The following is a 72089-nucleotide window of genomic DNA, read 5'->3' as shown; positions in this document are numbered from 1 at the left end:
GGACCTGTTGGACCAATGGTCCGGATCGCATCTTCAAATGCATCGGTTGATAACCCTGTCTCCAAGGACCAGGGTGTCTCTGCTGTGGTGGCTGCAGAGTGCTCATCTCAGAGAGGGCCGCAGATTCAGCATACAGGACTGGGTCCTGGTGACCACGGATGCCAGCCTTCGGGGCTGGGGTGCAGTCACACGGGGAAGAAACTTCCAAGGACTTTGGTCAAGTCAGGAGACTTCCCTACACATAAATGTTCTGGAACTGAGGGCCATTTACAATGCCCTAAGTCAAGCAAAGCCCCTGCTTCAAAACAAGCCGGTTCTGATCCAGTCAGACAACATCACGGCAGTCGCCCATGTAAATCGACAGGGCGGCACAAGAAGCAGGACGGCGATGGCAGAAGCCACAAGGATTCTCCGATGGGCGGAAAATCACGTGTTAGCACTGTCAGCAGTGTTCATTCCGGGAGTGGACAACTGGGAACCAGACTTCCTCAGCAGGCACGACCTCCACCCGGGAGAGTGGGGACTTCATCCAGAAGTCTACCAACTGATTGTAAACCGTTGGGAAAAGCCACAGGTGGACATGATGGCGTCCCGCTTAAACAAAAAGCTAGAAAAATATTGCGCCAGGTCAAGAGACCCTCAGGCGATAGCTGTGGACGCTCTAGTGACACCGTGGGTGTACCGGTCGGTTTGTGTTCCCTCCTCTTCCTCTCATACCCAAGGTACTGAGGATAATAAAGAAAAGAGGAGTAAGAACTATTCTCATTGTTCCAGATTGGCCAAGAAGGTCTTGGTACCCGGAACTTCAAGAATTAATCTCAGAGGACCCATGGCCTCTGCCGCTCAGACAGGACCTGCTGCTGCAGGGGCCCTGTCTGTTCCAAGACTTACCGCGGCTGCGTTTAACGGCATGGCAGTTGAACACCGGATCCTAAAAGAAAAGGGTATTCCGGAGGAAGTCATTCCTACGCTTATTAAAGCTAGAAAAGATGTAACCGTACAACATTATCACCGCATATGGCGAAAATATGTTGTGTGGTGTGAGGCCAGGAAGGCCCCAACGGAGGAATTCCAGCTAGGTCGATTTCTGCACTTCCTACAGTCAGGGGTGTCTATGGGCCTAAAACTGGCTTCCATTAAGGTCCAGATTTCGGCTCTGTCGATTTTCTTCCAAAAAGAACTGGCTTCACTGCCTGAAGTTCAGACATTTGTCAAGGGAGTGCTGCATATTCAGCCTCCTTTTGTGCCTCCAGTGGCACCTTGGGACCTCAACGTGGTGTTGGGTTTCCTAAAGTCACATTGGTTTGAGCCACTCAAAACCGTGGATATAAAATATCTCACGTGGAAAGTGGTTATGCTTTTGGCCTTGGCTTCGGCAAGGCGTGTGTCAGAATTGGCGGCTTTGTCATGTAAAAGCCCCTATTTGATTTTCCATATAGATAGGGCAGAATTGAGGACTCGTCCCCAGTTTCTTCCTAAGGTGGTATCAGCTTTTCACTTGAACCAACCTACCGTGGTGCCTGCGGCTACTAGGGACTTGGAGGACTCCAAGTTACTGGACGTAGTCAGGGCCTTGAAAATTTATGTTTCCAGGACGGCTGGAGTCAGGAAAACTGACTCGCTATTTATCCTGTATGCACCAAACAAGATGGGTGCTCCTGCTTTAAAGCAGACTATTGCTCGCTGGATTTGTAGCACAATTCAGCTTGCACATTCTGTGGCTGGCCTGCCGCAGCCTAAATCTGTAAAAGCCCATTCCACGAGGAAAGTGGGCTCTTCTTGGGCGGCTGCCCGAGGGGTCTCGGCTTTACAACTTTGCCGAGCAGCTACTTGGTCAGGGGCAAACACGTTTGCAAAATTCTACAAATTTGATACCCTGGCTGAGGAGGACCTTGAGTTCTCTCATTCGGTGCTGCAGAGTCATCCGCACTCTCCCGCCCGTTTGGGAGCTTTGGTATAATCCCCATGGTCCTTACGGAGTCCCCAGCATCCACTAGGACGTCAGAGAAAATAAGATTTTACTCACCGGTAAATCTATTTCTCGTAGTCCGTAGTGGATGCTGGGTGCCCGTCCCAAGTGCGGACTGTCTGCAATACTTGTATATAGTTATTGTTAACTACAAGGGTTATTGTTGAGCCATCTTTTGAGAGGCTCTGTTGTGTTCATACTGTTAAAAGGTATATTATCACGAGTTATACGGTGTGATTGGTGTGGCTGGTATGAGTCTTACCCGGGATTCAAAATCCTTCCTTATTGTGTCAGCTCTTCTGGGCACAGTATCCTTACTGAAGTCTGGAGGAGGGTCATAGTGGGAGGAGCCAGTGCACACCAGGTAGTCCTAAATCTTTCTTAGCTGTGCCCAGTCTCCTGCGGAGCCGCTATTCCCCATGGTCCTTACTGAGTCCCCAGCATCCACTACGGACTACGAGAAATAGATTTACCGGTGAGTAAAATCTTATTTTATATTATATCTATGACTAGTAGCTGGCTTTGTGTGGTTTTGTTTAATGAGGGTTTGAATACTGATCTCTTTACAGTAGATGTGACTGATTAATGTTTACTCAATAGACTGATCGGTTCTGGAGATGTTTTAAGGAGACAAATTTCATGATGCCTCTAGATCATTACATGTAGGCGCCCATGGTATTTGTCACTGTTGCAGTGATGTTTTCCCTTGCTCGTGTTTGTCTAATTTGTGTTTCCAGATTCTGTGTATCTCTACTAATATCAGAATTCATCTAATTTTCAAAAGGCAACATTATTTTATTTGCTCTGGGTGCCGTTACACCTCTGGTATGCTGTCAGAGTATTATGGGTCTATTTACTAATCCTTGGAGAGAGATAAAGTACCAGCCAATCAGGTCCTAACTGCAGGGCCGGCTCCAGGCCTACTAGCACCCTGTGCGCTAATTTTTGAGAGCACCCGCTTCCTTGATATGTGCCTGTTGCGGAGTGTTATTATCGAAGGTGCACGCTCCCCTGCAAAAGTGAGCATGGCCTCACAACAAGGGCGTGATCTCACAATAAGGAGCGTGGCCTTAAACGTAATGTCGTATCTGTATGACAGGGAGAGGGTGATACCTTGAAGTGGTACACATTACATCCACACAATGCCCTTACACATTATGCCCACACAGTAGTACTGCTCCTTACATATTACTCCCAGACAGTAGTAGTGCCCCTACACATTATGCCACACATTAGTAGTGCCCTTATACATTATGCCAAAACAATAGTAGTGCCCCTTACACATTACTCCCACACAGTAGTAGTGACATTATACATTATGTCCACACACTAGTAGTGCCCTTTACTCATAAAGCCCACACAGTAGTAGTGACCCTTACACATTACTCCCACACAGTAGTAGTGCCTTTACACATTAAACCCACATAGTAGTAGTGCTATTACACATTACTCCCACACAGTAGTAGTGCCCTTACACATTACTCCCACACAGCAGTAGTGCCCTTACACATTACGCCCACAGTAGTAGTGCCCTTACACATTATGCCCACAGTAGTAGTGCTCCTTAAACATTACGCCCACAGTAGTAGTGCCCTTACACATTACGCCCACAGTAGTAGTGCCCTTACACATTATGCCCACAGTAGTAGTGCTCCTTAAACATTACGCCCACAGTAGTAGTGCCCTTACACATTATGCCCACAGTAGTAGTGCTCCTTACATATTACACCCACAAAGTAGAAGGACCCTTACACATTACGCCCACACAATAGTAGTGCCCTTACACATTACTCCCACACAGTAGTAGTGTCCTTACACAGTACATCCACATACTAGTAATGCCCTTACACAATATGCCTGCACAGTAGTAGTGCCCTTACACATTACTCCCACACAGTAGTAGTGCCCCTTACACATTATGCCCACACTGTAGTAGTACCTCTTACACATTACTCCCACACAGTAGTGGTGCCCCTTACACATTATGCTGCTGTCAGCAGGGCAGTAATGGGAGGGTACAGGGTGTATAGGGGCTATTTGTACACCAGGGTCTCAAGATGGGCACAAATGCCCATTAAAATTTAAATCTGCAATAATAGGATTTTAATTACCTACCAGTAAATACTTTCCTTGTAGTCTGTAGAGGATGCTGGGGTCCACATTAGTACCATGGGGCATAGATGGGTCCACCAGGAGCCATTGTCACTTTAAGAGTTTGAGAGTGTGGGCTGGCTCCTCCCTCTATGCCCCTCCTACCAGACTCAGTCTAGAAACTGTGCCCGAGGAGACAGACATCTTCGAGAGAAGGATTATACACAGATAGTGGCGAGATTCATACCAGCTCACACATACAAGGCAAACCAAGCTAACGAGCTAGAAACTCAGCAAAAGATGAAACATTACTTAACCAAGTAACAAAGGCAGTACTTAATCAAGAACAAAGTTAAACTGAACCAGATAACCACTGCAGGAAAACGAAGTGCTGGGCGGGCACCCAGCATCCTCTACAGACTACGAGAAAAGGATTTACCGGTAGTTAATTAAAATCCTATTTTCTCTTACGTCCTAGAGGATACTGGGGTCCACATTAGTACCATGGGGATGTACCAAAGCTCCCAGAACGGGAGGGAGAGCGCGGAGGTTCCTGCAGAACTGACTGACCAAACTTTAGGTCCTCAGAGGCCAAAGTATCGAACTTGTAGAACTTAGCAAACGTGTTCAAGCCCTGACCAAGTAGCCGCTCGGCAAAGTTGTAAAGCTGAGACACCCCGGGCAGCCGCCCTGGAAGAACCCACCTTACAAGTAGAGTGGGCCTTAACAGATTTTGGACATGGCAATCCTGCCATAGAATATGGATGCTGGATAGTGAACCTAAGCCAGTGAGAAATCGTCTGCTTAGAAGCAGGACACCCAATTTTCTTGGGATCATACAGGACAAACAAAGAGTCTGATTTTCTGTGACGAGCAGTCCTCTTCACATAGATCTTCAAAGCCCTCATCACGTCCAAGGACTTTGATGTAATTGAGGAGTCACCACAATAGGTTGGTTGATATGAAAAGCCAACACAACCTTTGGAAGAAACTGCTGACGCGTCCTGAGCTCAGCTCTATCTTCATGGAAGATTAGATAGGGGCTTTTACAGGATAAAGCCCCCAACTCCGACACACGTCGAGCAGAAGCTAAGGCCAACAAAGTGACAGCCTTCTACGTTAGAAACTTGATCACAACCTCCTGTAGACTCTCAAACCAATCCGATTGCAGGAATTGCAACACCACGTTAAGATACTAGGGTGCCTTCGGCACCACAAAGTGAGGCTGGATGTGCAGATCCCCTTTCAAAAAGGTCTGAACCTCAGGGAGGGCAGCCAATTGTTTCTGGAAGAAAATATATAATGCCGAAATTTGGACCTTTAATGACCCCAATTTCAGGCTAATAGCCACACCTGCTTGCAGGAACAGAAGAAACCGTTCAAGTTGAAACTCCACCGCAGGAAACTTCTTGGATTCACACCAAGACACATATTTTTTCCAAATTCGATGGTAATGTTTAGACGTTACTCCCTTCCCAGCCTGTATCAAAGTAGGAATAACCGTGCTCGTAATACCCTTCTGAGCTAAGATCCGGCGCTCAACCACCATGCCACCAAACGTAGCCGTGGTAAGTCTTGATAAGTGAATGGCCCCTGTTATAGAAGATCCTCCCGAAAAGGTAGAGGCCGTGGATCTTCCAGTAGTAGATCCAGCAGATCCGCGTACCAAGTCCTACTTGGCCAGTCTGGAGCAATGAGGATTGCCTGAACCCTTGTTTATTTTACAAGCTGTAGAACTCTTGGAATGAGAGGAAGTGGAGGGAACACATACACTGAATGGAACACCAACGGTGTCACCAGTGCGTCCACCACCACTGCTTGTGGGTCTCTCGACCTGGAACAGTACCTCCGCAGCTTCTTGTTGAGGTGGGAGGCCATCATGTCTATGTGAGGTACACCCCACCAACCGGTTACCTCCTCAAACACCTCCGGGTAGAGGCCTCACTCTCCTGGATGGAGATCGTGTCTGCTGAGAAAGTCCGCTTCCCAGTTGTCTTGTCCCGGAATGAAGATTGCTGACATCGCCACTGTGTGCCTTTCTGCCCAGAGGAGGATTCTTGCCACCTCTGACATTGCAGCTCTGCTCTTCGTTCCGCCTTGTCGGTTTATGTAGGCCACCGTGGTCACGTTGTCCTACTGCACCTGAACAGCCTGACCCTGTAGAAGCTGTGCTGCTTGGAGAAGACCGTTGTACACGGCTCTTAGCTCCAGGACGTTTATAGGAAGAAGGGATTCCTGACTTGACCACCTTCCTTGGAAGGTTTCCCCTCGAGTTACTGCTCCCTAACCTCTGAGACTTGCATCCGTTGTTAGAAGGATCCAGTCCTGAACCCTGAACCTGCGTCCCTCCAGAAGGTGTGGCAGTTGTAGCCACCAGAAGAGTGAAATCCTTGCTTTTGGAGACAGACGTATCCTCTGACACCAATATCGAGGATGATACCTTCCGTACTGCAGAGCCTCGTAGGAGGCAACCATCTTCTCCAAAAGGCGGATGCACTGATGAACAGATACCCGGGCAGGCTTTAAGACATCCCGGACCACTGACTGTATCACCAACACTTTCTTCACCGGGAGAAACACCCTCTGCACCTCCGTGTCGAGGATCATCCCCAGGAAAGACAGCCTCCATGTTGGCTCCAGATAAGACTTTGGAAGGTTCAGGATCCAACCGTGCTCTCTGAGCAGATGCGTCGTGAGAGCAATGGACCGTAACAACTTCTCCCTGGATGATGCCTTGATCAGCAGGTCGTCCAGATATGGAATTATGTTCACCCCCTGCTTGCGGAGGAGAACAATCATCTCCGCCATCAACTTAGTGAAGATCCTTGGTGCCGTGGAGAGACCCAATGGTAGTGCTTGAAACTGATAGTGATCGTCTAACAGTGCAAACATGAGATAAGCCTGATGCGGCGACCAAACGGGAATGTGGAGGTATGCATCCTCAAAGTCCAGGGACACCAGAAACTCCCCCTCCTCCAGACCTGACATCACCGCCCTCAGAGATTCCATTTTGAATCTGAATGATTTCAAGTTCAAAATTGGCCTGACCGAACCATCCGGCTTCGGTAGCACAAAAAGGTTAGAATAGTAACCCTTGTTTTGTGGATGAGGTGGAACTGGAACAATGACTTCCGACAGTTCCAGTTTTCGGACAGCTTCCTGTAGAATAGCTCTGTTTGCCAGCAAAGCTGGCAAGCCTGATTTGAAGAATCGGTGAGGTGGAAGAGTTTGAAACTCCAGCCTGTATCCCCGGGACACAATATCCTGCACCCAGGGATCCAGGCCGTACGACACCCAGACGTGGCTGAAATGCCGGAGTCTTGCTCCCACCTGACCGACCTCCAGGCTGTGCGGTCCACCATCATGCTGAGGATTTTGAGGCACCAGAAGAAGACTTCTGGTCCTGGGAACCTGCAGGTGCAGGTTTTTTGGATTTAGCCCTACCTCCTCTAAAGAAGGTGTTAGAGGGCTTGTTATTTCTAGTCCTAGTGGGCCAAAAGGACTGTGACGTATTGGGAGATAAAGATTTCTTTGTAGCCGGTGCAGCTGAGGGAAGAAAAGGAGACTTACCCGTGGTTGCCGTGGAAATCCACACATCCAGCGCCTCCCCAAAGAGGTACACCAGGACCCAAGCTTGGATATTGTTGGAAGACCGAACCACCCCCATCTCAATCCAGATTACCATCTGTTTATGGAGGATTCTAATAGCAAGTTGAACCGACGATTTCCTTTTCACCGCATCGCATGAGGAGCTCATCATCTATAACCTAGGAGCATCATAACCTCTAGCGGTAACTCACTACTAAATCGGACATTGCTTATCTCCTAAACTGCTTGAACTGGACACTATACTCTTTTTGGGGGACCATATAGGACCGGACTTTCCACTCTTCAATTATTTCCAATTCTTGTCCACTTGGGTAACCTAACTAATACATACAGTTTAAAATTGCATGTTTTTTTAATTTTTCATTGCATATCATGTTGCATGTCTATGGTGTATTCACCATGCTATTTTAGATATTTTAATATTAAAAAGTATTATTGATACATTTATATTATTGTTGGTACATCTTTGGAATAGCGCAGCCTCTACATTTGTTTCTTGTTTACCTCTGTGGGGGGTGACTTCCCCGTTTTCGAGGCCGCTGCTTGTTGGAGCATCCCATACTTAAGGCGCCTGAGTATCCTGGGTAACTGAACCTTACACCTCCCCAAAGAGAGCCTGACCTGTGTAGGGTAGGTGCTCCACACTTCTCCTAGATTCCGTGTCCACAGACCATTGGCGCAGCCAAAGACCCCTGCAAGCCGAGACGGACATGGAGGAGATCCCTGTAACCATGGAACCCAGGTCCTTCATGGATTCTACCATAAATCCCGCAGAATCCTGTATGTTACGTAAAAACAATTCAACGTCACCCATATCCATCGTAGCCAAGTCTTCCAGTAGTGTGCTTGACCACTTTGCTATTGCTTTAGAAATCCATGCACAAGCAATAGTAGGCCGCAGTATCGCCCCTGAAGCCGTGTATATGGACTTGAGCGTAGTGTCAACCTTGCGATCTGTCGGTTCTTTCAATGCGGTAGATCCTGGGACAGGTAAGACCACCTTCTTTGACAGTCTGGAGACAGATGCGTCAACTATAGGCATGGTTTCCCATTTTTTCCTATATTCCTCAGGGAAGGGAAAAGCAACCAGAACCCTTTTTGGGATCTGGAATTTTTTCTCCGGGTTTTCCCAGGATTTTTCAAAAATAGCATTTAATTCTTTAGATGCAGGGCAGGTTAGCGAGGCTTTCTTAGTATCAGTGAAGTAAGCCTCCTCAACCTGCTCAGGAGTTGCGTCAGCAATATTCAACACATCTCTCATGGCCTCAATCATCAACTGCACCCCCTTAGCAAGTGATGCCGCCCCCCTCAACACATCCCCATCACCGTCTGCTGTGTCAGAATCGGTATCCGTGTCATCCTGCGTAATTTGGGCAAGAGCACGTTTTTGAGGATGTACCACACAGGGGCCCAAGGGAACAGAAACGGACCATACTGCCATAGTGGACTGTAAAGCCTGAGTAACATTCTCAGTCTGTGCAACCCTCTCAGAAATCTGAGAAATAACCCCCTTAAGAGAGGCTAACCACTCCGGTTCCCTAACCGGGATATGCGCTACAACAGTGCAATCCTGATTACATGGAATGGGATCTTCCTGAGAAGATATATCCTCTGCAGCATATGATACAGAGTCTCTAGACATGGCTGCTTGCAATCCCCACACACCCCACATACACATAGGGTAATGGCAGACAGAGTTTCCCCCCAAGAATGGCAGAGAGACACAGAGATTGGAGCCAACCCATACACAGCGCTTCTAAGGAATCCCCACCTCACGCTGACTGTGCTCCTTAATAGGTAGACACAGTATACACACTGCCTCCCCCCCCCCCCCTTCTACAAACCCCTGGTACCGTACAGATCGCTAGAGTTGATGTGGAGGGACAGCGCCGAAGACTGCAGGCAGAGAAAATGGCGCTGACGCTGCTGGGTCCACTCTGAGGAGAAGCTCTGCCCCCTGAAGATGGCGCGTTTTCCTGCTCTTCACAAGGATTATACTGGCCTGAGGTATATGCTGGCTGAGGTCCAGGGACCCAGACAGGCTTGCTGACCAGTGCAGGGTGTAGGCGCTGGCTCAGGGCACCACTCACAGCACCGCACAGTGTGCCTCTGAGCTCCGGAGCGCGGTTAATACCACGCTCCCTACCCTGTTGCCGCCATCTTCACACCAGCTCCCCGATTGTCAGGGGGGGGGGGGGGCGGTGACTAACTCACCACGATCTTCTGGCTCTGTGAGGGAGTGGCGGCATGCTTCCGGGGTGAGCGATCCCCTGTGGCGGCGATCGTTCTATGCCCTCAGGAGCTCAGTGTCCTGTCAGAGTAAGTGGCTCAGACCCCGCAGGGCGGACACTACTCCCCCCCTTCCGAAGTCCCACGTAGCAGGGAGGCTGTTGCCAGCAGCATCCCTGTGCCTAAACTCTATTAAAAATAATAAAACTAAAAGAACTCCTATGGAGCTCCCTTAGCTGTGACCGGCTCCACCGGGCACATTTTCTAAACTGAGTCTGGTAGGAGAGGGAGGAGCCAGCCCACACTGTTAAACCCTTAAAGTGTCAATGGCTCCTGGTGGACCCATCTATACCCCATGATACTAATATGGACCCCAGCATCCTCTAGGACGTAAGAGAAAAAAGAGGTTCTTTTTATATGTACAGATCTATAGAAGTCCATATGTCAGCTGCATACGGGCTTCTATTGGTCTGTAAGAATAAAAATAATCTTTTTTTTTTCCCATCAAAATGCAAGTGCGTTTTGTTTTCTTTTTCTGTGTGCTAGAAAAAGTGAGTGCCTATGTATGTATATATTATGTGGGAAGGGGCATCATAGCATGGGTTTTCTCTGGGATCAATCTTTTCATGCCCCTTCCCCTCAAGGCATGTGCCTTATGTCCCTATCGAAAAGAATGGGGGGGCGCGCCAATTCTCTCTCTGGCACAGGGCACCGCAAACTATAGTTATGGCGCTGATGTGTGCCATATGTACGGCACTGCGAAACACTTGTGACGCCTTATAAATAAAATGTAATAATAATAATAATTATAATAATAATAATTCTTTCAGCCTCTCAGAGAATCTCAGAAAAGCAGTGCCGGCCCCAGACCTAGGGCAGATTCATACTGCACTGCTCATGTGCATTATCGCAATAACGACCATTTAAAGCATCGATATACAGGACCACCGAGAGGTAAAAGGGGCCTGGCCTCCAAAAAAAAATACTCTGCAGCACTGCAAAAGGTGACTCAGTAGTTGACTCCAATAATACCCCTTTCACACCGCAGCTTTAACCCAGTAAATTGCCGATTTTATTCAGCCTTCATAAACGGTTCTAGCTGCGATGTGAAAGGGCCACCTTGAATTTACCGTTTTCAACATACTGGTATTTTGAAACGGTTAAAAAGCAGGGTCCTACCCGGTTCAGAACCGTTTCACTGTGCAGTGTGAAAGGCTCTGAAACGGTATTTCCAAGCCACAGGAGGTGATAGGCTGTCTCCATGTGTGATGTCACCAGGCAGAAGCAGGAAGCTGGAGGAAAAACACATCAGACACATGAGAGTGGGTTTAGAAGTGTTTTCTTACTGTAAATATATTATACAATGGCAACTTGGAGTGATGAAGAGGTGAGGGAGCTGCTAAGAATCAGAGGGGATGAGGAAATCTGCAGACAAATAACTGGGACAGTCAAGGATGCACTCATAAATAAAAACATGGTTAAAATGCTTCAAACTGCTGGGTTCCATCGTACGACTATCCAAATTATTAATAATTAATTAATAATTATTAATAATGTGTGGGCCAGAAAAGTCCATTTATAATGACAACCACTGTTTTCTATGGGTGAAACGGGTTCAGTGTGAAAGGTACCAAAACGGTAATGAAATTGTAATATACTGGTTACAACAACATGCTATGTGAAGGGGGTTTAACTGCTCAGACCTGTTTTAAGAACCGTTTAAAGAACCGTTTCAAAAGCAGGTTTTGCGATGTGAAAGCAGCATAAGGCTGATTTCAGTTAATCATTACCTGTAGTTTTCACTGGATTGTATTTTTCATGTTCATACTGGTTTGTACTATTATTGCGTTCACTCTCTCCTTTGTGTCATTATAACACACTGCTGTAGTAACACAACAGATGCTAATGGCCCTCACCCAGGGGCGCCAGAACGTGTTGTGGTTAGGGGGGGCATATATAAAAATAAGTGTTGGCGGAACCCCCCCATCATCCCACGATTATCCACCCCCATCCCATGCGGGGAGCACTTACCCCCCAGAACACCGCAGAGAATCTGACTTCAAAACTCAGGCGCTGCAGCATGCTGCCCCATTTCCTCCTGGGTTGAAGCTAGATAAAAGTGGGCTAAGGGACCTTTTCCATCAGGGGGAGGAGTCACGACACAAGGGGGAGGAGCTAGGCCAGCGGGATAGTTCCTCTACTATCCCTGCCACCAACTATTACCTTTAGTACTTAGGTGGCGAGCGAAGCGTGGAGAGCGAAGCGAGCCCGCAAGGGTACTTTTCGGGTACCCTGTTCGGCCGTAGCTCCTCCCCCTGAGACGTGTCTCCTCCCCTAGGTACGTCAGAAGCATACTTACCTACTCTCCCGGAAGCTGCGGGAGGCTCCCGTTTTTTTGGGGTAGCCCCCCGCACCCCCGTAAGAGTGGGCAGGTCTCCCGCATCCTGCTCGCACCCTAGTGATGCGAGCAGGATGGAGAGATAACCTTCCGCATTCGCGGGTCCGTCGGGTGGAGAAGGGGTTAAAATGACGCAAATTGCGTCATTTTAGCCCCGCCCCCTTCCAGCGGACCCGCAAATCGCGGCATTTCCCAATGCGGGGGCGGGGCTTGGTGATGTCACATTCCGGCCCCGCCCCCTGAAGACACCTGCAGCGTCTCCTCTCCGGGCTTCTCCCGGAGAGGAGAAATAAAATGTAGGTAAATATGGTCAGAAGGTCCCTTCTCCCGTTCCGATATAGAATCAACCTTTCCTCCTGCCCTAGCTGGCTCTCAGATGCATTACTGGGAGGAGGCGTGGCCATGCTGAGACTGCTGGGACTTCTTCTCCTCCTCCCAGTAATGCCTCTGTGAAGAGCCGGCTGGACAGGACGCAGGGCAGGTTGCTGCGGTGCCGGAGTTTTGAAGTCACAGTCTCCGCTGTGATCTGGGGGGTAAGCGCTCCCCCTCTCCACGTTTGCGCCTCTGACATGTTTTGGGGGGGCACGCTGCCTCCTTGCGCCCCCCCCCCCCCATCTCATTCCGGCGCCTATGCCCTCACCCACTGTAGACAGAAGAAATGCTTTTACTAGCATTTAGTACATTAATAAAAGCATGGGCTCAGGTTTGATAGAGGAACCCACTGCATTCAATTAATCATACCCACAAAGATGTGTAAAAATACTGAAGTGCAGTGCAGCTAGAAGTGACCGGATATGTTGACCACAGAGTGAATGGTGATTAATGGTGTTATAAGCAGCAATAAAAATTTACTGTTATCATGGCATAATAATTAATAGGGGGTGTGAGTCAAATGGAATTAAACAAAAAAATGTGTATTTCATGTGTTTTTAAGGTTACTTGGTTCACCTGGACCCATAAATAAAACAGATATTAATTTATAAAATCTCCAAAATCTAGTTTTATGAGGTCACTCTTGTATAGTTATTGGATGAATATGGTTGAATCAACCATCCACTGTCACCTGTCCCGAACTTCCAGGCAGTCTCAGAATTAAAAGATTTGAAAGATTCTTGTAGCCTTTTAATCATTACTGATCATATACCCATGAACATTTGCCTAAATTGCATATGCAATGCTTACAATGTATAGGTTTTGTTTAAATTAATATTTACTAAAGATGAGTATTTAAAACGCCAAAAAAAACTGTTAGTGACAAAAACTGTAAAGGTATCATGGTATGAATTCATTGTAGCATTAAGAAGTCCATCCAGTATCTTGCATGATGCACGACTCTGCACCTGAGTGCCAATGGTGGAAATAATACCTTCATTTATATATTACTAGCTGTTCTACCCGTACTTTGCATGGGAGTTTCTAATTTTCACGGGTGTAAATATAAATGAGTGTTAAAAATTTGGTAAATCTATAGAGCTGTAAATTTGAGACGTCTTATGTAAGTAAATATTAATCTACTGTATGGTTCTTGGCGTTACCAAGAGGAGCATCCATAGCTGATATGGTAAAAAGTGACAGGACTAGTTTTGTAGTTAAATTCTACACACTGAAGGTGCAATACAAATTTTGCTCCGATTGTCCGTTTGGGTGTTATCATTCACGCAACGCAAGCCACGCATCAGTGATGATGTCATTATGTCAGCCACGCATCGGTGATGTCATTATGTCAACCCCCTTTTCATCGACAATAACATCTACAACCTCTCACCATAAAAAACTTTCACAAGCCTCTGACACTCACATTTATCTCTCTCTTCTGCTTCTGATAGCTGGTGACATTTCACCAAATCCAGGACCCAGCCACTTGCATCGCTCACATTCACCTGATTCACAGCAACATAGAAATCCAGCTAACCTCATAAACATCACATGTCTTCCATCACCCTCAAGATCACTAAAATGTGCCTTATGGAATGCACGCTCTGTTTGTAACAAATTAACATCCATCCATGACCTCTTCATATCCAACAACATCAATCTGCTGGCTATAACAGAAACCTGGCTCACACAATCTGACACAGCCTCCCCTGCAGCACTGGTACATGGTGGTCTCCACTTTACACACACCTCCAGACCCAGTAACCATAAAGGAGGAGGAGTTGGACATTTACTATCCCAATCTTTTGCATACACTGTTCTACCACAGGTTCCATCACTCACATTTACATCATTTGAAGTACATTCCATTAGGGATTACTCGCCTTTCTCTCTGCGTGTTGCAGCTATCTACCGCCCACCTGGGCATCCAAAACAATTTTTGGAAGATTTTTCTGCCTGGCTCCCTCACTTCCTATCCTCTGACATCTCCACCATTATCATGGGTGATTTCAATATTGCTATTGATTGTCCAAAATCTGCTGCTCATGCCTCCAAACTACTCTCTCTAACTTCCTCTCTTGGCCTCTCCCAATGGGCTGACTCCTCTACTCATCAGGAAGGCCACTGCCTTGATCTAGTATTCACCAGACTATGCTCCATCTCTGAACTCACTAACACTCTTTTCCCCCTCTCAGATCACAACCTTATCACCTGCATGCTCTCCTCCGTTAATTCAAACCCTGTGTTGCTGAAGTCCTCCAATCTTCCTCAAACTCGCAGAAATATTAACACAATTAATCTTCAAGAACTTTCCACTTCACTCCAACAACTGCTTTCACCTATTTCTGCATTCACCTCTCCTGAGATGGCTGTATCACACCTTAATAAGACTCTAGAACTAGCCCTTGATGAAGTGGCTCCAGCTACCCATCACACTCCACGTAGGCCTAGATGTCAACCATGGCACTCCAAATTAACAAGACAACTACAAAAACTTACACGAAAACTTGAACGTCAGTGGCGTAAATCTCGTATTTCAAGTGACTTCCTCACATATAAGACTGTCTACCATTCTTATAAAAATGCCCTGGACACTGCCAAACAAACATATTTCCAAACTCTTATCTCTGCTCAAGCCTCCAACCCCAAACGACTCTTTAATACATTTAATTCACTTCTGAATCCTCCCTCACCTACCCCACCAGCCACTATCAAGGCACAGGATCTTGCTTCCTACTTCAAGGAGAAGATTGATAAGATCCGAAATGAAATGGTATGCTCTTCGGCAGCCAGTGACCTGCTCCGTTCTTTACCTGAACCCTCTGGCACTCTTTCTTCATTTGATCCCACAAATGAAGATGAAGTATCATCACTCTTCTCATCCTGCTTCTCCACTACCTCTCCTCTTGATCCTTTACCCTCACAAATAAGTAAAGCTCTGTCTCTGGTGCTCATCCCTACCTTAACTAACATCTGTAATCTCTCTCTCTCTACTGGTATTTTTCCTTCTCTCTTCAAGCATGCAGTGATTACTCCCATTTTAAAGAAACAAAATTCTGACCCTAATGCTCTCTCAAACTACCGCCCTATCTCTCAGCTCCCTTGTCTCTCTAAGCTACTTGAGAGACTTGCCTACACTCGACTCACACACTTTCTTAACTCATACACTTTATTGGACCCACTTCAGTCAGGCTTCCGTTCCCAACACTCCACAGAGACAGCACTGACTAAAGTGGTTAATGATTTGGTCACTACGAAGTCTAAAGGCCATTACTCACTACTTATTCTTCTAGATCTATCTGCTGCATTTGACACTGTAGACCACTCTCTTCTCATACAGACATTACAATCCCTAGGTCTTAAAGACACAGCCCTTTCTTGGTTCCTATCCTACCTATCTAATCACTCCTTCAGTGTTCGCTTCTCTGAATCTACTTCCTCTTCGCTACCTCTTTCAGTTGGAGTACCGCAAGGCTCAGTCTTGGGTCCTCTGCTTTTCTCTATCTATACCTCATCTCTTGGTAAACTAATCAGCTCTTTTGGTTTTCAGTATCATCTGTACGCAGATGATACTCAAATCTACCTATCCTCACCTGACTTGTCTCTATCTGTACTGGACCGTGTCACTGAATGCCTTTCTGCCATTTCATCCTGGATGACATCTCGCCACCTCAAACTGAATATTTCAAAGACAGAGTTAATTATATTTCCACCGGCCAATAGTAGGTACCAACCTGATATCTCTATTACTGTTGAAAACTCGACTATCTACCCTACCCCACAAGCTCGCTGCCTAGGTGTCATTCTTAGAAACATAGAATTTGACGGCAGATAAGAACCACTTGGCCCATCTAGTCTGCCCCTTTTTTTTTATCCTTTAGGTAATCTCAACCCTTTTTGAACCTTAATTCTTTGTAAGGATATTCATATGCCTATCCCAAGCATGTTTAAATTGCTCTACAGTCTTAGCCTCTACCACCTCTGATGGGAGACTATTCAACTTATCCACTACCCTTTCTGTGAAGTAATTTTTCCTAAAATTTCCCCTGAACCTCTCCCCCTCCAGTCTCAGTGTATGTCCTTGAGTTCTAATACTTCTCTTCCTTTGAAGAATGTTTCCCTCCTGAACTTTGTTAAGACCCTTGATATATTTGAAAGTTTCTATCATGTCTCCCCTTTCCCTTCTCTCCTCCAAACTATACATGTTAAGATCTTTTAGCCTTTCCGGGTACGTTTTGTGATGTAGGCCATGCACCATTTTAGTTGCCCTTCTTTGTACACTATCTAATGTATTTATATCCTTCTGGAGATATGGTCTCCAGAACTGGACACAGTATTCCAGATGGGGCCGCACCAATGACCTATACAGTGGCGTTATCACTTCTTTTTTCCTGCTACTGATTCCTCTCCCTATGCAACCAAGCATCTGACTTGCCTTTCTCATTGCTTTGTTGCATTGCTTTCCTGCCTTCAAGTCACTTGAAATAGTGACTCCTAAATCCCTTTCCTCCTCAGTAGTTTCCATTATAGTACCCTTGATACTATATTTAGCCTTTGGGTTTTTGAGACCCAAGTGCATGATTTTGCATTTTTTAGCATTAAACTGTAGTTGCCACGTTCTTGACCATTTCTCAAGCCTAGCTAGGTCATCAATCATTTGTTTTACCCCTCCCGATGTGTCTACCCTGTTGCATATCTTTGTATCATCTGCAAAAAGGCATACCTTCCCTTCAATACCATCTGCAATGTCACCAACAAAGATATTAAAGAGAACTGGACCAAGTACAGATCCCTGGGGTACTCCACTGGTAACATTTCCCTCCATAGATTGACTCTGATCTGTCCTTTGTTCCCCACATTCAATCTGTCTCAAGATCATGTTACATGCATCTAAAAAACATATCCAAAATACGACCATACCTTACACAAGACACTGCTAAAACTCTAATCCACGCTCTCATTACCTCCCGCATTGATTATTGCAATAGTCTACTAACTGGTCTTCCCAAAACGAGACTCTCACCACTACAATCCATTCTGAATGCAGCGGCGAGGCTTATCTTCCTCGCTAGACGTTCATCGTCTGCAGATCCACTCTGTCAGTCCCTCCATTGGTTACCTGTACTCTACCGCATTCAATATAAAATACTTTTACTCACACACAAGGCCATTAACCAAACTACACCAACGTACATCACTTCGCTTATCTCAAAATATCTCCCAACCCGACCTCTTCGCTCTTCACAAGACCTGCGTCTCTCATCCACACTCATTACTCGCTCCCACTCACGATTGCAGGACTTTCATCGGGCTGCACCCACTCTGTGGAATGCCCTACCACGCACAATAAGACTCTCCTCTAGTCTCCAAACCTTCAAGCATTCCCTGAAAACTCACCTCTTCAGGCAAGCATACCAAATTCCAGAACCGCCCACATAACTTTCATAAACCTTCCTATCAAATTGCATCCACTCTGTACAGTCCACACATATCCCCACGTCTTCTCATTCTATGCAATAAATAGCACCTTTCCTTATGTACACATGCCTATTTCCCTATAGATTGTAAGCTTGCGAGCAGGGCCTTCCTACCTCTATGACTGTTTGTTATCACCCATTTTGTTATTGTTATTTCAAATTGTAAAGCGCAACGGAATTTGCTGCGCTATATAAGAAACTGTTAATAAATAAATAAATAAATAAAATCCCCTTAGGTGACATTTATTACAATTTTAATTACTTAGTTTTCCTGTTTCCTACCTGCAGAATACCTATGTTAAATTTCAGCTTCCTAACATATAGGGAAGTAAGAGAATTAGTGATGAGTCAGTGAGTGAGTGAGGGCTTTCGCATTTATATACAGCAGGCATGTCCAAACAGCGGCCCTCCAGCTGTTGAGAAACTACACATCCCAGCATGCCCTGACACAGCTTTAGCATTCACTGACATGAAAACTGTGTCAGGGCATGCTGGGATATGTAGTTTCACAACAGCTAGAGGGCCGCAGTTTGGACATGCCTGATATACAGTATATAGATAATATATACTAATGGTGGAAAATGCTCATTCATAAGTAATAAAGCAGAATGAAACAGATAACCGTGGAGTTTGTAACCCTATTCCTTATTTAGGAAGTCTTTCCATGATTTTGTGGATATCGGATAAGAGCAAGATTACACCTTTAAGGGGGATGGGTGTGAAAAACTAAGGCTTGTTTTGTTGTAAATTAATTCATTTTGGATTCAATCTGGAAATGTGTGCTTAACATCTTAGTTTGTCACCTGTCGTAAATAATCCCTCTTATTTAACAAATTGATGTTGCAATTCACCTGAAATTCTGCCTTTCCTGTGACCAAAGACTGCCTTGTATTGCTAAATGTGTCCTATCTGCATTATACCCAGTACAAATATTTTGTTAGTGTCTTTCTCTTTTCTTTTCCTGCGCTTCTCATCTTCTTTGTTATCTGCACCATTTTTCTAATGGTAGCGAAGGCTGCACAATAGAACATTCATCGTGCTCTCCAATGACCCTGAGATGTGGGTCAGTGCTTTATAAAGACATGCGTCATAAATGGTAGATAATTACAGGCATGTAGCTTGTGGTGTTAAATGTGGGTGCACACAACAATATGTGCTCTTTTGAGAGTTTATGTGAACTCATTATATCAATGTATTAGTGTGGATTTTAATGAAATGAAGAAAATCACATTGGAAATTATATACGAGACAAGTAAATTACTATCATGAATATAAAATGACACATAGGCAGTAAGGTTGGGTGGGGATAAAAGCAGGGAGCACGTGACTCAGTGAAACCATTTCTCAAATTACCTTGTAGAACAGCTCAGGCTGTAGATTCAACAGCAATACAGCTCTGGATCAGTGGGGTCAGGGTTCATACAGTGTGTGCTCTAGCACTTTGCAGAGATAAGTAAACTGTTTTGTTAATAATACTCATATTTCATTAAGCAGTATGATACAGCTCTATGCAGAATAATCCTGTGAAGCAAAATGTGTTTCTTCAAAAGTTTTACGGTTTCCTGGACTTGCAGTGTTGTTTCCTTCCTTTTCAGTAAATCAAACAAAATGACTTAACTCTCTCACTGCTAGGGATCTGAGCAACATTTGCACCCTGGGAACCCACAGCATTTTCTTTTTCATTGTATCGGTCTGGGGGGGGGGGAGGGAGAGAGCGGGGGTGGTGGAAGACAAATTACCCGGGCCCCTGTGCGGCCACCGGAGCCGTTAAGTGGGTGTGACAATGCCTCCTTGGATTTGATCAGAGCTGCTCTACTAGTTTGGTGTCATCCTATGTAATTGTATCACCATGTAGCCACACTGTGTGGGGAGATTAGGGAGAGACTGGTGTCTGCTCAGAAGCTGGCGGACCATTGTGCAATTATAGGAATAAATTGTGGTCACAAACCGTGCGCCTATAGCGTGTCCCAAAGGTAATAAAGTGTCACCAACACTTTAGACAACAAGGAGAGAATAATATTTACCAAACAGGTCAAGGGCGCCTCAAATTCATAGGGATAATGTTTTCTAAATCAATCCAATATGTACTCAGAAGCCCCTAAAAACAATATAAAAGACACAATCATAGTGTAACACTGTAAAATCGGCAATGCACTACAAAGTATTTATACAATAAACTCGTACCCAGACTTATAGTCTACTTATCAGTAGACATATATCGCCTTCATAGGGGAGCGGGCTATCAGTGTGGTTAATCAGAATCCTTTTCTTAACCTCCTATGAGCCGGAGATCTTCCCCAAAATGCAACGACAGCAAAGTATTCACAATATTCATGTAAAGAAAAAGCTCCAAATAGTATAATATTATTTGTTAAAATTTAACAAATAAAACAAAAGACAATCTTTGGCCAGACAATGGACTCTCACCGAGTGTTATGGTCTACAGATGGCAGTAGACATAATGGCATGTTTATGAAAATAACTAGGCGTCCCCAGGAACCGTCATATGCAGGCAGGTGAGTAATCCACGTGTCCTCCCTGCCTGCATATGACAGGAGGACACGTGGCGGTCAGAGTTAGGGGAGGGGACAAGGGAGGGGTAAAACAACTACCCCATCCCTTGTCGGCATTCTAATTGTCGGGATGCTAGTGTCAGTCATGTGACAGTCGGCATCCCGACTCCCGGGATCCTATATCACACCCGAATAAATCAACCATGGAAGAAGCTGGTTCCAAGGTTGGGATAGTGGGAACCCTTCAATGCGTTTAACTGAGGCTCACCTTTATCCCCAGCATACCAGTGACGTGCAGTGGGGTGAGGCAGGTGAGGAAGAGCATTTCCTGTCATACTAATGTGTGCGCCAGAATTCTGACTAAATAAAGCCGCCCTGGATGCCGAATGTCACTATCCCGACATCAGCATCCCGAGCGTTGGGATGCCAGCAGGGTGACGAGGGCAACTAAGCCCCTTGCAGGCTCACTGCGCTTACCATGCTGCGGCCTCGGTGGCAAGCTAAACTCGCCACAGGTTCTATTCTCCCTCTATGAGTGTCGTGGACACACACAAAGGGGGAATCACCTACCTCGCCGGTATACCGGCGGCTTTATGGTGCCCCCATCGGGATCCCGACATCCTCGGTGCTGCTCTGCCAAGCAGCCTTAGTTTTTAGTCTTAAATGTATAATATGTCTACTGTACAGTTGCATATGTGCAGTATGAACTCATATGTGTAATGTTTGTAATGTATGCTACGTTTTTTCATCCATGTTGCTGCTTGGCGATGCATTGTACCACAAAGAATTCCTAGTGTACGTGAGTACACCTGGCCAATAAAGCTGATTCTGATTCTGGTATTGTGACCGCCGGGATCCCGACTGTCGGTGTGCTAACCGCATACCTTATAAAGTATAAGAAAAACACAAATAATTTGTTTGAAATATCTTCTTTGCATTGTTCTAATCATTTTTATAGCCAAAACTCTGGAATAAAAAGTCTATGGCAGGTGAGGCCTATCCTTTTCTGCTAATCTCTGATTAAAACTCACCAAATTTCTAGGAGTTTATACTGCTGGACCTGTGTATAATGTCCAGACAGGCCCAGCACTACCCGCTCAGCGAAGGAATACAACGCAGGTAAGCGCCAGGCTGGAGAGGCGTTCTCCCTGCTCTACATCTCCGCTGCTGCGCCTGTCCCCCTGCTGCTGCCGGCTGCTGTGCCTGTCACTGTATGGCAGGCAGCAACGCCGGCAGCTTGTAGCCTCCTCCTCCCTCCTGTGACTGTGTGCATACCAGTGCTGGTCCCGAAGAGGGGGTGGAGCTACACTGGCATGAGGGGGTAGGACCAGGCTGCTGTAGAGGGGGAGAGTAAACAGTGGCTGGTGCTGGTCTCTCCGGCTCGATCTTTCCTCCCCCTGAATGTGCTGTGGTGGCTTGGTGACGCCCCAGTGGCTATGGTAGGACTGCTGCTGTTCATTAGTATTAGGTGTTTAGTGTGTCCTTGCAGTGTGTTATCACTTCTTACAGTAGGTAATTGCTGAGCCCTCTTCAAAGCTTACTCTGGATTATTATTATGAATGAGTGGCGGAACTAGCGATCGGTGGGCCCAGGTGCGACAAAATGCTTTGGGCCCCCCCATCCCATCCAAGTCCACCCCCTCACCCCTGGAGAGGATCTGGTGAGGGGGACCTGCTCAGAGCCAGAGAAATGGATACCTAGCAACAGTGCCGTAACTAGACATTTTAGCACTGTGTGCAAGAAACGGCATCGGAGCCCCACCCCTGTATGCAAAACAGGGGCAAAAATACATAGTGGCGTGGCTTCGTGGGGAAGGGGTGTGGCCACAAAATAATACCAATTCATAAAACGGTGCACATTAGTCTCCATTATTCAAATTACGCCGCACAGTAGAACCACTACACCAGGTAGAGACCCTTTTACACCTTGCGGTTGACAGATTCCTCTTTTTACACATTACGGCAGACAGCGTCCCCTTTTTACACATTACGGCAGACAGCATCCCCCTTTTTACACATTACGGCAGACAGCATCCCCCTTTTTACACATTACGGCAGACAGCGTGCACTTTTTACACATAACGGCAGACAGCGTCTCCTTTTTACACATAACGGCAGACAGCGTGCCCTTGTTACACATAGCGGCAGACAGCGTACACTTTTTACACATAACGGCAGATAGCGTGCCCTTGTTAAACATAGCGGCAGACAGCGTACACTTTTTACACATAACGGCAGACAGTGTGCCCTTTTTACACATAACGGCAGACAGCGTCCCCTTTTTACACATTACGGCAGACAGCGTGCCCTTGTTACACATTACGGCAGACAGCGTCCCCCTTTTTACACATTACGGCAGGCAGATTCCCCATTTTTACACATTGCGGCAGGCAGATTCCCCCTTTTTACACATCACGTCAGGCAGATTCCCCCTTTTTACACATTGCTGCAAAGATTCCCCCTTTTTACACATTACATCAGGCAGATTCCCCCTTTTTACACATTACATCAGGCTGATTCCCCCTTTTTACACATTACATCAGGCAGATTCCCTCTTTTTACACATTACGGCAGGCAGATTCCCCGTTTTTACACATTGCGGCAGGCAGATTCCCCCTTTTTACACATTGCGGCAGGCAGATTCCCCATTTTTACACATTGCGGCAGGCAGATTCCCCATTTTTACACATTGCGGCAGGCAGAAGAAAGAAAGAAAGAAAGAAAGAAAGAAAGAAAGAGAAAGAAAGAAAGAAAAGAATTATACTTACCCTCTCCGCTGGCTCAGGCTCCTCGGTGCAGCTTCAGACGATTCCCGGGCAGGAGAGAAGGAGGAGGAGGGAGGTGGAGGAGGGAGACGCAGCAGCGCTGTGTTATTGGTGGAGGCGCTGCTGCTGCTGCCCCTCTGCTTCACTATAGGCTGTTCTCAGAAGACAGCCTATATGTTATGCACACCAGTGCCAGCAGGAATGTACTGGTGTCTGAACGGAGAGGGAAGCAAAACAAATGAACTCACAGACAGACTGGGGAATATGACATTACATACACAGAAGGTGATAGGGTAACAAAATAAACACAAAGTGAACAGAGAAGCCCAAAGGCTAAGAAACTGGGTGTCTCCCTAGTATTAGGAATGCTCAGATGGAAAGAAGCGAGATGTTGTGATTTAATACGTAGAGAACCCGAAATGCTGTTGCTAAGGGCAACAGCAAAACCCTAAAGGGTTACCAACGGGTGTGGCAGTAAACTCCTTGGTCAGAGATGGAATAATAGACACAAGGAGAGTCTCCACAATCCTAGTCCTCACTTGCAGTGCACTGGTTCAGCTTACTGCCACTAAACTGACACCTGAACACCTTGCACAGTGAGAAAGGATTTTGGCAGGCAAGTCTGAGAATACAGCCGCAAACTTGCTAGGTTCACAGAGTATCAAAAGAACCCCAGCAGGTTAAACGACTGACTCCAGTCTTACTGCTAGGTCTGGATTGGCAGAGTGTAATACCAAATCCCAAGGCCTATTTGCAGTAAGCAACAAACAAATACAAAGTTTACACAGTACTAGCTAGCTTTCAGGAACTGACTAACCAACAAAGATTCAGCAGCATCTGCCTAACCTGAGAAGAGGGTTTATATAGCAGGTGCTGTCCACGCCCCACTCAGACCTCACAGACTGTGAGCACAAAAACCAGCACCGGATCCCCTGCCGTGCACAGAGCCTGTAACCACTGCACAGCAAAAGACCCGAACCGGAGTATCAGCTACGCTCAGGTTACTCCGCTAGCACTTGTCTCCCGGTTGCCATGACGACGTGGCAGCACAGAGCAGGAGACCCTAACACTATAGTGAAGCAGAGGGACAGCAGCAGCAGCGCCTCAACCAGTAGTAAAGCGCTGCTGTGGCTCCCTCCTCCACCTCCCTCCTCCTCCTTCTCCCCTGTACCGCTGCTCCTCTCCTCTCTGTCCGGGCGGCTGTGTGCTGCAGGCAGCGGTTGCCCGCAGCGCACAGCGGCATGTAATGAGTCAGTTTGACTCATTACATGCTTTGGGCCCCTGGACAGAGGCGGGCCCCAGTGCAACGCACTGGTTGCACTGGCGGTAGTTCCGCCTCTGTTATGAATCCTATCTGGGTCCTTTACAGGAGAACCCCTCCAGCTGCTATTCTCTGTGAGGGCAGACTTCCAGAAATAATGTATGTATTTTAATTTCAATTTTCATTCAGTTTATTTGAACACTTTCAGTTTTCTGTCATTAGCCCAAATGTTTATTATTTTTAGTAAATGTAAACACCTAATTTAAACCCCTTTATTAGCTCTTATTTGCTATAATCAGTCTAATAATTATTAGAGATGAGCGGGTTCGGTTCCTCGGAATCCGAACCCCCCCAAACTTCACGCTTTTTACACGGGTCCGAGGCAGACTCGGATCTTCCCGCCTTGCTCGGCTAACCCGAGCGCGCCCGAACGTCATCATCCTGCTGTCGGATTCTCGCGAGGCTCGTATTCTATCGCAAGACTCGGATTCTATATAAGGAGCCGCGCGTCGCCGCCATTTTCACACGTGCATTGAGATTGATAGGGAGAGGACGTGGCTGGCGTCCTCTCCGTTTAGATAGAGAGTGAGACACTTGATTTACTGGAGCATTAGGAGTACTCAGAGAGTGCAGAGTTTTGCTGATAGTTATACTAGTGGTGACCACCAGTTTTATTTATTATTTAATATAATCCGTTCTCTGCCTGAAAAAAAACGATACACAGTCACATACCATATCTGTGCTCAGCCTCAGTGTGCTGCATGATAATATCATCTATGTATATCTGACTGTGCTGAGTAGTGCTCACTGCTCACACAGCTTAATTGTGGGGGAGACTGGGGAGCAGTTATAGCAGGAGTACATATTTAACAGTGCACACTTTTGCTGCCAGAGTGCCAGTGTGACTGACCAGCAGTGACCACCAGTATATTGTCTGCCTGAAAAAGTTAAACACTCGTGTGGTGTTTTTTTTTTTTTATTCTATAAACGCATTCTGCTGACAGTGTCCAGCAGGTCCGTCATTCATTATATTTCTATCTTCTTGATACTAGTAGTTTAGGAGTCTGCAGTGCTGACAGTGTCCAGCAGGTCCGTCATTATACAATATATACCTGTCCTGCAGTAGTGATATATATATATTTTTTATATCATTATCATCCAGTCTATACTAGCAGACGCAGTACGGTAGTCCACGGCTGTAGCTACCTCTGTGTCGGCAGTCGCTCGTCCATAATTGTATACCTACCTGTGGTGGGGTTTTTTTTTCTATCTTCTTCATACTAGTAGTTTAGGAGTCTGCAGTGCTGACAGTGTCCAGCAGGTCCGTCATTATACAATATATACCTGTCCTGCAGTAGTGATATATATATATTTTTTATATCATTATCATCCAGTCTATACTAGCAGACGCAGTACGGTAGTCCACGGCTGTAGCTACCTCTGTGTCGGCAGTCGCTCGTCATCCATAAGTATACTAGTATCCATCCATCTCCATTGTTTACCTGAGGTGCCTTTTAGTTGTGCCTATTAAAATATGGAGAACAAAAATGTTGAGGTTCCAAAAATAGGGAAAGATCAAGATCCACTTCCACCTCGTGCTGAAGCTGCTGTCACTAGTCATGGCCGAGACGATGAAATGCCATCAACGTCGTCTGCCAAGGCCGATGCCCAATGTCATAGTACAGAGCATGTAAAATCCAAAACACCAAATATCAGTAAAAAAAGGACTCAAAAATCTAAAATAAAATCGTCGGAGGAGAAGCGTAAACTTGCCAATATGCCATTTACCACACGGAGTGGCAAGGAACGGCTGAGGCCCTGGCCTATGTTCATGGCTAGTGGTTCAGCTTCACATGAGGATGGAAGCACTCAGCCTCTCGCTAGAAAAATGAAAAGACTTAAGCTGGCAAAAGCACAGCAAAGAACTGTGCGTTCTTCGAAATCACAAATCCACAAGGAGAGTCCAATTGTGTCAGTTGCGATGCCTGACCTTCCCAACACTGGACGTGAAGAGCATGCGCCTTCCACCATTTGCACGCCCCCTGCAAGTGCTGGAAGGAGCACCCGCAGTCCAGTTCCTGATAGTCAGATTGAAGATGTCAGTGTTGAAGTACACCAGGATGAGGAGGATATGGGTGTTGCTGGTGCTGGGGAGGAAATTGACCAGGAGGATTCTGATGGTGAGGTGGTTTGTTTAAGTCAGGCACCCGGGGAGACACCTGTTGTCCGTGGGAGGAATAGGGCCATTGACATGCCTGGTGAAAATACCAAAAAAATCAGCTCTTCAGTGTGGAAGTATTTCAACAGAAATGCGGACAACATTTGTCAAGCCGTGTGTTGCCTTTGTCAAGCTGTAATAAGTAGGGGTAAGGACGTTAACCACCTCGGAACATCCTCCCTTATACGTCACCTGCAGCGTATTCATCATAAGTCAGTGACAAGTTCAAAAACTTTGGGCGACAGCGGAAGCAGTCCACTGACCAGTAAATCCCTTCCTCTTGTAACCAAGCTCACGCAAACCACCCCACCAACTCCCTCAGTGTCAATTTCCTCCTTCCCCAGGAATGCCAATAGTCCTGCAGGCCATGTCACTGGCAATTCTGACGAGTCCTCTCCTGCCTGGGATTCCTCCGATGCATCCTTGCGTGTAACGCCTACTGCTGCTGGCGCTGCTGTTGTTGCTGCTGGGAGTCGATGGTCATCCCAGAGGGGAAGTCGTAAGACCACTTTTACTACTTCCACCAAGCAATTGACTGTCCAACAGTCCTTTGCGAGGAAGATGAAATATCACAGCAGTCATCCTGCTGCAAAGCGGATAACTGAGGCCTTGGCATCCTGGGCGGTGAGAAACGTGGTTCCGGTATCCATCATTACTGCAGAGCCAACTAGAGACTTGTTGGAGGTACTGTGTCACCGGTACCAAATACCATCTAGGTTCCATTTCTCTAGGCAGGCGATACCGAAAATGTACACAGACCTCAGAAAAAGACTCACCAGTGTCCTAAAAAATGCAGTTGTACCCAATGTCCACTTAACCACGGACATGTGGACAAGTGGAGCAGGGCAAACTCAGGACTATATGACTGTGACAGCCCACTGGGTAGATGTATGGACTCCCGCCGCAAGAACAGCAGCGGCGGCCCCAGTAGCAGCATCTCGCAAACGCCAACTCTTTCCTAGGCAGGCTACGCTTTGTATCACCGCTTTCCAGAATACGCACACAGCTAAAAACCTCTTACGGCAACTGAGGAAGATCATCGCAGAATGGCTTACCCCAATTGGACTCTCCTGTGGATTTGTGGCATCGGACAACGCCAGCAATATTGTGTGTGCATTAAATATGGGCAAATTCCAGCACGTCCCATGTTTTGCACATACCTTGAATTTGGTATTGCAGAATTATTTAAAAAACGAGAGGGGCGTGCAAGAGATGCTGTCGGTGGCCAGAAGAATTGCGGGACACTTTCGGCGTACAGGCACCACATACAGAAGACTGGAGCAACACCAAAAACGCCTGAACCTGCCCTGCCATCATCTGAAGCAAGAAGTGGTAACGAGGTGGAATTCAACCCTCTATATGCTTCAGAGGTTGGAGGAGCAGCAAAAGGCCATTCAAGCCTATACAACTGAGCACGATATAGGAGGTGGAATGCACCTGTCTCAAGCGCAGTGGAAAATGATTTCAACGTTGTGCAAGGTTCTGCATCCTTTTGAACTTGCAACACGTGAAGTCAGTTCAGACACTGCCAGCCTGAGTCAGGTCATTCCCCTCATCAGGCTTTTGCAGAAGAAGCTGGAGACATTGAAGGAGGAGCTAACACAGAGCGATTCCGCTAGGCATGTGGGACTTGTGGATGGAGCCCTTAATTCGCTTAACAAGGATTCACGGGTGGTCAATCTGTTGAAATCAGAGCACTACATTTTGGCCACCGTGCTCGATCCTAGATTTAAAACCTACCTTGGATCTCTCTTTCCGGCAGACACAAGTCTGCAGGGGTTCAAAGAACTGCTGGTGAGAAAATTGTCAAGTCAAGCGGAACGCGACCTGTCAACATCTCCTCCTTCACATTCTCCCGCAACTGGGGGTGCGAGGAAAAGGCTCAGGATTCCGAGCCCACCCGCTGGCGGTGATGCAGGGCAGTCTGGAGCGACTGCTGATGCTGACATCTGGTCCGGACTGAAGGACCTGCCAACGATTACGGACATGTCGTCTACTGTCACTGCATATGATTCTCTCCCCATTGAAAGAATGGTGGAGGATTATATGAGTGACCGCATCCAAGTAGGCATGTCAGACAGTCCGTACGTATACTGGCAGGAAAAAGAGGCAATTTGGAGGCCCTTGCACAAACTGGCTTTATTCTACCTAAGTTGCCCTCGCACAAGTGTGTACTCCGAAAGAGTGTTTAGTGCCGCCGCTCACCTTGTCAGCAATCGGCGTACGAGGTTACTTCCAGAAAATGTGGAGAAGATGATGTTCATTAAAATGAATTATAATCAATTCCTCCATGGAGACATTCACCAGCAGCAATTGCCTCCACAAAGTACACAGGGAGCTGTGATGGTGGATTCCAGTGGGGACGAATTGATAATCTGTGAGGAGGGGGATGTACACGGTGATGAATCGGATGATGATGATGAGGTGGACATCTTGCCTCTGTAGAGCCAGTTTGTGCAAGGAGAGATTAATTGCTTCTTTTTTGGTGGGGGTCCAAACCAACCCGTCATTTCAGTCACAGTCGTGTGGCAGACCCTGTCACTGAAATGATGGGTTGGTTAAAGTGTGCATGTCCTGTTTATACAATATAAGGGTGGGTGGGAGGGCCCAAGGACAATTCCATCTTGCACCTCTTTTTTCTTTCATTTTTCTTTGCGTCATGTGCTGTTTGGGGAGTGTTTTTTGGAAGGGCCAGCCTGCGTGACACTGCAGTGCCACTCCTAGATGGGCCAGGTGTTTGTGTCGGCCACTAGGGTCGCTGAGCTTACTCACACAGCTACCTCATTGCGCCTCTTTTTTTCTTTGCGTCATGTGCTGTTTGGGGAGTGTTTTTTGGAAGTGCCATCCTGCCTGACACTGCAGTGCCACTCCTAGATGGGCCAGGTGTTTGTGTCGGCCACTAGGGTCGCTGAGCTTAGTCACACAGCTACCTCATTGCGCCTCTTTTTTTTCTTCTTTGCGTCATGTGCTGTTTGGGGAGTATTTTTTGGAAGGGCCATCCTGCCTGACACTGCAGTGCCACTCCTAGATGGGCCAGGTGTTTGTGTCGGCCACTTGGGTCGCTGAGCTTAGTCACACAGCTACCTCATTGCGCCTCTTTTTTTCTTTGCGTCATGTGCTGTTTGGGGAGTGTTTTTTGGAAGGGCCATCCTGCGTGACACTGCAGTGCCACTCCTAGATGGGCCAGGTGTTTGTGTCGGCCACTAGGGTCGCTGAGCTTACTCACACAGCTACCTCATTGCGCCTCTTTTTTTCTTTGCGTCATGTGCTGTTTGGGGAGTGTTTTTTGGAAGGGCCATCCTGCCTGACACTGCAGTGCCACTCCTAGATGGGCCAGGTGTTTGTATCGGCCACTAGGGTCGCTGAGCTTAGTCACACAGCTACCTCATTGCGCCTCTTTTTTTTCTTCTTTGCGTCATGTGCTGTTTGGGGAGTATTTTTTGGAAGGGCCATCCTGCCTGACACTGCAGTGCCACTCCTAGATGGGCCAGGTGTTTGTGTCGGCCACTTGGGTCGCTGAGCTTAGTCACACAGCTACCTCATTGCGCCTCTTTTTTTCTTTGCGTCATGTGCTGTTTGGGGAGTATTTTTTGGAAGGGACATCCTGCCTGACACTGCAGTGCCACTCCTAGATGGGCCAGGTGTTTGTGTCGGCCACTTGGGTCGCTGAGCTTAGTCACACAGCTACCTCATTGCGCCTCTTTTTTTCTTTGCGTCATGTGCTGTTTGGGGAGTGTTTTTTGGAAGGGCCATCCTGCGTGACACTGCAGTGCCACTCCTAGATGGGCCAGGTGTTTGTGTCGGCCACTTGGGTCGCTGAGCTTAGTCACACAGCTACCTCATTGCGCCTCTTTTTTTCTTTGCGTCATGTGCTGTTTGGGGAGTGTTTTTTGGAAGGGCCATCCTGCGTGACACTGCAGTGCCACTCCTAGATGGGCCAGGTGTTTGTGTCGGCCACTTGGGTCGCTGAGCTTAGTCATCCAGCGACCTCGGTGCAAATTTTTGGACTAAAAATAATATTGTGAGGTGTGAGGTGTTCAGAATAGACTGAAAATGAGTGGAAATTATGGTTATTGAGGTTAATAATACTTTGGGATCAAAATGACCCCCAAATTCTATGATTTAAGCTGTTTTTTAGGGTTTTTTGAAAAAAACACCCGAATCCAAAACACACCCGAATCCGGAAAAAAAAATTCGGTGAGGTTTTGCCAAAACGCGTTCGAACCCAAAACACGGCCGCGGAACCGAACCCAAAACCAAAACACAAAACCCGAAAAATTTCCGGTGTACATCTCTAATAATTATATGACCCTATTGCTGACCCACATGGCAAAGAAGGAGGTTGTGGTACTGAGAAAATGAATCCCTTCTGAGCTCTGGTGGTGTCACAGTGCAGAACCCCATAATCTCTGGTGGTGTCACAGTGCAGAACCCCATAATCTCTGGTGGTGTCACAGTGCAGAACTCCGTAATCTCTGGTGGTGTCACAGTGCAGACCCCTAATCTTCATTCATTTACAGCGCCAGACCAGTCCCTCCTAATTTGTTGTGGTGCTACAGCCAGCGCTCAACAGCTCCTGCAAAGCAGCAAGGCGTCGGGATGAAGAGGCGCTCTCCCCGCTCTGCTGTTGCTGCCAGCTGCCGCTGCGTCTGTCACAGTGTATGACAGGCAGTGGCACTGGCAGCGTGAATCGCGGTTCTGGTGCAGGTCTCTCCGACTCTGTCTTTCCGAATCCCTCCCTCTTTCCCACTGCACCTTTGGCAGTGGCGCCAGCAACACTCTCTCGCTAATCTGTGTGCAGTAAGTAACTCACAACTCACTCCCCCCCCCCTCTATCCCTACCCCTCTTCCTGTGCACATGAGTGCAAGGGGTGCTACTACTGTAGGCATTATGTGTAAAGGGCACTACTAGTGTGGGCGTTATGTGTAAGGGGCACTACTGAGGGCATTGTGTATTAGTGGCACTACTGTGTAGTGTAATGCATTGCCTCCAACATTTTACACATGAATCCGGTACAAATTAGGAAAGGGCGTGGTCACAGGTAAAGGGGGAGTGAACACGCCTCCTTTCCTATACTTTCAGTGCTAATTTAGGAGTCAGAAATAGGTACAAAGCCCTTTTTGGCAGGTACAGACCATAAAAAAGGTACTGTACCTGCCAAAAAGGTACAGTTGGCGGGTATGGTAATGTGAAAAAGGTACACTACTGTGTGGTGCAATGCGAATCAAGGGCACTACATGCGATGTAAAGTAAATAAGATTGTGATACTGCGTGGTGTAATTTTTTGGGGGGTACTATTGTGACCCACCGCCCCTTCCTGCAGGGGGTCCCCCTTCCTCAAACAATCCTCAGTGTGCCCACCCCCCCACACCAATTATAGCAGACAAGTCCTGCTATCCCCCAGTCAGTGTTTGCTCCCCAATCTGCCCATAGCCAATTATAGCATGTAGATGGTAGTTGTACTAGTGTATTGATTATTATTTATATTATTATTTTTATGATTATTATTAAGTTATTTATACAGCGCACACATATTCTGCAGTGCTTTACAGAGAACATTTGGCCATTCACATCAGTCCCTTCCACAGTGGAGTTTACAATCTATATTCCCTACCACATGTACACACACACACATTCACGCTAGGGTTAATTTTGTTGGGAGCCAATTAACCTATCAGTATGTTTTTGGATTGTGGGAGGAAACTGGAGCACCCGGAAGAAATTCATGCAAGTACGGGGATAATATACAAACTCCACACAGTTAGGGCCATGGTGGGAATTGAACACATGACCTGAGTGCTGTGAGGCAGTAATGCTAACCATTACACTGTCTGTGCTGCCCTTAAAATCACACCTGGCAGCTATCTAGTCACTGATAGCCTGCTGGGAGTATTCAGCCAGACCAGCACTCTGACATTTTTGCCAGAAATCAGAAATGCCCTCCTAACTCCATGATCTGTCGGCGAGCCCCCTTGGACCCGCTGGGCCCTTGCAGCTGCTTTGGATGCCTGCTGGTGAATCCGCTACTGCACGGTAGCCAGGTCGCTAACGTAATTGTCAGACCTCATATAATGTAGTCACACTAAAGTCACTGATAAACAGTCAATACAGTCACAGTCACTGACATATAATGCAGGCACCCATACCTTATAATACTTAATATTACACCCAATCACATTAGTGTTGACTGCATTATAGTGCCTCTGCCTCCCCCCTTACTGATTGTAGCAGCCTAATAGGTCCCCCATCCCTTATAATACCCATCATTACACCCCTCATTCAGTGTGACTGTTTTGATTATATATCAGTGCCCCGCTGATTGTAGCAGGCATCTCCCATACACGGTAGTACTTAAAATACAGTATTATAGCATATTGATATATCACCAGTTTGTAAGTGCCTCCTCCCCATCCATGACTGTTTCAGGCAGATGTTAGACACTGTACTTAAAATAAAACTGTCTACTCCCCCCCCCCCTCCTCCCCCATCCATCATCCTTCACTCATGCCTGATTTGAATTTGAAGTAGAGATGTGCGGCAGGCACTTTTCGTGGTTTGTGTTTTGGTTTTGGTTCTAACTCCCGGCTCGTGTTTTAGTTTTGGCTTGGTTTGCCAAAACCACCCTTTCAGATTTTGGTTTTGGTTCTGGATGATCTTTGAAAAAAACATAAAAACAGCTAAAATCACAGAATTTGGGGGAAATTTTGCTCCTACGATATTATTAACCTCAATAACATTCATTTCCATTCATTTCCAGTCTATTCTGAACACCTCACACCTCACAATATTGTTTTTAGGCCTAAAAGTTGCACCAAGGTGGCTGTATGACTAAGCTAAGCGACACAAATGTGTGGCACAAACACCTGGCCCATCTAGGAGTGGCACTGCAGCGTCAAACAGGATGGCACTTTAAAAAACTAGGCCCCAAACAAGCACATGATGCAAAGAAGAAAAAGAGATGCAACGAGGTAGCTGTATAACTAAGCTAAGCGACACGAGTATGCGGCACAAACAACATGGGACGTGCTGGAATTTGCCCAGATGTAATACACGTACAATATTAGTGGCACAGGATAGCGTACCCCTAAAACAAACACACACATGGCAAAGCCTGTAAAATTAATTTGGATAATAACTCTTTTATTTGAAGCTATTATAAATATAATATACAGCACAGGCGAGCGTACCCCTACACCACACAGGGCAAACCCTGTAAAAATTATTTGGATAATAATACAGGTTGAGTATCCCTTATCCAAAATGCTTGGGACCAGAAGTATTTTGGATATCTGATTTTTCCATATTTTGGATATAATTGCATACCATAATGAGATATCATTAGGTCCCCTAAGTCTAAGCACAGAATGCATTTACTGTATGTTTCATATACACCTTATACACACAGCCTGAAGGTAATTTTAGACAATATTTTGAATAACTGTGCATTAAACAAAGTGTGTGTACATTCACACAATTCATTTATGTTTCATATACACCTTATACACACAGCCTGAAGGTCATGATTTAATACAATATTTTGAAAAACTTAGGGCCTAATTCAGAGTTGATCGCAGTAGCAAATTTGTTAACTAATGGGCAAAACCATGGCCCTCATTCAGAGTTGTTCGCTCGCAAGCTGCTTTTAGCAGCTTTGCACACGCTAAGCCGCCGCCTACTGGGAGTGAATCTTAGCTTAGCAAAATTGCGAACGAAAGATTCGCAATATTGCGAAAAGACTTCTCTGTGCAGTTTCTGAGTAGCTCGAGACTTACTCTGCCAGTGCGATCAGTTCAGTGCTTGTCGTTCCTGGTTTGACGTCACAAACACACCCAGCGTTCGCCCAGACACTCCTCCGTTTCTCCAGCCACTCCCGCGTTTTTCCCAGAAACGGTAGCGTTTTTTCAAACACTCCCATAAAACGGCCAGTTTCCGCCCAGAAACACCCACTTCCTGTCAATCACATTACGATCACCAGAACGAAGAAAAAACCTTGTAATGTCGTGAGTAAAATACCTAACTGCATAGCAAATTTACTTGGCACAGTCGCAGTGCGAACATTGCGCATGCGCAGTTAGCGGAAAATCGCTGCGATGCGAAGAAAATTACCGAGCGAACAACTCGGAATGACCACCCATGTGCACTGCAGGAGGGGCAGATATAACATGTGCAGAGAGAGTTAGATTTGGATGGATTATGGCCCTCATTCCGAGTTGTTCGCTCGTTGCCGACTTTCGCTATATTGCGATTAGTCACTTACTGCGCATGCGCAAGGTTCGCAGAGCGCATGCGCTTAGTTATTTTACTCAAAAGTTAGGTATTTTACTCACGGCATAACAAGGATTTTTCATCGTTCTGGTGATCGGAGTGTGTTTGACAGGAAGTGGGTGTTTCTGGGCGGAAAATGGCCGTTTTATGGGAGTGTGCGAAAAAACGATTCTGGGAAAAACGCGGGAGTGTCTGAAGAAACGGGGGAGTTTCTGGGCGAACGCTGGGTGTGTTTGTGACGTCAAACCAGGAACGAAACTGACTGAACTGATCGCAATGGCTGAGTAAGTCTGGAGCTACTCAGAAACTGCTAAGAATTTTCTATTCGCAAATCTGCTAATCTTTCGTTCGCAATTCTGCTATGCTAAGATACACTCCCAGAGGGCGGCGGCTTAGCGTGTGCAATGCTGCTAAAAGCAGCTAGCGAGCGAACAACTCGGAATGAGGGCCAATATTGTTTCTGTGCATGGTAAATGCTGGCTGTTTTATTTTTACACTGCAAATTAGATTTCAGTTTGAACACACCCCACCCAAATCTAACTCTCTCTCTGCACATGTTATATCTGCCCCCCTGCAGTGCACATGGTTTTGCCCAACTGTTAACAAATTTGCTGCTGCGATCAACTCTGAATTACCGTATATACTCGAGTATAAGTCGACCCGAATATAAGCCGAGGCACCTAATTCTACCACAAAAACCTGGGAAAACTTATTGACTCGAGTATAAGCCTAGGGTGGGAAATGCAGCTCTAGCCGTACACAGCCCTCAGTGCCAGATATGCCCTCATAGTGCCAGATATGCCCCCACAGTGCTGCCAGATATGCCCCCACAGTGCTGCCAGATATGCCCCCACAGTGCTGCCAGTTATGCCCCCACAGTGCTGCCAGATATGCCCCCACAGTGCTGCCAGATATGCCCCCACAGTGCTGCCAGATATGCCCCCACAGTGCTGCCAGATATGCCCCCACAGTGCTGCCAGTTATGCCCCCACAGTGCTGCCAGATATGCCCCCACAGTGCTGCCAGATATGCCCCCACAGTGCTGCCAGATATGCCCCCACAGTGCTGCCAGATATGCCCCCACAGTGCTGCCAGATATGCCCCCACAGTGCTGCCAGATATGCCCCCACAGTGCTGCCAGTTATGCCCCCACAGTGCTGCCAGATATGCCCCCACAGTGCTGCCAGATATGCCCCCACAGTGCTGCCAGTTATGCCCCCACAGTGCTGCCAGATATGCCCCCACAGTGCTGCCAGTTATGCCCCCACAGTGCTGCCAGTTATGCCCCCACAGTGCTGCCAGATATGCCCCCACAGTGCTGCCAGATATGCCCCCACAGTGCTGCCAGATACGTTCCCTCCCCAAGTGCCAGGTATGCCCCACAGTGCTGTTACTTACCCCTCCGTCGATCCCGCGCTGTCTTCTGGAGGGACACGAAGCACACAGCGTGCGCGGCTCTCCTGTGTCCCTCCTGCATCTTCGGCGGCCGCGGCGGGTCTATTATAGGAAGTGCCGGTTCGTGATCAGAGGTCACGAACGGGTATTTCCTGTAATAGAACCGCCGCTGCTGCCGCCGGAGATGCAGGAGGGACACAGGAGCGCCGCGCGCTGTGCGCTCCATGTCCCTCCTTCACACTGCTCTGCCTCTGCCTGCGCTGACTCGAGTATAAGCCGAGGTGGCTTTTTCAGCACAAAAAAAAGTGCTGAAAAAGTCGGCTTATACTCGAGTATATACGGTAGGTCCTTTGTGTATTAAACAAAGTTAGTGTACATTGAGCCATTTAGAAAACAAAGGTTTCACTATCTCAGTTTCACTGAAAAAAGTCTGTATTTCGGAATATTTGAATATGGGATACTCAACCTGTATATGTAATGTATATAACCCTTTTATTTGGAGTAAATAATATACAGCACAGGACACCACCACTGGACTTATGGCAGCACAAGACAGCACCACTGGACTGGACTTATACGGCACGATCACTGGAATTAAACGGCAGGATCACTGGATTTATACAGCAGTACCGCTGAACATATACGGCAGTACCACTGGACATATACAGCAGGATCACTGGACATATATACGGCAGTCAGGGCCGGCGCCACCACTAGGCAGCTTTAGGCAGCTGCCTATGGGCGGCTGCCACTGGAGGGCGTCGCTGCACGCTACCGATGAATGCTTCCTTTATTTCATTAGCTGAGCGGCTCCTCTTCCTTAAGAGACGAGGAGCAGGGATGTCACGGCCGTTTAACTGTAACCAGCTAGCATAGTAAGTGTAACCCATCGGTTTTATGCACATAAAGTAAGCAGCATGGTGGTGATAAGCAAGTTCTCTGTACAGTTGAATTACACCACTGTCTGATCCTCTCTCTGCAATCCCCCCCTCCACCCCTCTCTCCCTGCGATAGCATCCGCATAAATCCCCCCCCCCCCCCCGCCTTTTCCACCCTTCATGGTCGCAACATGTATACACGACAATCACTGTGAGGCACCTGCACAAGGGGTCGCCTCTGCTGCACACACCCTGGGTAGAGTACCTGCCGCCGGAGGCGTAATGTTGATGGGTCAGGCTGGGCAAGTGACCTCAGTGGCAGTGCAAGGGGGAGGGGGGGAGCACATGTACGGAGACATGGTGAGGCTACTACAGGATGGAGATCATGACATGAGACTGGCTCTGCTGTACCGTATATATTTTATCAGGACAGGAGCTACTGCTGCCCTTCGGGTGGGTCGGCTGCTTCAGTGAGTGAGTAACCTGATCTCTCCCTGTTTGCAGATCGCATGCTGGGAGTGAGGGACAGGCTGCAAAGTACTTGCCACTTTATAAGTGTATTCAAACACTTTTAAAGACACTTGTATATTGACAAGTAGTTGCAGACTCTCCCTCACTCCCAGCATGAGTGAAACCTCACAGACAGGGAGAAAGGGGTCCAGTCGCTATCTCTACCAACAATGTACACCAATGGGGGACCTATATTTTGTAATGATTGCTGTGTGCTGCACCCTTTGTTTTGTAATTAATGGTGGCAGGTCTCCCACTCCCTCAGGAGTTGGGACCCATGCTATGTAGCATATAATACATTTGTCCATCCTTCCTATTTCCTCCCCTCTCCATGTTTCTCTCCATATTGCATTCTGCACACCCCTCCCCTTTGTCAGCCCCGGCAACAAGGTACCAAGGGACCCTGAGTCTTGGAATGGTCCAAAATGTTTAGGGGTCCCTAGGTGCCAGTAACAACATGTATTACCAGCGCCAGGTGTGTAAAAATGTTTATTTAAATGTTTTTCGCTGTGCCACAGCCCCACACCATCTCTGGCGGCTACGGTGATGCATGTGTTAACGCCTTGCAAGCTGCACTAGCGGGCGGTTTGTAGGAGGCCGCTGCAGCCGGGACTTAGCCCCTGAACTGCAGTGCTATGTGTGAGAGCAGAGCTGCCTGCAAGGGGCCCAGGACCACCGCCTCCCAACGCAGCGATTCGACAGCACTGCAGGCAGACAATCAGGTTTACCCCAGTGCGCTGAACGAGAGAAATTGAGTTGCTACATACTGGTGAGACCGGTATAGACATCTACCATTGTTACAATACAGTGCTGTGGCAAAAAGTTTAATTGCACCAATTGGCGCTTGGTGCACTGTGAAATGTCGGGTCCAGAGGATGTGGGCTGTATAATGGGAACCAGTAGCTCTGGGATACCAGGGAAGGCAGCATTGAGTAGACACAGCAAGCTGAGCACTGCAGCCAGGACCGTGTTCCACAGCTGCAGTGACACCTGATGCACCATTAAATAGACACAAATATACAGTATAAAGGGCATGCTGACGTGCAGCTCTGGCGCTTCTCTGTCCCTGCCTCTTGGGATCCCGCTGCGGCCGCCTAGAAGTAGCTGAGCAACCACCGCTGCACTGCCAGATGATTGCCAGCTGCCACACATCAGCACATCATCTATAGGTGCTCTGGGGAAGGCGTGCATGGGTGGGAGTGCTGGGTTGAGATAGGGGACCTCGGAGACAACAGTATACTTGGCCCGATTATTCCGGTCACTGGCGCTGCTTTTTATCTAAATGGCAGAGGTCCATCACCTAGTGGAATGCTGCTGCACTATGGCTCCTCCTATAGGTGACAGCTCAGGCAGATCAGTGAGTAACCAGCAGAGCTAACCTGACTGAAGAAAGCAGTGAAGATAGGATTTGACAGCAAGTATTAAGGTAATGTACCCCCTCCCCCCGAGAATGTTGTATACTTTAAGGGGGAATCCAATTAAAGGTGAAGGGTGCAAGTTGCTGTTGCAGTGGCGTTGAAATGCCGGCAGCGGCACTGGATCTCGCACCTCTCATGGCACATTCTCATCCCGCATTAGTACATTTATGCAGGGGCAGTATTCTGTAGCTTTGCCTAGGGTGCCTAGCAACCTTGCACCGGCCCTGACGGCAGTACCACTAGACATATACAGCAGCACAGGGACACCACCACTGGACTGATGCAGGACAACACAGCACCACTGCAATGGACTGGACTTATACAGCAGCACTGGACATATGGCAGCAGAGGATACCAATGTGACTGGTCACTGGACTGACTGATGCACAGGACACTACCACCATACCTATCAACTGTCCCGATTTCCGCGGGACAGTCCCGTTTTTTTGGGTCTGTCCCGCTGTCCCACCCGCGGGCCGCAGTGTCCGGCGGTGGGGAAGGGGAAGGAAGGGGGGGAGTTGGGAGGCACCTGTCAATCACTGCACTGCCTAGCAGAGCAGCGTTGAATAGCATCTATTCAATGGAGACAGAGGAGAGGGGGCATGCCACCAGCTCACAGAGCGCTGGACATGCCCCCTCAGTGACGAAAAATGGGGGGCATGACCAGCGATTGCGGCACTGCCGTGAAGCCACACCCCTTTTGAATAGACCACACCCACTTTTGCCGCTGTCACGCGCGCTATGCGCGTGCATAACTGAAGTGTTCCTCTTTAGTGAAATGAAATGTTGGGAGGTATGCTACCACTGGTCTGATGCAGGACAACACAGCAACACTGTAAGGGACTTGTTATTATTATACAGCAGCACTGGACATATGGCAGAAGAGGATACCACTGTGACTGGTCACTGGAATGACTGATGGCTGATGCACAGGACACTACCACTGGTCTGATGCAGGACAACACAGCAACACTGTAAGGGACTTGTTATTATTATTAAACAGCAGCACTGGACATATGGCAGCAGAGGATACCACTGTGACTGGTCACTGGTCAGTGGAATGACTGATGGCTGATGCACAGGACACTACCACTGGTCTGATGCAGGACAACACAGCAACACTGTAAGGGACTTGTTATTATTAAACAGCAGCACTGGACATATGGCAGCAGAGGATACCACTGTGACTGGTCACTGGAATGACTGATGGCTGATGCACAGGTCACTACCACTGGACTGATGCAGCACAATACACCACCATTGAACTGATGCAGCACAACACAGCACCCTATACAGCAGCACTGGGCATATGGCAGCAAGAGGACACAAGCACTGTGACTGGAGTCACTGGACAGATGCAGCACAAGACACGGACACTGAGAGAACGGAGACACGTCCTCTCTGTACACTCTCCAATGCCGGAGTGAAAATGGCGGGGACGCGCGATCACGCGAGAATCCGACAGCAGGATGATGACGTTTTGCCTCGTTCTGGTTTCCAAGTCAGGCGGTAAAACCCAAGCCTGACTTGGATCCGGACTCGGGTAGGGAGGTTCGGTAGGGTTCGGATCTCAGTGATCCGAACCCGCTCATCTCTAATTTGAAGTACAGTAGGTGGATGTTACATAAAATGTAAAAAAAAACTGTAATAAAGTACACTGGATGAACTCATGTATTTTTTCTGTGCACATCCTGGCTCTTCTCTCTAAGGGGCCTATTTCTCACCATCCAGATGTCATGTGATAAAATCGGCCAAACTCACACTGTGATAATTGCTTACGTCGCAGGAATGTATCAATTATCGCATGCAGGGACAGAGCTTGCGGTCAAGCTCTGTCCCTGCGATGCCTCTTCGCAGCATCATCGGGGTACTGTACGGAAAAAATACCCTGATGTCCTGCTGTGCATGCGCCGACCCCGCCGACATCGCTACTACTGCTGCTGCTTGGTCGACACTCCCCCCCTGTCGCGACTACCCCCACGCGCCGCGGAGGACCCCCCCCCCCACAGCAGGATTATATACTCACCTGTCCAGGGTGCCGGTCCGCACTGCTTCTGCTGGGCTGCCAGGCGCCAAATCCTGTGTGCTGTGGTGACCCCCGTTGCTGTAGAGTGTGCTGCCGCTTTGCAGCATCACTTTACTCCACCAGGGTTACAGCGCAGCATATGGGGGACCCGGCGCCCATCAGCGCTCACTGGAGCAGCGGACACCAACTCCCTGGACAGGTGAATATGTTTTCGGGGTTTTTTTCCTTTTTTTTCCCTTTCTTTTAACACTTTGATCCGATGGACACACATAGCTGATCACTGGAGCCCTCTCCCCGCTCAGCTTTCTCTGCCAAGGGCAGAGAAAGCTGGGCGAATGCCTGCCTATCGCAGTGCTGCCCTGTGATCTCGTCAGCCTGAGCTGGCGAGATTATCACAGGGCACACTGCTGTATTTTTTCACATTTTTTTTTAAAGTAAATCTGGTCAGATCGCATTTCCTATTATAAGTATGGTGAATGCGAGGTGGCTTACTAAAAAAAAAGTGAATTAAAGGGTTTGGGGCAGTTTTTCATGAAAACTGCTCAAAATGCCCTTTAATATATTCAGGTGATACTAAAATAATGTAAATAAATAGACCTCTAAGCATCTGTCGTCATACACATATGTGTCATGACTGGTCATACCCACAGTACTGCATACCTTCCAACTTTGGGAGAAGAGCAAGAGGGACACTATGGCGTGTCAAAGCCGTGCCCACCCGAAAAGGGTGTGTGGCTTTTTCATCACTATGGGGGCATGGCAAGCGCTCTGTGAGCTGCTGGCATGCCCCCTTTCCCTCCATCTCTTATGAATAGATGCTGTGCGGTGCAGTGACTGACAGGACCCTCCCAACTGACCCCCCCCCCCCCCCTTACCCCCACCGCGGGACACTGCGGCCCGTGGGTGGGACAGTTCCGAAAAAATGTGACTGTCAAGCAAAAATCGCGACAGTTGGGAGGGGATGCGGTCAAAATGCCGCCGGCCGGAATCCCGGCGGTCGAAATACCGACGCCGGAATCTCGACCGCCACAATCCCGACCACCACAATCCCGACATATTCTCCCTCCGTGGGTGTCCACGACACCCATAGAGGGAGAATATAATAGTGTGCCGAACGTAGCGAGGCACCGTGCCCGCAGCGTGGCGAGCGAAGCGAGCTCGCAAGGGGCTGCGTTCCGCTCGCCACCCCTGTCGGGATTGTGTGGTCGGGATTCCGGCGTCGGGATTCCGACCGCCGGGATTCCGGCCGGCGGCATTTAGTACTGATCCCGTTGGGAGGTATGGTACTGCAGGACTGGGGACACAGGCATGCACTGGGGCAGGCACCCAACAGCTGTCTAATCACCGACAGCCTGCTGGGAGTATTTAGCCAGCTCAGCTCTTGGACAATTTTGGTGGAGCTCGTGGTCTGCCAGAAATGCCCTGTATACAGCCTTGTCGGTGGGCCCCCTGAGACTAACAAGGCCCTGAGCAGCTGCTTTGGTTGCCTTGCGGTAAATCATCCTCTGTGGTGCTAGCCAGTGCCTCCTGAGCCATTTAGCTCACCGCACGTCCCTGCAGCATACGTACAGTAGTTTCTCACTATGATAAGCTGTAAACATGTCACTACTGTATGTCAGATTACTATGTTTACTATGGAATTGTATGTTAAAATAATGTGGTATATTCAAATCACATGACAGAACTCGCCCCAAGCTGAATCTAGCCCTCAGAAATTTAAACATAACATACATATTATTCATGTTTAATGCTTTCTGTTATGAGGCTTACCTGCAGATGTTTTTAAAGAGTAGACCTCCACCTTGCAGCTAAGACAAAAAGTAACCAAAAAAATGTGTATTTGGACAAACATGCATGTTTCAGCTTTTCCCATAGATGTGTCGAAGTCGAAAATATTACACAAACACACTACACGTGCAAACACCACACAGAGTGGTCTCTGCGCGTGCACATGTTTAGTGTTCACTCTAGGCTGTTTTAGCAGGGCGCCGCGCCCTGCCCGTTTTTTAACAGGCAAAACCCGCCCTGCCCCTTTTGCGGCGCCCTGCTAGAACAGCCGCCCGCTCCCTGCCCTCCCGGCGTGTATAGATGCCGTGCGCATGCGCACGGCATCCATTCACGCATTGGGAGAGGGCTGGGGGAAGCCCAGCACCGACGGAGGTGCTGGGCACGCCCCCAACAGTGACGTCGCCGGCCACAGACGCTCTCTATAGTAGCGTCTGTGGGCCGCACCGCACCCTAAAATGACGGAGACGTGGCCACGCCCCCCTAATTTGCGTGGCCGCGCCCCGCGCGCACATGTGCCCCCGTAGTCCGGCGCCCTGCCCCTTTTCACTCCTAGAGTGAACACTAATGTTCTGCCGTGTGTGCGCATACCCGCACGCTGCGTACATTGGCTCACGAAGCCGTGCGTATTAGCACATGGTATGAGTGAATACGGTAGCATATGTGTTCGCATAGTAGAGCCACAAAGACATATTTAATAGTAAATTCATATAATGCACAATTTACACATAGGTGGTCATTCCGAGTTGATCGCTTGCTAGCAGTTTTTAGCAGTCGTGCAAACGCTAAGCCGCCTCCCACTGGGAGTGTATTTTAGCTTAGCAGAAGTGCGAACGAAAGGATCGCAGAGCGACTACAAAAAAAATTGTGCAGGTTCAGAGTAGCTCCAGACCTACTCCTAGCTTGCGATGACTTCAGACTGTTCTGGATTTGACATCACAAACCCGCCCTGCGTTCTCCCAACCACGCCTGCGTTTTTCTTGGCACGCCTGCAGTTTTTTTTAACACTCCCTGAAAACGGTCAGTTGACACCCAGAAACACCCCCTTCCTGTCAATCACTCTGCGGCCAGCAGTGCGACTGAAAAGCTTTGCTAGACCTCGTGTAAAACTACATCGTCCGTTGTGAAAATACGTCGCGCGTGCGCATTGTGCCGCATATGCATGCGCAGAAGTGCCGTTTTTTTGCTTCAACGCTGCGCAGCGAACATTTTCAGCTAGCGATCAACTCGGAATGACCACCATAGTCTCCACACACCACACCAGCAAGTTACATTTACTTAGGAAATAGAACAATAGAGATATCCAGCTTTACAGGATATGAGGGGACAGAACTAGGTTAGGACATAGTGTTTGGTATCCAGATGTACAGTATTTCAAGGGCTACATTCCGATCACAGTTTGCAGATTATAGCATGTTCCTGCGCATAGATATGCACAGGAATACAATATTCAGAACTTACAGTAACTACTGTACTCGTGATATTCGGCGGGAACCCAATGGAGGACCTCTGCAAGTACACCTGGACAAAGCATCGCCCACCTATTCAAACCAACCTATGACCCCTCATGTACTGTAAATGACCTGCCCCATGACCTATGGAAGAAGAGCTTACAGTTCCCTTTGTATTGTGTTTTGGACTATTGTATAAAAGCAAGGCCTCCTGACTGGCCCCAGTCTATTCTCTGAAGGTCATCTTGCTAAGGCTGACTGAGGACCGGATCCGGGAGGCGCAGGCGAACAAAGGTATGTACTATTGGTTGTATCTCTTCGCTGTGATTGTGTTGTATTTCTGTGTATACCCTTTTAAGTAAATATATTGTTGCTGCGTTGGACCACAACATAACATATACTACTGGTGTCGCATTTCATTCTTGTTTGGGTATAAAGGTGTATTCAGCCACACGTGTCGCTGTATCGTGCGCATAGCATGTCGGCGTGTATACGCAACGTGCATACACATCGCAGGGGTTATTTGTTTGCATTCAACGGCCGCAGCGGCCCGAACCATAGTATTATAAGGTATTGCATTTCCCTGAAAGTTAAACTAACTTAACAGATGTTCAATAGGATTCGGGTTAAGGGGGGTATTAAATTAGGTGCGAAGAAACATCAATAGCGAAAAACGCGATTTTTCTGATATTGGGGGTGATGCTGAGTTGATCGCAGCAGGAATTTTGTTAGCAGTTGGGCAAAACCATGGGGGTAATTCCAAGTTGATCGCAGCAGGAAATTTTTTAGCAGTTGGGCAAAACCATGTGCATTGCAGGGGGGGCAGATATAACATTGCAGAGAGAGGTAGATTTGGGTGGGTTATTTTGTTTCTGTGCAGGGTAAATACTGGCTGCTTTATTTTTACACTGCAATTTAGATTGCAGATTGAACACACCACACCCAAATCTAACTCTCTCTGCACATGTTAAATCTGCCTCCCCTGCTGTGCACATGGTTTTGCCCAATTGCTAACAGAATTCCTGCTGCGATCAACTTGGAATTACCCCCATGGTTTTGCCCAACTGCTAAAAAATTTCCTGCTGCGATCAACTTGGAATGACCCCCAATGTTTGTTGGGACAGTGATCGCAAAAACACGCCGTGGCTCGTATTTTACTCACTTTTGGGGACCGGAGACTCACTTTTTCAAAATGGGTGGGTCTCGAGGACACGGTCTGCCTGCGACTGAGTGTTCCCTAGCTAGATTGCCCGCAGCTGAAGGGCCGGATAAGTGGTGTGTGTGGTGATGTGGGAACAGGGAGAGGTGCAGGGAGCGATGGCGCATGGAGGAGCTGCGCGCCAGGGAGCTGCTGCGGGAGAACCAGCGACTGCGCGCCGCCCGTTACCTGATGCCGCCTGGCCGCTGTCACACACTGAGTCCCCTACAGACCCTGGGCTGCTACCCGCACACTGTGTCCGTAGCCACCTGCCCCGGACACCAGATCTCAGAGCTGTCACCCCGGCCAGCTACTCCCCTGGCAGAAGTGATACTGAAGGCGGTGCCACAGTTTAGCACGCCGCCAGCAGCGCCCGGTCTACGTGCAGCAGTATCAGCCCCCCGCACCCTGGCCGGGTGTAGTAGGGAATGCCGGCGACCAGCATACCGGCGCCGGAATCCCGACCGCCGGCATACCGACAGCTGGGCGAGCGCAAATGAGCCCCTTGCAGGCTCACTGCGCTCGCCATGCTGCGGGCATGTTGGCACGCTATGCACGCCACACTATCTATTCTCCCTCCAGGGGAGGGAGAATAAGTGAAAAAGTGTCGGTATGCTGGCTGTCGGGATTCCGGCGCCGGTATACTGTGCACCGGGATCCCGACAGCCGGCAAACTGAAGACCACCCCCCTGGCCGGCCTTCCCCATAAGCTGTGGCTGGAGCAGGCACGGCTCCTGACTTGCGTGGTGCCTGGGGCCCAGGACATTTGGAGGGGGGGGGGTTAGAATGCAGAGAGGCTCAAGGGGAGTAAGCTGAGAGACACACAGGGGGGGATGAAGGGAGGCACATGGGGGTGCGGAGAGAGGTACACGGGAGGGACGCAGAGAGGCATACGGGGGGATGCAGAGAGGCAAACGGGGGGGGGACACAGAGAGGCACACGGTGAGGAAGCTAAGAGGCACACGGGGAATGCAGAGGGGGACACAGTGAGGCACATGGGGAAGAAGCTAAGAGGTACACGGGGAGGAAGCTAAGAGGCACACAGGGGGAATGCAGAGAGGCACACATGGGGAGGAAGCTGAGAGGCACACGGGGGGGCGCAGAGAGGCACTGAGGGGGGAAAGCAGAGAGGCACTGAGGGGGAGGAAGCAGAGAGGCACTGAGGGGGAGTTAGCAGAGAGGCACACGGGGGGACGCAGGGAGTCACATTGGGGGGGGGCAGAGAGTCACGCGGGGGGACGCAGAGAGTCACATGGGGGGGACGCAGAGAGTCACACGGGGGGGATGCAGAGAGTCACACGGGGGGGACGCAGAGAGTCACACAGGGGGGACGCAGAGAGTCACACATAGGGAATGCAGGAGAGACACAAGAGGCTGGACTGGATTCAGGAGTCAGGAGTGACACAGGGAGCATGAGTCTGGGTGAACCTTTGTTTGATGATGCACTGGTTTCCTACACAATCAGGCAGCTTCCGTCTAGGTGATCTCCTACATGAATAGTGAATACGAACTGAAGACACTGCCCAGGGAGGATCCATTTCTTCAAAGGTTCTCCGTTGCACTGAAACCACCATGTAGGTAAGGTTTATTTGGAATAGTATAGAGAGAAATACTCCCAGAGCGATGAGAAACGGATGGCGTATCATGCTGACACACTCCCGTTTCAAGTGGCCACGTTCCTAAGACCTAAGCACCACTGCCCACAACAGCACCCTATAGACCTGTCCCCGCACACTCACACTGTCACCTACCACACCTTACCACCTACCGCCCCTTTTTGCAAGGCCACACCTACTTTTTCCGGGAGTACAGAGACCCCTCCTTTTCTGGTGGCCACTTTAAAAACCCTGTAACTGCTATCTACCCTTACCCCCTCCCTAACCCCAGCACTGCCTGCAGATACCCTCCTCCTTGTCACCAGTACTGCCTCAGTTGCTATCTACCTTTACTCTCTCCCTACCCCCAGTACTGTTTGCCCCTATCCCGCTCCTTGCCATCCGGTACTGCCCCAGCTGCTATTTACCCTTTCTCTCTACCTACACACAGCACTGCTTGACACTAGCCCCTCCCCCCAGCACTGTCCCAATTGCTTTCTACACTTACCCCCAGCACTGCCTGCCCTCACCCCAATTTCTCCCTGCCTCTGCCCCCCAGTTCTACTCCAGCTGCTGCTTGCCCTTAAACCTCTTTACCCTAAATGCTACCTGCCCTCAGCACTGTCCCAACTGCTGCCTGCCCTCATCCCCCATAATATGTGATGGGACCCAGAAATTGTGGAATAGGACCCCAAATTTTTTAAGAAAAGGTTCCCTGGGACCCACAATTTTTTTCGCTCACCGCGATCACTGTGGGCTATCCAATTTGGTCGCCCGAAGAAAAAAAATCTCCTGAAAACACACAGGTTCAATGAAACCTCTGTGTTTACGCTAGAAACAGCAGCGGGCCTATTTTCGGGGATTTGGTTTCGCTTAAGGCAGGTGAAACAAAATCCCAGATAAGTCACAGCTCGTGTGGGCTTATCGGGGCTAATTGAATAGCCCCTGGCAACACAATTACCCACTATCAATGATCGCAGGTAATTGAATACTACCCAAAGGCAACTTCAGAACAGTCCAATGCTTTGTTGTTATACATTCTTGGGTGCTTTTAGCTGTGTGTTATGTCATTATCCTGTTGGAGGACCCATGACCTGTGACTGAAACATTGCTTTCTCATGCTGGGCAGTGCCTAGATAGTCTTGCTATTTCATTGTGTCCTGCACAAATTCAAGGTACCCTGTGCCAAATGTAGCAAAGCAGCCCCAAAACATAACCAAGACTCCATTTCATAGTAGGTATGGTGCTCTATTCATTTACAGCTTAATTTTTCATGTGTGCACATAGAGCTAATGTGACTTGCCAAAAAATTCCACGTTTGACTTGACTCATCTGTCCAAAGGACGTTCTCCCAGAAGCATTGTAAGAATACATGCACTTTAGAAAATTCCAGTTTAGATTTTTTATATTTTCAAAAGTAGGGTCCATCTGTGTCTTTTCCAATAGAGCCCACTGTCACTCAAACAGCATTGGATGGGGCGATCAGACAGTGACATACCTTGACTGTCGAGCTCATCTTGTATCTCTTTGGAAGTTTTCCTTGGCTCTTTTCTACCATTCTCACGATTCTTCAAATTTCCTCTTGTGGCCGCATGCAGAGAGGTTGGCCAAAGTCCCGTGGACTTTAGATTTTTTTTTTTAGAATATTTTCATCTGTAGTCACAGGACTATCAAGATGCTTGGAGATGGTCTTATAGCCTTAACTTTTTTTTTTTTTGTAAAACAGTTTTTATTGGGACATTTCAAATAAAATATACAATTATATTAAGACAGGAGTTGAGTGTGCATTACATAAAACATAAAGACACGAACATATCTTTATGACGCCATATAAATAAAGGATTATAATAATAATAACAATAATAATTATTGCAATTGTACAGATTATTACCTGGCACTGGGCTCCTTCAGGAGCAGTTAATAAATTGCCTGACATCCCACTCAGTATTGGAGAGGGGTTAGCCAGGTTTAGAAGAAAGGCAACTCAAATGCTGACACTACAACAAGTGCTAAGAAGTAAGAATTTACCTAGTCATTGCCTTAGAGATATAGGGGGTCATTCCGAATTGATCGCTCGCTGCCGATTTTCTCAGTGCAGCGGTCAGGTAAAAAAATGGCAAAACAGCGCATGCGTATGCACCGCAATGCACAGGCGCGCTGTACGAGTACAAAGAGGGTCAGTGCTGGGCAATGGGTTTAGCGAAGATTCCATTCGCACAGCCCAACGCAAGGTGATTGACAGAAAGAGGGCATTTATGAGTGTCAACTGACCATTTTCTGGGAGTGTTTGGGAAAACGCAGGTGTCTCCAGGCGTTTGCTGGGCGGGTGTCTAACGTAAATTCCGGCACCAAAAAGACTGAAGTGATCGCAAAGGCTGAGTAAGTGCAGAGCTACTCTGAAACTGCACAAAATGTTTTTGCTGCGCTCGGCTGCAAAGGCGTTCGCACACTTGCAAAGCAAAAATACACTATCCCGTGGGTGGCAACTATGCGTTTGCACGGCTGCTTAAAGCAGCTAGCAAGCGAACAACTCGGGATGACCCCCATAATGCAGCAGGGGAAGTTAGTAGGAGGTAGATCACACCTACAGTAGCAGCCAGAAAACAATTGGCTCTCCATAGGTTAGGTGGGTTAGGCTTTAGGCCCTTTTATAAGTTAGGTGGGTAACAGAACTCTAACTTTAAACACACTGAGCCGTACTCATTGTATACGCACCAGAGAATGCTTTGTTTGTGAGCTACACAGCTACTCTCATATCTTGGTAGTTCTAAGTACAGTACAGTGTATGTGGAGATGTGGAATAATCGACACTGTGCAAACGTATATGCAGAATCAAAGTCTAAGTTCTATCACTTTAGTACTGCGCCATTCATTAAAAATGGTTTTGGTTGGTCTCTTAAAATACAGCTCGATTTACCCCAATTTGAGGATTAAATTAATAATAACATTGAAGGAACATTCCTAAATCAATTCAATAATCTCATTCTGCAAAATGAAATCTTGTTCTAGCACTGCTCTGCAAAACCAGTCTTACCGGTGCATTATTGCACAGTCTGGACGGAATACTCGCACTTGCTCCCTTTCCGAGTAAACTATACTACATGCTATCATCTTGTTAACCTAAGCTCTCCTCTTTATAATACATAATTTATAGCAAATACAAATGGAGAGCAATTTTCAGCCTTTGGGTGGTATCCAATTACCTGCAGTCGATGACCGCGGGTAATTGTATCACCGGGAGCTATACTATTTGCCCCGATGCTGGCACTTATCATGGATTATGCTTCGTGGTGCCTCAGCCACTGAGGCATAATCAACGATGTGTGTTATTGCGCGATCGCGGTCCGTTTTACGCCCAATGAAAATGGCCTGTAATAGGATAAGGCTATAATGACCATTGGTCATTAATCGCAATATCCTGCGTTTTTCACGCGCCGAAGTGGCATCGCAGGCAATTGGATACTCCTCTTTGCCATAAAAGACTTGCAATAGGCCAGGTAAATGAGATCCAGAAAACTCAGAAAAGACAGGAAGAGCTTATGCTAATTAGTGATGTGCACCTGAAATTTTTCGGGTTTTGTGTTTTGGTTTTGGGTTCGGTTCCGTGGCCGTGTTTTGGGTTCGAACGCGTTTTGGCAAAACCTCACCGAATTTTTTTTGTCGGATTCGGGTGTGTTTTGGATTCGGGTGTTTTTTTCAAAAAACCCTAAAAAACAGCTTAAATCATAGAATTTGGGGGTCATTTTGATCCCATAGTATTATTAACCTCAATAACCATAATTTCCACTCATTTTCAGTCTATTCTGAACACCTCACACCTCACAATATTATTTTTAGTCCTAAAATTTGCACCGAGGTCGCTGGATGGCTAAGCTAAGCGACACAAGTGGCCGACACAAACACCTGGCCCATCTAGGAGTGGCACTGCAGTGTCAGGCAGTATGGCACTTCAAAAAAATAGTCCCCAAACAGCACATGATGCAAAGAAAAAAAGAGGCGCACCAAGGTCGCTGTGTGACTAAGCTAAGCGACACAAGTGGCCGACACAAACACCTGGCCCATCTAGGAGTGGCACTGCAGTGTCAGACAGGATGGCACTTAAAAAAATAGTCCCCAAACAGCACATGATGCAAAGAAAAAAAGAGCTGCACCAAAGTCGTTGTGTGACTAAGCTAAGTGACCCAAGTGGCCGACACAAACACCTGGCCCATCTAGGAGTGGCACTGCAGTGTCACGCAGGATGGCCCTTCCAAAAATATTCCCCAAACAGCACATGACGCAAAGAAAAAAAGAGGCGCAATGAGGTAGCTGTGTGACGACTAAGCTAAGCGACCCTAGTGGCCGACACAAACACCTGGCCCATCTAGGAGTGGCACTGCAGTGTCACGCAGGATGGCCCTACCAAAAAATACTCCCCAAACAGCACATGACGCAAAGAAAAAAAGAGGCGCAATGAGGTAGCTGTGTGACGACAAAGCTAAGCGACCCTAGTGGCCGACACAAACACCTGGCCCATCTAGGAGTGGCACTGCAGTGTCAGACAGGATGGCATTTAAAAAAATAGTCCCCAAACAGCACATGATGCAAAGAAAAAAAGAGCTGCACCAAAGTCATTGTGTGACTAAGCTAAGCGACCCAAGTGGCCGACACAAACACCTGGCCCATCTAGGAGTGGCACTGCAGTGTCACGCAGGATGGCCCTTCCAAAAAATACTCCCCAAACAGCACATGACGCAAAGAAAAAAAGAGGCGCAATGAGGTAGCTGTGTGATGACTAAGCTAAGCGACCCTAGTGGCCGACACAAACACCTGGCCCATCTAGGAGTGGCACTGCAGTGTCAGACAGGATGGCACTTAAAAAAATACTCCCCAAACAGCACATGACGCAAAGAAAAATGAAAGAAAAAAGAGGTGCAAGATGGAATTGTCCTTGGGACCTCCCACCCACCCTTATGTTGTAAAAACAGGACATGCACACTTTAACGAACCCATCATTTCAGCGACAGGGTCTGCCACACGACTGTGACTGAAATGACTGGTTGGTTTGGGCCCCCACCAAAAAAGAAGCAATCAATCTCTCCTTGCACATACTGGCTCTACAGAGGCAAGATGTCCACCTCATCATCATCGTCCGATTCATCACCCCTTTCACTGTGTACATCCCCCTCCTCACAGATTATTAATTCGTCCCCACTGGAATCCACCATCTCAGGTCCCCGTGTACTTTCTGGAGGCAATTGCTGCTGGTGAATGTCTCCATGGAGGAATTGATTATAATTAATTTTAATGAACATCATCTTCTCCACATTTTCTGGAAGTAACCTCGTACGCCGATTGCTGACAATTTGAGCGGCGGCACTAAACACTCTTTCGGAGTACACACTGGAGGGAGGGCAACTTAGGTAGAATAAAGCCAGTTTGTGCAAGGGCCTCCAAATTGCCTCTTTTTCCTGCCAGTATACGTACGGACTGTCTGACTTGCCTACTTGGATGCGGTCACTCATATAATCCTCCACCATTCTTTCAATGGTGAGAGAATCATATGCAGTGACAGTAGACGACATGTCAGTAATCGTTGGCAGGTCCTTCAGTCCGGACCAGATGTCAGCATCAGCAGTCGCTCCAGACTGCCCTGCATCACCGCCAGCGGGTGGGCTCGGAATTTGTAGCCTTTTCCTCGCACCCCCAGTTGCGGGAGAATGTGAAGGAGGAGATGTTGACGGGTCGCGTTCCGCTTGACTTGACAATTTTCTCACCAGCAGTTCTTTGAACCTCTGCAGACTTGTGTCTGCCGGAAAGAGAGATCCAACGTAGGTTTTAAATCTAGGATCGAGCACGGTGGCCAAAATGTAGTGCTCTGATTTCAACAGATTGACCACCCGTGAATCCTGGTTAAGCGAATGAAGGGCTCCATCCACAAGTCCCACATGCCTAGCGGAATCGCTCTGTTTTAGCTCCTCCTTCAATGCCTCCAGCTTCTTCTGCAAAAGCCTGATGAGGGGAATGACCTGACTCAGGCTGGCAGTGTCTGAACTGACTTCACGTGTGGCAAGTTCAAAAGGTTGCAGAACCTTGCACAACGTTGAAATCATTCTCCACTGCGCTTGAGACAGGTGCATTCCACCTCCTTTGCCTATATTGTGTCCAGATGTATAGGCTTGAATGGCCTTTTGCTGCTCCTCCATCCTCTGAAGCATATAGAGGGTTGAATTCCACCTCGTTACCACCTCTTGCTTCAGATGATGGCAGGGAAGGTTCAGGTGTTTTTGTGGTGCTCCAGTCTTCTGTACGCGGTGCCTGTACGCCGAAAGTGGCCCGCAATTCTTCTGGCCACCGACAGCATCTCTTGCACGCCCCTGTCGTTTTTTAAATAATTCTGCACCACCAAATTCAAGGTATGTGCAAAACATGGGACGTGCTGGAATTTGCCCAGATGTAATGCACGCACAATATTGCTGGCGTTGTCCGATGCCACAAATCCCCAGGAGAGTCCAATTGGGGTAAGCCATTCTGCGATGATCTTCCTCAGTTGCCGTAAGAGGTTTTCAGCTGTGTGCGTATTCTGGAAAGCGGTGATACAAAGCGTAGCCTGCCTAGGAACGAGTTGGCGTTTGCGAGATGCTGCTACTGGTGCCGCCGCTGCTGTTCTTGCAGCGGGAGGCAATACATCTACCTAGTGGGCTGTCACAGTCATGTAGTCCTGAGTCTGCCCTGCTCCACTTGTCCACATGTCCGTGGTTAAGTGGACATTGGGTACAACTGCATTTTTTAGGACACTGGTGAGTCTTTTTCTGACGTCCGTGTACATTCTCGGTATCGCCTGCCTAGAGAAGTGGAACCTAGATGGTATTTGGTAACGGGGGCACACTACCTCAAGCAATTGTCTTGTTCCCTGTGAACTAACGGCGGATACTGGACGCACGTCTAATACCAACATAGTTGTCAAGGCCTCAGTTATCCGCTTTGCAACAGGATGACTGCTGTGATATTTCATCTTCCTCGCAAAGGACTGTTGGACAGTCAATTGCTTACTGGAAGTAGTACAAGTGGTCTTCCGACTTCCCCTCTGGGATGACGATCGACTCCCAGCAGCAACAACAGCAGCGCCAGCAGCAGTAGGCGTTACACTCAAGGATGCATCGGAGGAATCCCAGGCAGGAGAGGACTCGTCAGACTTGACAGTGACATGGCCTGCAAGACTATTGGCTTTCCTGGGTAAGGAGGAAATTGACACTGAGGGAGTTGGTGGTGTGGTTTGCGCGAGCTTGGTTACAAGAGGAAGGGATTTACTGGTCAGTGGACTGCTTCCGCTGTCGCCCAAAGTTTTTAAACTTGTCACTGACTTATTATGAATGCGCTGCAGGTGACGTATAAGGGAGGATGTTCCGAGGTGGTTAACGTCCTTACCCCTACTTATTACAGCTTGACAAAGGCAACACACGGCTTGACACCAGTTGTCCGCATTTCTGTTGAAATAATTCCACACTGAAGAGCTGATTTTTTTTGTATTTTGACCAGGCATGTCAATGGCCATATTCCTCCCACGGACAACAGGTGTCTCCCCGGGTGCCTGACTTAAACAAACCACCTCACCATCAGAATCCTCCTTGTCAATTTCCTCCCCAGCGCCAGCAACACCCATATCCTCATCCTGGTGTACTTCAACAGTGACATCTTCAATTTGACTATCAGGAACTGGACTGCGGGTGCTCCTTCCAGCACTTGCATGGGGCGTGCAAGTGGTGGAAGGCGCAAGCTCTTCCCGTCCAGTGTTGGGAAGGTCAGGCATCGCATCCGACACAATTGGACTCTCCTTTGGGATTTGTGCTTTTGCCAGCTTAAGTCTTTTCTTTTTTCTAGTGAGAGGATGAGTGCTTCCATCCTCATGTGAAGCTGAACCACTAGCCATGAACATAGGCCAGGGCCTCAGCCGTTCCTTGCCACTCCGTGTCGTAAATGGCATATTGGCAAGTTTACGCTTCTCCTCAGACGCTTTTAATTTTGATTTTTGGGTCATTTTTTTACTGATCTTTTGTGTTTTGGATTTTACATGCTCTGTACTATGACATTGGGCATTGGCCTTGGCAGACGACGTTGATGGAATTTCATCGTCTCGGCCATGACTAGTGGCAGCAGCTTCAGCACGAGGTGGAAGTGGATCTTGATCTTTTCCTATTTTTTTAACCTCCACATTTCTGTTCTCCATATTTTAATGCGCACAACTAAAAGCCACCACAGGTATACAATGTAGATGGATGGATAGTATAGTATTATATTACTTATGGAGGACGAGTGACTGACGACACAGAGGTAGGTACAGTCGTGGCCTACCGTACTGCTTATATATATAATATACTGTATATAACGGACCTGGTGGACACTGTCAGCAGACTGCTAAATTAGTATGAAGAAAAAAAAAACACCACAGGTAGGTATACAATAATGTAGATGGATGGATAGTAAGTATAGTATTATATTACTTATGGACGACGAGTGCACTGACGACACAGAGGTAGGTACAGCCGTGGCCTACCGTACTGCTTATATATATAATATACTGTATATAACGGACCTGGTGGACACTGTCAGCAGACTGCTAAACTAGTATGAAGGAAAAAAAACCCACCACAGGTAGGTATAGAATGTAGATGGATGGATAGTAAGTATAGTATTATATTACTTATGGACGACGAGTGCACTGACGACACAGAGGTAGGTACAGCCGTGGCCTACCGTACTGCTTATATATATAATATACTGTATATAACGGACCTGGTGGACACTGTCAGCAGACTGCTAAACTAGTATGAAGAAAAAAAAACCCACCACAGCTAGGTATACAATATTGTAGATGGATGGATAGTAAGTATAGTATTATATTATATTACTTATGGACGACGAGTGCACTGACGACACAGAGGTAGGTACAGCCGTGGCCTACCGTACTGCTTATATATATAATATACTGTATATAACGGACCTGGTGGACACTGTCAGCAGACTGCTAAACTAGTATGAAGAAAAAAAAAAACACCACAGGAGTGTTTTTCAGGCAGACAAACGTATACTGGACTGGTGGTCACTGTCAGCAAAACTGTGCACTGTACTCCTGCTATAACTGCTCCCCAGTCCCCACAATTAGGCAGTGTGAGCAGTGCACTCAGCACAGATATATCATGCAGCAGTGCAGCACACTGAGCACAGATATGGTGGAGTGTTTTTTTTAAGGCAGAGAAACAAAGGATTAAACTAACTCACTGGTGGTAAACCCTGCACTGTACTCCCTAACAGCTGCTCCCCGTCCCCAATCCTCCCCACATAACTAAGTCACTCAGTTTACTCTGTTCTTTTCTAATATAACGGAGAGGACGCCAGCCACGTCCTCTCCCTATCAATCTCAATGCACGTGTGAAAATGGCGGCGACGCGCGGCTCCTTATATAGAATCCGAATCTCGCGAGAATCCGACAGCGGGATGATGACGTTCGGGCGCGCTCGGGTCAACCGAGCAAGGCGGGAGGATCCGAGTCGCTCGGACCCGTGTAAAAAAAAGGTGAAGTTCGGGCGGGTCGGATCCCGAGGATCCGAACCCGCTCATCACTACTGCTAATTAACTGAAACTTTGTTCATATATGCCATCAGTGTCTTTACACACTCATAGAAATGTCACCTGTCCTATTTCTAAAGCAGGTACCATGCCATGGTACTGCCATGATCTGGATGGGATACCCTGTCCAGAGCAGTAAATCATGAGACGTAGCGAAGATGCAAATAGCTAGCAATAATAAAAAAAAAAAAAAAAATATATATATATATTTTTTATCCTGACGAAAATGTTTTACTAAACATTGAAACGCTGATATCAGACTTGCGTCTGCCTCTTCATTGTATGCCGTGAGTGCCGCCGTTATTCCGGATCTATATATATATACTAGAAATGTACGGCATGCACTTTTCGTGTTTTATGTTTTGGTTCTAATTCCCCGCTCGTGTTTTGGATTGGTTTTGCCAAAACCACCCTTTTGTGTTTTGGATCTGGATGATTTTTGAAAAAAAAACATAAAAACGGCTAAAATCACAGAATTTGGGGGTAATTTTGATCTTACAGTAATATTAACTTCAATAACATTCATTTCCACTCATTTTCAGTCTATTCTGAACACCTCACAATTTTGTTTTTATGCCAAAAGGTTGCACAGAGGTGGCTGTATGACTAATCTAAGCGACACAAGTGTGCGGCACAAACACCTCGCCCATCTAGGAGTGGCACTGCAGTGGCAGACAGGATGACAGATATAAAAAAAGGCCCCAAACCACACATCATGCAAAGATGTAAAAGAGGTGCAATGAGGTAGCTGTATGACTAAGCTAAGCGACACAAGTGTGCGGCACAAACACCTGGCCCATCTAGGGTTGGCACTGCAGTGTCAGACAGGAGGGCAGATATAAAAAAGGCCCCAAACAGCACATCATGCAAAGATGTAAAAGAGGTGCAATGAGGTAGCTGTATGACTAAGCTAAGCGACACAAGTGTGCGGCACAAACACCTGGCCCATCTAGGAGTGGCACTGCAGTGTCAGACAGGAGGGCAGATATAAAAAAGGCCCCAAACAGCACATCATGCAAAGATGTAAAAGAGGAGCAGTGAGGTAGCTGTATGACTAAGCTAAGCGACACAAACAATTGGCCCATCTAGGAGTGGCATTGCAGTGTCAGACAGGACAGCACATCATGCAAAGAAGTAAATGAGGTAGCTGTATGACTAAGCTAAGCGACACAAGTGTACGGCACAAACACCTGGCCCATCTAGGGTTGGCACTGCAGTCCCACTGCACTAATGGCGGATACCGTACGCACGTCTAACACCGACATAGTTGTTATGGCCTCAGTAATCCGCTTTGCAACAAGGTATCACTGGACTGGATTTATACGGCAGTACCACTGGAAATATACGGCAGGATCAGTGGAATTATATGGCAAGATCACTGGAATTATACGGCAGGATCACTGGATTTATACGCCAGTACCACTGGAATTATACGGCAGGATCACTGGATTTATACGCCAGTACCACTGGAATTATACGGCAGGATCACTGGAGTTATACGCCAGTACCACTGGAATTATACGGCAGGATCACTGGATTTATACGGCAGTATCACTGGACATATACGGCAGTATCAATGGACTGGATTTATACGCCAGTACCACTGGAATTATAAGGCAGAATCACTGGAATTATACGGCAGGATCACTGGATTTATACGGCAGTATCACTGGACATATACGGCAGTATCAATGGACTGGACTTATACGCCAGTACCACTGGAATTATAAGGCAGGATCACTGGAATTATACGGCAGGATCACTGGACTTATACGGCAGTATCAGTGGACTTATACGGCAGTACCACTGGACATATACGGCAGCACAGGGACACCACCACTGGACTGATGCAGGACAACACAGCACCACTGCAATGGACTGGACTTATACAGCAGCACTGGACATATGGCAGCAGAGGACACCACCACGGTGACTGGACTGATGCAGCACAATACACCACCATTGAACTGATGCAGCACAACACAGCACCACTGGACTGAACTTATACAGCAGCCTGGACATATGGCAGCAGAGGACACCACCACTGTGACTGGACTGATGCAGCACAAGACACTAACACTTAACTGATGCAGGACACTGAGGACGGAGACACGTCCTCTCTCTACACTCTCCAATGCCGGAGTGAAAATGGCGGCTGCGCGGCTCCTTATATGGAATCCAAACCCCGCGAGAATCCGAAAGCAGGATGATGACGTTTTGCCTCATTCTGGTTTCCGAGTCAGGCAGGAAAACCCGAGCATGACTCGGATCCAGGCTTGGGCAGTGAAGTCCGGTAGGGTTCGATTCTCAGGGAACTGAACCCGTTCATCTCTAATATATACTAGGTGATTCATCGCGCCCTACGGGCGCTCTTCATACAGTCGTAAAGGGCTATGCCACCGTAACCCTTGCACGCCCTTGTGGCAGTATTTTTATAATATGGAGTATTACCTCCAATCATAATTGTGTGAGTGGTTAAATATTGCACGGACAAAGGGCATGCAATGGTTAAGGGGTTGTAGCACCTTGCAACGGCGCGAACAGCGCACGCAGGGCCTGATGAATCACCTAGTAGGTGCTGTGTTTGGGGGAGTGGCGGGTGCGGGGGAGACGCAGATGGGGGAGTGGGTCCGGGGGTGCCGCGAGTGGGGGTGGGGAGTTGCGGGGGTGCTGCGGGTGGTGGGAGGGGCTGGTGCCGTGGTGCCGTGGGTTGGGGAGGGGTGGGAGCCGCGGGTGGGGGATGGGGTCCGGAGCCACCACGGGTGGGGGTTGAGCGGTTGCGAGGGTAACGTCGGTGGGGGAGGGGCGGGTGTGGGGGTGCTGCGGGTGGGAGAGGAGTCCGGAGCCACCGCAAAAAGGTGGAGGGAAGGTGTGGGGGTGCCGTGGATGGGGCCCGGAGGTACTGCGAGTGGGGGAGGGGTGGGTAATGCTTCTCCTCCTGGAAGCAGCTTAGCTGCTGTCCTTCCTTTGGCAGTGGCTCTCCCGGAGAATCGCACAGCAGCCAAGCAGCCAGTCACTATTGTTAGCGCCAGTGTCCCAACGCACCGCATTACAGGGAAGAAGATGCACTCAATAAACTGCAGCTCCCAGCAGCCCTTAGCACCGGAATGCTTCGGCGCTAAGGGCTCCTGGGAGCTGTAGTTTATTGAGTGCATCTTCTTCCCTGTAATGCGGCACGTTAGGACATCGGCGCTAACAATAGTGACTGGCTGGCAGAAATGACTAACTTGCTGAATTAATGTAAAAGGTGAGAGTGCTGTGCAGTGTCACTGACACTGCACACCCACTGCACAGCACAGCACTGTCACTCTTTATATTGACTCAGCGTCCAGACATTACCCTCCGCGATATCACCCACTCTATCCGTTATTAGCCATCTCGGGGCTTCCAGGCCGGCAGCCCAGGTGCGTTGTTGCGGAGTCATGGCCTCTGGGGATCTAGGCGTGGCTGTGGTGGGGAGGCAATTCTGTGACATCACGCGCACAGGGCTGGCGCCACCACTAGGCAGCTTTAGGCAGCTGCCTATGGGCGGCGACCACTGGAGGGCGGCACCGCACAGTGAATGAGAGACAGAATGCTTTTGTTATCATCCTGCCTCTGTCTCTGCAATACTGCCGCCCCCTCTCCTCCGCAACAGCACCCGGCAAAGCTATACCAGTCCAGCACTCCACTCCTTGATTGAGCTCCTGCATATCACCCGCTCCCCCCCCCGCGTCATGATGTTACTCGTTCTCTCCCCTCCCTCCCTTCCCTCCTCCTCCCCCCACCCCCCGGCGATTACAGATGTAACTGCACCGCCGAGCTAATTCCACAGTGCTCGGCGGCGTTACTAGTAGTCAGGCAGGGCGGCTGGGAGCGTGACGCTGACGCCAAGCAGTCACGCTTCCTGTCCCTGCGCAAGAGGATCCAGGTCTCCTGCTATGCGCTCCACGCTGCTACCCGCCTGCAGTGCCAGTGCCACCTGTACTCCGCTACCCCCGGTCCATGTGATGTCTGGGACGCGGCGGGGAGAGCTCAGCAGAGACTCCCCTGCTGTAAACACTGCGGGCCATCTGATGGTAAGCGGCTCAGCGGGCGGACTGGGGAGCTGTTTGGTTGCCATGGTGACCTTAGATCCTGGCAAAGCTTGCCATGTGAGCCCCGGACATGCAGCTTCCATACATATTTTATTTGCTTAGCAATGCATGTATGTTCCATGTACAATGTAACACATGTTCTGTATGGGTATGGGTTTAATGTAGCACATGTATTTTCACAGTGTGCAGTGGATATATGCTATGTATGGTCTATGTGGACCCATGTAACTGTTTGCTCTTGGTTACATGCATGTTCTATGTGTGCAGCTGGTGTGTTCTATGTATGTTCTGTTTGAGAACTATGGGGGTCATTCCGAGTTGTTCGCTCGCAAGTGGATTTTAGCAGATTTGCTCATGCTAAGCCGCCGCCTCGTAGCAGTTTCTGAGTAGCTCCAGACTTACTCGGCATCTGCGATCATTTCACTGCTTGTCGTTCCTGGTTTGACGTCACAAACACACCCAGCGTTCGCCCAGACACTCCCCCGTTTTTCCGGCCACTCCTGCGTTTTTTCCGGAAACGGTAGCGTTTTTTCCCACACGCCCATAAAACGGCCTGTTTCCGCCCAGTAACACCCATTTCCTGTCAATCACATTACGATCGCCAGAACGATGAAAATGCCATGAGTAAAATTCCTAAGTGCATAGCAAATTTACTTGGCGCAGTCGCAGTGCGGACATTGCGCATGCGCATTAAGCGGAAAATCGCTGCGATGCGAAGATTTTTACCGAGCGAACAACTCGGAATGACCCCCTATGTTACTGTGTCTCTTGGCTTACATGCATGCATACATACATACATACATACATACATACTGAGAGACACAAGTTGTGGTAGGCTGAGAGATGCAGGGGGGAGGGGTGCAGCTGAGGATGCAGGGGCGAGATGATGGTGTGGCTGAGAGATGTAGGGGGAGATGATGGTGGCTTAGAGATGCGGGGGGATGGTGTGGCTTAGAGATGCGGGGGGGGATGGTGTGGCTGAGACGCAGAGGAGAGATAGTGTGGTAGAGAGACGCAGTGGCGCAGGGGAGAGATGGTGTGGTAGAGAGACGCAGGGGAGAGATGATGTGGTAGAGAAACGCAGGGGAGAGATGATGTGGTAGAGAGATGCAGGGGAGAGATGGTTTGGTAAAGAGACGCAGTGGGGAGATGATGTGGTAAAGAGACGCAGGGGAGAGATGGTGTGGCTATTAATAAGTATAAGGGGTAAGCTATGTGGGTTTATTATAGTGTAATGGGTTAATGCTGTATGGTTGGCTTAATATTTTTATTAAGGTTAGGAATTGGTACTTTAGATAACATAGAGCAGATTGAGCATTATGGAAAATAAATGTAATTAATAATGTAGGGGTATGGTGGGTAAGAGGGAGTTAATGATTATTATTGGCTAATTATGTTGAATGAGGTTGTTGCTGAAGCAGTTAATGAATTTTTAGGAAGGTTATTTAATGATGAGGTAAGATTTTCAATGATCACAAAATTGCTCTCCGTACTGTCTGGCGGTCATAAACATGCTCGCCGTACTGTCTGGCGGTTATAAAAATGCTCTCCGTACTGTGGCGGTTATAAAAATGCTCTCCGTGCTGTCTGGTGGTCATAAAAATGCTCTCCGCACTGTCTGGCGGTCATAAAAATGCTCTCTGCGCTGGCTGGCGGTCATAAAAATGCTCTCGGTACTGTCTGGCGATCATGAAAATGCTCTCCGTACTGTCTGGCGGTCATGAAAATGCTCTCCGTACTGTCTGGCGGTCATAAAAATGCTCTCCGTATTGTCTGGCTGTCACAAAAATGCTCTCCGTATTGCCTGGTGGTCAAAATAATGCTCTTAGTATTGAGGTACAGACAATTAAATGCTGTTAATATTGTATAGCTGTCACAGTAATGGTCTTAATATCTGATGGTGACTAAAATTCTCTTCATATTGCTTGGTGGTCCCAAAAATGATCTCCTTATTGTGCAGTGGTCACAAAAATGCTCTTAGTATTGTGGGGCAGCCACTAAAAGGCAGTCAGTGTTTTATGGCGGTCAAAGAAATGTTCTCCGTGATGTCTCGTGTTCACTTACATTGACTCCTTATTGTCTGGCATTAACTTATATGCTCTTTGTGTTGTCTGGTGGTTACTAAAATGCTCTTAGCATTACAGTACATGGTGGTCCTGCATTGTAATACATATTATAGTGTTATTATATTTTTATGTTCATAAATCTAAAAATTAATATAATAATATTTTAAGTAGTCATTTGTGTATGTGAGTGACTGGGCGGGGGAGAGGGGGGTATTTTTTGGAGGAGCAGGGGCGGTATTTTGTAGCTTTGCCTAGGGTGTCTAGAAACCTAGCACTGGCCCTGCACGCGCAGAGGAGGCTCCAGGGCTCAGAGAGTATGCAGCGCAGGGAGGTCTATGAAAGCCTTCCGCTGCGCCGTTTTCATACACATCTATGGCCACAGCAGCTTTTGTTCCACCTGCGCCACGGCTAGGGAGTGGGGATTGTTGACGCCAGAGGGGGCAGACGGACTGGCAGCAGGACATAGGACGCTGCAGTAAAACGATTTTTTTCCCCGTCTACAGCGCAGAGACTTGCTTCATACCTTCCAACTGTACCTTTTTAGCAGGTACAGTACCTGTTTTTTTATGGTCTGTACCGATTTTTGGCTCTCCAAACTTCCATTGAAAGTATAGGAAAAGGGGCCACACCGCCTTTTCAAATTTGTACTGCTTTTTATGTGTAAATTGTTGGAGGGTATGTTGCTGCAGATGCTGTGGGCCTATTTTGGGGTGTGGGCCTGGAGCTGCAGCTACATCAGCCCCATTGCTAATCCTGCTCTGGGAACACACAGCAGCCAAAGGGCAGAGCCTCCCATTGGATGTAACCTGTGTGGGAGGGCGTTTCTCACCCAATCAGCGGTGGACTGGGTGTGATAGACCTGCTACTAACCCAATGAGAGCTCCTAGCCACGCCCAGCGTTATACACACAGTCACAGATCTGGGCTATTATATAGGAGATATATATATATATATTATGATAAAGCATTTTCTTATCTCCTGGTTATCCAAAGATGGAAGTTATGGTGACTGGAAGACAAGTGGTCGTACAACAATGTATTGATGATAAAGCATTTTCTCATCTCCGGCGTCAGGTTCCTAGGGGTCTATTTACTAAACCTTGGATGGCGATAAAGTGGACTGAGCTGAAGTCCCAACCAACCAGCTCCTAACTGTTATTATTCAAACACAGCCTGTGACATGGCAGTTAGGAACTGATTGGCTGGTACTTTGGGGCTAATTCTGACCTGATCGCAATCAGGTCTGAACTGCGCATGAGCCGGCGCCGCAGTGCGCCGGCGCATGACAGACAACCAACGGCTGTCTTAGCCCTGAGATCGCCTTTGCCTGATTGACAGGCAGAGGCGGTCACTGGGCGGGCCGGCGGCGTTTGGCCGCCGTTTAGGGGTCGCGGGCCAGACAACGCAGGCGTGCCCGGACCATTGGGGGGGGCGCTGGCCGCGGCGGCTGCGTGACATCACGCGCAGCCGTTGCAACCTGGGCAGCGACGAGTAGCTCCCTGCCAGCGAGCAAAAGATCTCTCTGCACTTTATCTCCATCCAAGACTTAAAGTAAATAGACTGGTTATCCAAAGATGAAAGGTATGGTGATTGAAAGACAGTAGGTCATACAACAACCTATTGTCCTTGTTAAATAGGCGATAGCTAGCTTCTCCATGAGGCAGCCGATGATATATATATTATTTATTATTATCTTTTATTTATATAGCGCCACAGGGGATTCATAGGGACAAGCACAAGGTATATACAGAAAACCAGGGGTTAGGTGCCATCAAAGGGAGTACTGAGTATAAGAGCAAGTAAGAGAAGGAAAGGCATATGAGGGGAGAAGGCCCTACTCTTGCAAACTTATAATCACCGGCTGTGGAGCTTATTAAATATAGTGGTCGTGAAAACACTAGTTTTAGTCATATTAAGGTTCTACTCATTGGTGTTTCTATCATGAGTGCAATGTGTGCGGTGCACACATGCCCATGGGTCCAGAGCAGCCAACACTGCACACATTGCACCAATGTTGTTTTAATACTTACTGTACCTTTCCAGAATCCCACGACGGTTGCTGCAGCCACTGCAAAAATCACTCCCAAAATGGCCACTGCGCATGCGCAGTAGGTAATTAGTCTCTAGACCAATGCAGGCACCATGATTCCTAAGACCTGCACATGCGCAGTAGACTTTGGTACAATGCCGGAGCCTACGGTGCCATGGAGAGTAGGGGACCCACCCGGAGTCTGCAAACTGGCCCCCTCCTCTTGTAAAATGCCCCTGTCTCTACTCCATATGATACAGACCTCCAAATTCCAAACAGAGCAGCTAATATAGGAATGCATCAAGTATGCCGAAAGAAAACCAATATATCCCTGCACCCAACTCACTACTATCCACCCAAACCACAGGGACTATAGATTTATAACTATATACTTACACTTCTATACTGGCTTATTATGTATTATTTTATAATTTACCATGTATCTACCTAAACATATGTATTCGCAAAAATAGATAATTTTCAGTAAAATGCCTCCTTTATTAAAGTGTCTGTAAAAGGTTACAAGATGCATATTTTAGACATTTAACAAACTAATTGTCCTTTTGAGTGAATAGGGTGTTTCTTTATTAACATGTTGCATTATGTCGCTCCCTGTTTCTAATGATGGGATTGGAGTTAGCGATGATGCTGACAGCTGGGCTTTAGTTTAAAGCCACATTAATTAGTAAGCTTGATCCCAAGCAGTTCCCTTGCCAAGCACAGCCAACATGTAAGGTATATACACAATACAGGACAAAGGGCCGCATTGTTCTTTCAGCCCACTAACTGATACAAATCCATTGTTATTCCAAGAAATAGATTCATCTTTTTGTTATGGGAGCTATTTGTGATAGTGGCTCATGACCTGGAAGGAATAAGGAGGCAATTTTACTAATAGTATTCATAGCTTATTTTTGTAATTGTTGGCCAGATGCGCAAGGACAAAACTACAGGTGGTGTGGGTGACATGAAGCCCAGGGTGAGGGGAGCTCATTATTGCCGCTCCCCATCCTCTCCTGATGACTACACTCTTCTTAAAAGAGCATATGCGTCTTTTTGGGTTTCCCACTTCCCAGAGAATCCTTGGCCTGGGCTGATTAATTGGGGGGGGGGGGGGAGTAATGTTTTGGCCAGGGCGAAGCCTGTCCCTCGGCTGTGGTATTATGTTCCTGCCATTTGAGCCCGGTGCTGGTTCTTTAAATACGGGGGACCCTTATGCAATTTTTGCGGTGCTGGTTATACAATTTACACAATTGCACATAGAATCAGTGCTTCTGCAAAGAACACGCAGCTCACAGGCAGATCTTTTGAATTCGGGTACAACACAACTGAACTCACACAACAAAATGCTTTTGCATTGACCATAGTTGAACACAATTCTATAAAACACTATTCTTAGTAAATTTGAGTGTTTGATCTTGAAAAAAATCTCTCGTATCCCAGCAATGCCCAGCATGTTTGAGCTCAGACTAAACACAATTCCCTAGGGTTTTTTGAGTCAGCTAATAACAGGCACATACAGTCCGCTTCACTGGTCATGCAAGGGTGAAAAAGACTCTTGATTTAATTCTCAGGTGTTACTTGCGGCCATCTGTATGTCAGGACCTAAAGGGCTTCCTAGCAACCTATTCTACTGCAGCTATGAGCAAAATTCAGCCTAAAGTTCATTTTAGCCCATTTCATAAGCTACCAACTCTAGATTACCTCCCTGTCAAAGATTCAATAAACCCCTACCAACTCCATAGTTACTGTCAAATAAGTGTAAATTCCTTCCAAGCATTGAGGGAGTGATGTTCTATAGCATATTATATTGTGCTGCTATAGTGCTTCCAGCTTTGCTGAGGCGAAGCAGGAAGTAACACTGACGAGATGTATTAACATCTCATTTGCCAGAGTGGGGGAATGAAAACTCCTCCTCCCATCAATCCCAGCCGAAGCCCACATCTCATCAGCCTAGTGCTGATGCACTATGTCTCACCTCCTGGCCTGCTCCACTGAGCATGCGCTATCGCAAAATCTCCTATTTATTTAATAACAGTTTCTTATATAGCGCAGCAAATTCCGTTGCGCTGCTGCTCGGCACTACTGTGGTTGTGAATGGGCAATGACACCTGCAGTTTTTTTAAATCAATAACTGTAGGTGTCAGAACGGTGAGTACCACTGACCATTCGTACATTACCCAGCACATTGGCACGCTATACTAAAGGTAGCAGCGCAGATGATGACAGGGGCGCATAGTAATACATTTGGAGAACCGGTAACTGCCACATTATCGCCACATAATACATATGCCCCTTAATACCATCTGGGTAATGGCAGGCAGGTTCTTCAAAGCAGATAATTTTTCAGCTCCGAAGCTGGTGGTGGTAGTTTTCATCAAAGAAATATTTAGGTTTCACTGTGTCCTTAAGAATATCATCTCTGACAGGGGCGTTCAGTTTACCTCTTAATTCCGGAGAGCACTTTACAGAGTTCTAAATGTTAAATTTCGCTTTCTTCAGCCTACCACCCTCAAAGTAATGGGCAGATTGAACGAGGGAACCAGGACCTGGAAAAATGTAATAGAGTCTTTGCCAACCAGAATGACTGAGTTTCTCTGTTGCTATTGGCTGAATTCACCCATAATAACTAGAGATGAGCGGGTTTGGTTCGTCGAGATCCGACCCCCCCCCCCCCCCCCCGAACTTCACCTATTTTACACGGTTCCGAGGCAGCCTCGGATCTTCCCGCCTTGCTCGGTTAACCCGAACGCGCCCGAACGTCATCATCCCTGCTGTCGGATTCTCGCGAGATTCGTATTCCATATAAAGAGCCACGCGTTGCCACCATTTTCACTCTTGCATTGGAGATTGAACGGAGAGGACGTGGCTGCGTTCTCTCCCTGAAAAGCTCCGTAATCTGTGCTCGGTGTGCTGCAAATATCTGTGCTCAGTGTGCTGCAAATATCTGTGCTCAGTGTGCTGAAAATATCTACGTTCTCTGCCTGAAAACGCTCCATATCTGTGCTCAGTGTGCTGCAAATATCTGTGCTCAGTGTGCTTTATTGTGGGGATTGGGGACCACCAGTATAATAGTAGTACAGTACAGTATGCCATTGTTGTATCTTGCAGCTCTGTGTCACTGCAAGTATCCATTCCATATCTGTGCTGCATTGTTGTGAGCAGTATATATAGTAGTACAGTGCAGCATTTTGGTGACCAACAGTATATAGTTGTACAGTAGGCCATTGCTGTATCTTGCAGTTCTGTGTCACTGCAAGTATCCATTCCATATCTGTGCTGCATTTTTGTGAGCAGTATATATAGTATTACAGTGCAGCATTTTGGTGACCAACAGTATATAGTTGTACAGTAGGCCATTGCTGTATCTTGCAGATCTATGTCACTGCAAGCATCCATTCCATATCTGTGCTGCATTATTGTGAGCAGTATATAGTAGGACAGTGCAGCATTTTGGTGACCAGCAGTATACATATATAGTACAGTACAGTAGGCCATTGCTTTATCTTGCAGCTCTGTGTCACTTCTAGTATCTTGATCAGTGCTCAATATCTGCTGCATTGTTGTGACCAGTATGTATACTGTACTGTGCGACGTGTGTTATACACCTGGTGATTACTGATTATACATCCTGTAATCTGTACTGAGCGATGTGTGAGATACACCTGGGGATTATACACCCTATATTATTATTATTATTATTATTATTATCCTTTATTTATATGGCGCCACAAGGGTTCCGTAGCACCCAATTACAGAGTACATAAATAATCAAACCGGAAAACAGCAACTTACAGTTGATGACAGTATAGGACAAGTAGAGGGTAAATAAACATAGTTACATCAGCAGATGACACTGGAATAAGTATCAGGTGGCAGAAGACTGCTGGATGTGGTACAGTTGAAGATTATTAAAGTAAGATAAAGGATAAGCACATGAGGGAAGAGGGCCCTGCTTGTGAGAGCTTACAATCTAAAGGGGAGGGGTAGACAGACATGGGTGACACAGATGGGGTACATAGAGAACGTGGAACAGGGGGTAGGGATGAGATTTCGCTGGGTTTGGTGAAGAAGTGGACCCCCAGAAGGCACAAGTCAATACTTAACATTGCAAAATTTTACTGGGCTATGCAGGAGAAAATTAAAAATAGGGGAAAATAAAAATAAAAAAAAGAATCGATAACTTCTACCGCTTTCAAAAAGGTCAATGGAAGCTGAAATAATGGACAACTACCTCATGGAAGCCAGATACAGTATACCAAACAGTACTTAGCAGAGTTAGGAATGAGTGCTTATGAAATACAGTAACATTTTGTCATAATATTTCAGAAACTGCATGGCTGGTCTCTTGCACTCTTTTGCTCTAATACACCACCTGCTTTAGGATTTATATTCAAAAACATTATGTCTCCATAATCCCAAAAACGTCAGTCTTCTTGGAAAGTGGTTTGTCCCTTTGTAAGGGAAAGAGAACAAACGTTCTCAAACAACGGTTTCTCAATTTCTTTTTCCTCTGGGAAGGGATTGTGGATTCGCAGAAATATCTGAGCATTTCTGTAATCAGAAAGCAGCGACTTTCTACAAATGTTTACGAATAATTCCAGTGATTTTGTCATTTTCTTCCAGTGAGTTGGACCAATAATACATAGTAACATAGTATCTAAGGTTGAAAAAAGACAATTGTCCATCGAGTTCAACCTATTTGTGGTCTCCTATGCACGATTATTTTGTATAAAATTTTGACTGAAGTTGATGACTGCCATTACGTTTTACCCCTCTTTTTTATAATAACCATAGTGCGTGACTATGCCCCGAAACCCTGGATATCCTTATCCATTAGGAATTTATCTAACCCATTCTTAAAGGTGTTGCCTGAGTTGGCCATTACAACTCCCTCAGGCAGGGAATTCCAAACACGTATCGTCCTTACCGTAAAAAGCCTTTACGCCGTATTGTGCGGAATCTCCTCTCCTCTAACCTGAGCGAGTGTCCACGGGTTCTCTGTGTTGATCTAACCAAAAACAGGTCCTGCGCAAGATCTGTATATTGTCCCCTTATATATTTGTAAATGTTGATCATGTCCCCTCTTAATCTCCTCTTTTCCAGTGTAAACATGCCTAGTCTTGCAAGCCTTTCCTCGTATTCTAGCGTCTCCATACCCTTAATTAGTTTGGTCGCCCGCCTCTGAACCTTTTCTAGCTCCAGCATATCCTTTTTGTAGTAAGGTGCCCAGAATTGTACACAGTATTCAAGGTGTGGCCTCACAAGTGATTTATATAATGGGAGTATAATACTCTCGTCCCTAGCATCAATTCCCCGTTTTATGCATGCTAATATCTTATTATCCTTCTTTGCTGCAGTCCTACTTTGGGTACTACTGCTTAGTTTGCTATCTATAAGTACACCTAAGTCCTTTTCCAGTACAGAATCCCCTAATTTTACCCCATTTAGTAGGTAAGTGTTATTTTTGTTCTTGTTACCACAGTGCATTACCTTACACTTGTCTGTATTGAAGCGCATTTTCCATTTCGCTGCCCAAGCTTCTAATTTAACTAAGTCATTCTGAAGCGACTCAGCATCCCCCTCCGCATTTATAACTTTTGTGACAAGAACACTGGAATAGTGTTTGAGGGCAGGTATATTTGTCCCAGGTTCTTGTCTTACATGTATTAGAAAAATGAAAACTTCCAGGAAAATGTTTTGTTTTGTCAGAACCTTTTCAGTTTGTTGGAAAAGCTGGATAAGGGCCCTAAAAGAGAGATAGGGCAAGTTCCAGACATTGGGCCCAGTTCGGGTCTTTGGCCTCACAGAAGGCTATTCAGGCTTTCAGCTGTGTAAGAGTGTTATAGAGCTGCTGGCCTGATTAGTGTGTGCAGACTGCCTGGGGAGAGACTGCAGAATCTCTGTGAGAGGAGCTTCCTTATACAAGTGAGCTATACAGTGTTTACTGGAGAACTCTGTTTTTGTTTAGTGATAGTTAGGAACGTCTTATGTTTAGTTAGTGCCGGACAGGCAAGGTATTTTCTTTTTATGTTTGTTTTGTTTTCTGTTTAATAAAACTGGTCGTGGCCAGTTACACCACACACTGGACTTGTGTGATTCCTCAGCTACTGCATAGCTGCCATTTACCCCACGAAACGGCACCTTGTTCCCTTACAGTGTTACAACTTGGTGGAGAATGCGAGCATTCCGTTCTGCGCATAAGTGAAAGCAGACGCTTTATGAGGCCTGCAGAAAACTGTGGTTTATGCAGATACAGCCAGCGTGAAGTTGCTGAGACTCACCCGAGGGTTTGATATATGTCCTGGGTGAAAGCAGCTACAAAGCCGCCTGAAAAATCTGTCGACATGGAGGAACCGCTTAAAGCCTTGCTGCAAGCTACAGCGGCTCAGTAGCTGGCCAACAGACAGCAGCAGGTGGCTATGGAGGAAAATAGGAGACAGCAGCAGGTGGCAATGGAGGAAAATAGGAGACAGCAGCAGGTGGCAATGGAGGAAAATTGGAGACTACAGCAGGAGGCCAACAGACAGCAGCAGGTGGCAATGGAGGAAAATAGGAGACAGCAGCAGGTGGCCTTAACAGAAGTGGTGCAAAGCCTTGCTGCCCGGATTGGAGATGTGACCGTCAGTGCTGCGACCTGCTCTAGTTCTATACAGGCCAGTCACTTCCTGCAGAAAATGACAGAGGCTGATGATGTGGAGGCCTACCTGACCACGTTTGAAAGGACTGCCGAGCGTGAGAACTGGCCGACAGCACAGTGGGCCAGTCTGCTGGCACCTTTTCTGTCAGGTGAGCCCCAAAAAGCGTACTTTGATTTAAGCCCTGCTGAGGCTCGGGACTATGATAAACTAAAGACTGAGATCCTGACCCGCCTGGGAGTCACGCTG

Source organism: Pseudophryne corroboree, chromosome 1 (assembly GCF_028390025.1).
Source record: "Pseudophryne corroboree isolate aPseCor3 chromosome 1, aPseCor3.hap2, whole genome shotgun sequence".
Lineage (NCBI taxonomy): Eukaryota > Metazoa > Chordata > Amphibia > Anura > Myobatrachidae > Pseudophryne > Pseudophryne corroboree.
Note: the sequence above shows the minus strand (reverse complement) of the source record.